Genomic DNA, 72,089 nt, shown 5'->3' with positions numbered 1-72,089 from the left:
TGTACCGCCACTGTCCATAAATCGCTGAGTTTCATAGCTTTTTTCTGTTAAAAGTATCCCCATGTTTATATATTTAGATGGCTTCTCTATATAGCCGTGGATAATAGTTCATGATAGTACACAGAACTTCAGTTTCCGATCATTTCACTACTTGGCCACCCGACATAAGACCATGTTCCGCCACGGCTGACTTGTCTGTTTTTCCTAGTCAGCAAAGTCTGCTATCAATTGAAATCCAGACCACGGCCACGTTTCATAGTATTTAAGCCATTCTTCGACGTCCGACTCGTCATTCGGCAATACTCAGCACAACCAGGAGCACCTCCGAAGATGTCCAACGTAGCTTAGGACGACACATCAGGGATGTAAGTGTTCCATGGACCACGGCCATACAACGTGGAAGAATTCTCGGCAGTAACATTTCATTCATGCCGCTGTGTTCCGCCAATATATTACTTGAGAAGCATTCTGTGTCCTTATATTTTCATCCGCTTTCGTGTTCCTGAAGCCTCAGTACCCATCTTGTTAGTCGACCCAACAGATGCTTTGTCGTCAAATATTTTCCTCAGTTTGTCCTGAAATTTATTACAGCCATTGAGCTTCCCTCAGTTGCTCTCGAACCACTGCTGTGCTGTGACATCTGAGTAAAAGCACGTATTTGTGAAACATCATGGCATCCCACCTGTTGTTTCTGGCGACTCGGTCGAATTCTTTCAGCCATTTCATCAGGTCCTGACCAACATCTCTGGAAAACGCTAATGGATACCTAATGTGCAGCTGACTTACTGCTGTTTTAGAATGCATCAGTGTCCTGATTGTACGGATCTTACGGAACGACGTACTGCTTGTTTTCGTCCCTGTCCATGTACAGAATGGTTCTGAGTCTTAGGAGTTAGAGGCAGAGTACTGTTTTGAAGTATCCATCATATGAGAGAGGCGAGCTTATACCAGTCTTCCACAACTGCCACAGGGACAACAATCGGCAGTCGGTCATACTTCTTTCACCCAACTCTTTTTCTGTAGCATTCATTCGATTTTCCGGGACCATTTGATGAACTCCTTGATCCTCGTGACCTCCGTTATCAAAAGAGCTTGTACATCTCTCCTGTGACTCCATAAAGTATGTGGTTTTATCACCAAATATTTTCTCCAGTTTGGCTGGAATCCGTTCCAGCTCCTGAGCGTCCCTCCGTGGTTCTGAAATCACTACTGGACTGTGCACTCCAAGTAAAAATACCAAACACAACATACCATTTAACCTGTTGTAACCGATGACTTGGTTGAATTCTTTCAAGCATTTATTGAGTCCTGATCAACCCCGCCAGAAGACACTGTCTGATGTTCAGCTGGTTTACTGCTGTTTTAGAATCCATCTGTCTTCTGAATATACGGACCTTGGGAACGGTGAACTGCTAGTATTCGAGTCACTGTCTATGTAGGTGACGGCTCTTATTTTGCAGAGCTGGAACGAGAGTGGTATTTTGAAGTTACAAGCGTCTCCAGCAACGAACACTATGTCGAAACGACAATCAAATTTAAATCTGAAGTTAGGGTTGTCAATGAGATACAATACTTAACGTGAAAACACGTTTATTACTCAAACCACCGTGCAGACGGAACACAACTATCCCTCTGGTTTTCCAGATATAGGAGTCGTCATAGTTCTCGCACTGGCGGACTTCGTAAAACTGAATGTTTCCTCTTCCATTCACTGACCTTCCGTATGGAGAGACCTGACAATATAACCATTGAATATTCCACAACGCTGTTACTCTTATATACGTTACGTATTCCAAAATATACAAAATTCCAGAAGGAATAGTTTTCTAACTAATAAATAACTGCTGTTGGTGGTGGCTGAGTTTGAATTGGCGATCTACAACACGCTATCTAGCGAATCCAGCCACTATGACACAAGGCATGCGCAACAGCTCGCATGAATATTGTTCCTGATGTACATCAGTGACGTTCTCTGTTGGTTGCGAGGAAAAACTCTCTTTGCCAATGACAGCAGTGATATAATGAGAAAACAAGAGACAAACTTGCAAAGAACGCCAATTAAACCTTCTAAAAAGTTTACGTTTCGCGGATATGCATTCAGCATGAAGAAAACAAGAAGAAAATGCTATTAATTTCATCTTAATAACGGAATGCGAGAAAAATTAAAATTAGATAGTATCTCTGTATGCTGAATAACGAACACAAATTTCTAGGAATGAACAATGATTCTCAGTTGAGGTTGTGTAAAAAATGATACTTGTAACAGAGTCTCATCAGCGTATTTTACCATCAGAGCCGTGTCATCAATGTGAAACAGCCGGTGTCTAGTACATATGACCCATACATACACACAATTCTTAACTATCTAATTCTTTCCTGGGGAACAACTGTACAAAACAGAAACACAGTTCTGAAACTACTGAAGGGCCGTACGAATAATAAGTAAAAATGGTACCCGAGCTCATTTTAAAGATATTTTTGAGAAATTATGAATTTTAACTACACCATCTTAGTACTTCACCTATCAGTTGTTGATATAAAAAATAACTTTCAAAATTACTGCACAAATAGCTGTGTCCATTACCATGCAAGAAAATCTAGACTGCTCTTACATTTACCATGAAAGACTAAACATTAAACATTAAACTCAAAACAGGTCTTCTCATCAAGGAATAAATTGTACAATAAAATGGCTAAAAAGGTTACTATAAGTAACTATTTTAAAAAGGCAGTTAAGTAGTGCATTTTACACAGCGAAGGACAACTTACATAGAAGAGAGTAATGGTTTGGCAATAATGTGGCACAAGTAAATGATAAGAATTATAATAACAATAAAACTTATGTAATTTCAAATAACACTTTGGCAGTACGATTTTCTTCTTGTTTCATTTTCTGGAACTTCTTACTCCCAAAGCTATGCAATATATTACACTAACGCCTGAGTTTTCTCCTGAGCTTCACATCTCACTGATTATAGTAGGATGCTGACTCAATTCTTCAGACCAGAAAATACGTTGTTGCTATACACAAAAGGGAAGCCCATGACCTCGCTGTGACGGCGATGCCAGAAGAAATGACGTATATTTATAGTATGTGCACTGACTGGCCATAAGAAATCAATAAGCACATTAGCGCTAGGTTGAGTACATAATATATGTAAAACAGTGTTGTACACTAGGGATAAACGGAATGAGGTTGCGCGGTTTCAGACACGCTGGACTTGTATCCGGAAGGATAGGGGCTCCAGTCCCATGCGCCCATCTGATTTAGGTTTCCCGTGTTTTCCGTAAGTTCTTTTAGCAAACGATGGGATGGTTCTAGCTACAGTGACAAGGCCCACTACCTTTACAGGGCTTGTCATACTCAAATTATGTAAACACTTGTATACAGTGTGCATCATAATTAATGGAGTAAACATACACAGTTGAAAGAAGACGATAATGGAAGCAGTAAATGTCTCAGCAAATATGGGGTTTAAAACGCATACCTTAAGAGCTATGACAACTTATTTATCTTCGAAGCTGGCTCTTCTACTGCAAGGTCGCTGCATTCCTTATTTTGAGGGGTGATAGAAAGGAACAAAACAAGGAAAAAATATCAAGTAAACTCCCTTCAAATGGTTCAAATGGCTCTGAGCACTAAGGGACTTAACATCTATGGTCATCAGTCCCCTAGAACTTAGAACTACTTAAACCTAACTAACCTAAGGACATCACTCAACAACCAGTCATCACGAGGCAAGTAAACCCGGGCTTTAAACAGCAAACGTTAAGATCTATGCGCACTTACTCATCTTCGCTACTACGAAATACAACTCTATGCACTTCAGACCACATACACTACTGGCCATTAAAATTGCTACACCACGAAGATGTGTTACAGACGCGATTTTTAACCGACTGGAAGAAGGTGCTGGGATATGCAAATGATTAGCTTTTCAGAGCATTCAAACAAGGTTGTCGCCGGTGGCGGCACCTACAACGTGCTGACATGAGGAAAAATTCCAACCGATTTCTCAAACACAAACAGCAGTTGACCGGCGTTGCCTGGTGAAACGTTGTTGTTATGCCACGTGTAAGGAGGAGAAATGCGTACCATCACGTTTCCGACTTTGATAAAGGTCGGATTGTAGCCTATCGCGATTGCGGTTTATCGTATCGCGACATTGATACTCGCGTTGGTCGAGATCCAATGACTGTTAGCAGAATATGGAATCGGTGGGTTCAGGAGGTTAATACGGAACACCGTGCTGGGTCCAAACGGCCTCGTATCACTGACAGTCGAGATGACAGTCATCTTATCCGCATGGCTGTAACGGATCGTGCAGCCACGTCTCGATCCCTGAGTCAACAGATGGGGACCTTTTCAAGACAACAACCATCTGCACGAACAGTTCGACGACGTTTGCAGCAGCATGGACTATCAGCTCGGAGACCATGGTTGCGGTTACCCTTGACGCTGCACCACAGACAGGAGAGCCTGCGATGGTGTACTAACGACGAATCTGGGTGCACGAATGACAAAACGTCGTTTTTTCGGATGAATCCAGGTTTAGTTTACAGCATCATGATGGTCGCATCCGTGTTTCGCGACATCGTGGTGAACGCACATTAAAAGCGTGTGTTCGTCATCGCCATACTGGCGTATCACCCGGCGTGATGGTATGGGGTGCCATTAGTTACACGTCTCGGTCACCTCTTCTTCGCATTGACGGCGCTTTGAACAGTGGACTTTACATTTTAGATGTGTTATGACCTTCATTCGATCCCTGCGAAACCCTACATTTCAACAAGATAATGCACGATCGCATGTTGCAGGTCCTGTACGGGCCTCTCTGGATACAGAAAATGTTCGACTGTTTCCCTGGCCAGCACATTGTCCAGATCTCTTACCAATTTGGTGAGCAACTGGGTCGTTACAATAAGCCAGTTACTACCGTTGTTGAACTGTGGTATCCTGTTGAAGCTGTATGGGCAGCCGTACCTCTACACGCCATCCAAGCTCTGTTTGACTCAATGCCCAGGCGTATCAAGGCAGTTATTACGGCGAGAGGTGGGTGTTATGGGTACTGATTTCTCAGGATCTATGCACCCAAATTGCGTGAAAATGTAATCAAATGTCAGTTCTAGTATATTATATTTTCCAATGAATACCCCATTATCATCTGCATTTCTTCTTGGTGTAGCAATTTTAGTGGCCAGTAGTGTTTTTACTGGACATTTATTTCTTATTTCGTTGTATACTACCCCCTCCCAAATTATGGAAAGCAACCAGTTTGTAGCAGAAGAAATTTGTTTCACGCTATCGAAAAGGAAGAAGTGCACATAATTCTTAATATATGCGTTTTAGAGCCGATATCTCTTTGCTGTCGTGTACTTCCAACTGTCTATGTTTACGTCATTAATTATGACAACCCTGTGTATGAATAATGTTTTCTTAATCGTCCCTCACATCTCCAATATCCGTGTGAGTCGAGTTATTTAAACTAATTTATTCCTACCAATATATTTCCCCTGGGTATGAAAGAGTAAGCCCTTCATCACATCGTTGTATAAGAGAAATTTCTGTGCTTAGGTCGTACATTATCATTCAGTTTGAGCAGGTCTATTAGAACTATCGTGGAACTTAACGTGGAAACTTCAGCACAACGCCTGATCGAGGTATAATCTGAGACTCCCACCAGAAGCGGAAGACGCCCTCCACGTCGACGAAGAAGCTGAAAGTTCATCGAATGACTCGCACACTCAAATGAGAATCGCTTAGCGATTAGCGACAGCACCGAACCGCTGGCACGGGGAGTCTGCAGAAGCGGGAGGAGCGACTTCCGATCCGGGTCGCCCTTTCTGGGAAATTAACATAATTTAAAGTTTCCCGTGCTGCTGGATACGGGCGGCCGGGCGGAGCAAAATAAAGACGGCGGCAGCATATTAATAGCTCTGGCAGGAGACGCAGGCGGGCCCACGCTATCTGATGGGCAGGGGGACCGCCCCAGCAGACGGCGACGCGATACCCACCCAGCCCACAGCAGGTGCGGCCCGTCTGGAACACTTCCAGCGACGCCGTCCCACATTTAATTAGCCAGCTCGTGGCGCGCCACTCGCCCGAAACGGCGTTCCGGTAGACACCTGTAGTACGGTCGTCTACAATTAGTGCTAAATTACTCACCACCCAGTGGGATGGCTCAGTGGCTCAACACTGACAAGGGGAGGCCGCCAATTGTGAAATTCAGATTCGATTCATACTGCGCATAATAAAAGCTCATGGCCAGAGGTGTAATGTGGTAAAGCACCAAGATGCACTTCTCAGCCGTTGTCGAGAAAATCGACAGTTAAAAGAAACCGTTGAGGTGAAATACTCTCTACGATTTGTAACTTCCTACTGAGTCGTGGCGCAGCGGTAAGCGCTCGTGTTCGTAATCTCGCGCTGTGCAACTTTTTTTTTTAGTATTTGTTATTAACATATATATATATATATATATATATATATATATATATATATATATATATATATAATTCCCGGCAATCAGTTGCAACAATTATGCATATAATGAGTTGTTGAAAGTCGTTTGTCGTGGAAAAACTGGCGACTTCGAACATGATTATGTTTTCTGCAAACAAAGTTGTATTTCACAAATGTTACTAATTGTCTTCATAATGTTTACACGTGTAGTTAACGGAAGACGTAGAAACGATATTCCGAAACGAATACGTATAGTGTAAGTCAAACGTTCGAATTAGAGACCCCATGATACATTATATATATATATATATATATATATATATATATATATATATATATATATATTTGAATTACAAAAAACAAATACTAAAAAAAAATTGCATGGTGCGAGATTCGATCCGGCGACCTTTGACTTACGAACCCGAGCACTTACCGCTGCGCCACGACGCTATGAGAAGTTATACACCGTCGACAGTATTTCACCGCAACGGTTTCTATTAACTGTCGATTTTCTCGACATGGGTGAGAAGTGCATCTTGGTGCTTTGCCACATTACACCTCTGGCCATGAGCTTTTATTATGCGCAGTATGAATCGAATCTGAATTTCACAATTGGCGGCCTCCCCTTGTGAGTCTATGAAGGTTTCCACTAATGACAGCAACCAGGCGCCTTTCGTGATGATAAAATTTTTATTTACCCATTACCCGTTTCAAACGTCCAAGCGATTCCTCATCAGATGGTACAGTTCTTACAAGGGAACATCCCCGTCTTACCCCCCTCTGATTTAGTTATAAGTTGGCACAGTGGATAGGCCTTGAAAAACTGAACACAGATCAATCGAGAAAACAGGAAGAAGTTGTGTGGCACTATGAAAAAAAGTAAGCAAAATATTCAAAGTACGTAGTCCAAGCGCAAGATATGCAACATCAAGGATCGTGTCAGCTCAGGAGCGCCGTGGTCCCGTGGTTACCGTGAGTAGCTGCTGAACGAGAGGTCCTTAGTTCAAGTCTTCCATCGAGGGAAAAGTTTAATTTTTTATTTTCAGACCATTATCAAAGTTCAGGCACTCACACATAATCAACTTCGCTCTCCAAAATTCCAGGACATAGATTTGCTTGGACATATGCAGGATTTGACGGTCTTCACACGGAAAAATTAGAAAACGTCAAAAACATATGTTTTGACAGAGCACAGGAAAAAACTGTGCGACTGTGAAACTGTTGCATTCATTTGTTGCAGTTTATGCGACAAACTCTAATGTTTTCATCAGTTTTTTGGGAGTGTCTATCACATCCATAGGAAAACCTAAATCGGGCAAGGTAGAAGAATCTTTTTACCCATTCGTCAAGTGTACAAGTTAGGTGGGTCGACAACATATTCCTGTCATGTGACGCACATGCCGTCGCCAGTGTTGTATAGAATATATCAAACGTGTTTTCCTGTGGAGGAATCGGTTGACCTATGACCTTGCGATCAAATGTTTTCGGTTCCCATTGAAGAGGCACGTCCTTTCGTCTACTAATCACTCGGGTTTGCGGTGCGGTCGCAAAACACAGACACTAAACTTATTACAGTGAACAGAGACGTCAATGAAAGAACGGACAGATCATAACTTTGCTAAAATAAAGAAAGTAAACTTTTCACTCGACGGAAGACTTGAACCAAGGACTTCTTGTTCAGCAGCTGCTCACTCTAACCACAGGACCACAACGCTCCTGACCTCAGACTATCCTTGATGTTGCTTATCTTGCGCATGGACTACTCAGTTTGTATATTTTGCTTATTTTTTTCATAGTTCCACACTTCCTCCTGTTTTCTCGATTGATCTGTATTCAGTTTTTCAAGGCCTATCCACTGTGCCAACTTATGACTAAATCTGAGGGGGGTGCGATGGGGAGGTTCCCTTGTTACTTCATAGCATTGCGGCTGTCACTGAGTAGCTGTGGCAAGACAGAATTAACGTCCTCAATTATTTGGTGGATATATTCCAATCTGTTTTTCTTTATAGACTTTGCCCTCTACAGCTTCCTCTTGTACCACGTAAGTTATTCTATGATGTCTTAAACGTTATCCTGTCATTCAGTCCCTTATTCTTGTCAGCGTTCTCATATATTCCTTTCATCCTCACCTTATCAGTTCGTCTTATTTTCAAGATTCGTCTGTAGCACCACAGCTCAAATACTTCGATTCTCTTCTTTTCTCACTTTTACACAGCCCAAGTTTCACTACCATACAGTGCCATATTCCAGCTGTAAGTACAAAGAAATTTCTTTCTCAGATTAAAGCCTATGTTTCGTGCTAGTAGACTTCTCTTGGCCAGGAAATGCCATTTCTGATAGTGATAAGTCAGCTCTTTATGTCCTCGTTGCTCAATCCATCAAGGATTATTTACTACCTAATCAGCATAATTCACTGACATCGTCTACTTCGTGATCATCAACTCCGATGCTTTCTCGCTAGTAGACTGATCTTGGCCAGGAATGCCGTTTCTGCCACAGCAAGTCTACTTTTGAGGTCCTCCTTGCTCCGTGCGTCATTGGCTATTTTGCTGCGTAGGTAGCAGAATTCCATAACTTCGTCAATTTAGTGATCCCCAGTTCTGATGTTAAATTTATCCCATTTTCGTCTTTCATCAGTTTACTCTCAATTCAAATTCGGTACTCGTTAGACAGTTCGTTCCATTCAACAGATACTATACTACTTATTCACTTTCACTAACTATAGCAATGTCATCCGTAAATCTTATCATTGATATCTTTTCACCTTGAATTGTAATCCTACTCTTATACCTTTCTCTTATTACCGCCATTGCTTCTGCGAAGTGCAGACTCAAGAGTAGGAGCGGAAGACTACATCTCTGCCTTACTCCCTTTTCAATCCAAGCACTTCGTTCTTGGAGTCCCAGGCTTATTTTTCCCTCATGGTTCTTGTACGTATTGTATACTACCGGTACTTCCCTATAATTTAACCCCTTTTTTCAGGATTTCGGACATTTTACATTGTCAAACGCTTTTTCCATGTCGACAGACGCTCAGAGCGTATCGTGATTTTTCTTCATTCTTTCTTCCATTATCAATCGCAACGCCAGAATTGCTTCACTGGTCAAACTGATCGTCATCTAACAAATTCTCAATTTTCTTTTCCATTCTTCTGTATATCTCCTGCTTAATTTGATCTAAAGCCATCCAAAGTGTTTTAAAATACGACTCTATTACTGGATAACAAGTCTCTTTCCTTTCGACTGCTGTTTCTATCACTTCATCAGACACGTGCTGCCCCACATAGAGGCCTTTAATGCACTCTGTCCACCTATTCGTTCTCTCCTCTTCATTTAACAGTGGAATTCCAACTGCTCTCATAACGTTATGGCCCTTGTTTTAATTTCGACATGCTGAGTCACTCTTTCGAAAAAACATTTCTTTTCAATTTCTTCACATTTTTCGTGCATTCCTTTCTCCTTTGCTACCCAGCACTTCCTACATATTTCATTCCAAAGTGTCAGGTGTTTCTGTATTCTTGATTTCCCCTGAAAATTTTTCTACTTGTTTCTTTCGTTGATCATCTGAAGTATTTGTTGTTATCCACGGTTTCTTCACAGTTACCTTCCTTGCACCTATGTTTTTCTTTCCAACTTCTGTACTTTTTAGAGGTGTCCATTCTTCTTCAACTTAACTACCTGCTGAGATATTCCTTACTGCTGTATCTATATCCCCAAAGAACTTCGAGAGTATCTTGTCATTCCTTAGCAATTACGTATCCCATTTCTTTCGGCATTGTTTCTTCCTGAATAGTCTCATGAACTTCAGTCTACTCTTTATTATTAGGAAATTGTGATCTGAGTCGGCATCTACTGGGTATACCCTCCAATGCAGTATCTGATTTCGGAATATCTGTCTGATTATAGTGTAATCTAAGTGAAATCTTTCCGTATCTCCAGGTTTTCTGTAAGTACTTCCTCCTTCTCTTGTGATTTATGGACAAAGTATTTGCTATTGTTTGAGTAATAAAAGCATAAGACGAACTCAATCACGGAACTTACTGTTATCTAGTTCCATAGGAGCACTACAAGTGCACAAATCATTAAAAATACTATTTGTGAACCACAATTTGAATTACACAATGCTACACATCTTTACCACAGCTAAATTTACAGGATATAAACAAACCAGAGAGTACGACATAAGCTAAGGGTCAAAGATCTTGTTTGAAGCAGAGATTTTCTTTGATCATAACTTGTATCTCTGAAGGTTGCCCATTTCTCTTACGATATCAACTTTATTTTTAGGGTCATCTGAATTGTTTGATTTGATGCGGCCTGTCACGTCTTAATCCGCTTGACAAACTATTCTTCTGGGAGTTGCACTTACTATCAACATCCTGAAGGGGACATATTCCAATCTCTTGTTTCACCTACGGATTTTGTCCTCTACAGATGTTGCTCCCATCTTATGAACACATCTACTATCATCCATTGTTTACCATAGCCGGCCGTTGTGACAGAGCGGTTATAGGCACTTCAGTCCGGAACCGCGCTACTGCTACGGTCACAGGTTCGAATCCTGCATCGGGCATAGATGTGTGTGATGTCTTTAGCTTAGTTAACTTTCAGTAGTTCTAAGTGTAGGGGACTGATGATCTAAGATGTTAAGTCTCACAGTGCTTAGAGCCATTTGAACCATTTGTTTACCATATATGTATTGTCTCACTAATGCTGCGGAGAACGTCCTCATTTCTTACCTTATCAGATCACCTAATATCCAGTATTTTTGTGTAGCAACACATCTAAAACTTTCAACGTCTGCGCTGAGTTTAGAGTTATCGGTGCTCATCAACTAGAAAAAGGAAAAAGTATCAAAAACTCTTAGACATCATTTATAGTACCAGCAGTAGCATTAACTGAATTAATTTCGACGTTCTTTCTTTGGCAGACAAGTAACAGGATTCCAAGTTCATTCCGGAAAGTGTGTGAATACAGTAATGAACCATCCGGCATTAACATGGTACCGTTTAGATAATGTCTCAGAATACGTAAAAATGACGGTACACATGTTTCAGATTTTTTCCCACACGCTGCACGATTATGAATTTAATAAATATTTTATCCATTGTGGATGTGGAACACTGCAAGCGTGGTAGACGAAGGTTCCCTGAAATGACTGCAAACAGTCGCCTTCCATGACGGTACAATTTTTATATTAAAATTACCAGTCTAACAGATTTTGAAGGTAGTATTATTTTATGTTAATAATGTAATGCTGAATGTAATTTAATATAAGTAATACTACTCTAACCCTCGGCTGTCACCACAGTATACACTCCTATCTGATTCGGGAGACATGGTAATTATTTTAGTGCTGCTTACCCTAATTAAAACATTCTTATATTTTAGAACATACAGAAACAGCTTCTTTTAGTTATCGCAAATAGCTTTCTTAATCAGTTACGTATGACAGTACCGTACCGTAACAGTACTCACAAAATGCGAATATGACGCATATGACGATATATTAAAATGTTATATTCTATAAATTTCGCAACGACAGTATCTGTCACATTCTGATAATTGTCGTTTGTGTTCTGCTCCTACAGTGAAATGTAGAAGCCGTTTTGTTTAATTTGTCGCGTTACTTCAACGTCTTCTTGAAGAACACAGCGAAATGGCGAGATGGTTCAGTGGCCCAACACTGAATCAATGATTGTTTCCGGAAATGACTGCGACGTCACCTTTCGTGGAGATCGAAATTTTACTTACCCATGACACGTTCCAAATCGCGTGGCTATACATCATCAGATGGCACAGTTCTTGGCAACGCTTCGTAGCATTGTGGCTGCCGTTGTGGTGCAGTGGCAAGATAGAAAAATATCAAAACACTTAAGGACTGCTTCTGGAGAGATATCTATAGTTATTTATGAACTTTAGTTATAACACAGACTTGATTCCACAACTTACAGTTATCTAACCCCATATGATTGCTATTATTGCACAAATCATTTCAGAAAAACAATGTTTATGTTCATCGTTTTCAGCTAAACAACGCTACGCAGACACTTCACCACAGTTGCTTTACATGATAGAAGCAATTCAGAGAGTATGATATAAAGTAATGTACAAATATTTTTGTCTTGGAACAGAGATACTCTTAGGAATAACTTGTACCGTCGAATATTTCCATTTATGTCATTTATAAAATTTGTTTTTTTGGGTTATAAATTTTCTGCCTGTTTTGATGCGATCCGCCACGAATTCTTCTTAACAGGCGTTTGCAGTCAGAACACTTCAGTCTGTGTACACTTGATCCAGATTCTACGTGACTACTCGTAACGGTGTGTAACTGCACAGCTGGCATGTAGTACACTTATGACTTGGTTTTTGGCAAGAGTGCGTTTTCAATGTCTCATTCCTGTGTTACTTTTGAATAGTTTATAGCAGTGATGAAAGCTGTGCTATCAGCTGAAATCTAGATCTGCAAAAAAATACAGACGGTATTATGATCGATGCTGACCTTTCTGTTCTGGATTACATTACGGTCTTGGGGCACAATTATTCCCATGGAACCAAACCTAACAACTGCTTTTAAAAAAATGCAGAAAGATTCTCACCTAAAGAAACGTCGGTGCTGGTGGCACATGGTCCGTATTGATACAGACAGATGAAGAACTCAAGTTCAAACATCATTTGAGAAAATTAATGGAAAAACTCCACGACTCTAACTGAGAAACACTTCTGAGCATTTAATCAAATTAATGAAGCGATTCACTGACAAGAGATGCATCCGCACTCACTAACCGAAACAGAACGTGTATCAAAGCACATTCCAAGAAATACATTCTTACCAGCTCGGCGACGGGACTATCTATCAACTACTCTACAGAACTTTCCAATAATATACGTTGTGTGATCAAAAGTACCCGGACACCCCCAAAACATACAGTTCTCATATTAGGTGCATTGTGCTGCCTCCTACTGTCAGGTACTCCAAGTCATCCACCCCAGTAGTCATTAGACATGGTGAGAGAGCAGAATGGGGTGCTCCGCGTAACTCACGAACTTGCAACGTGGTCAGGTGATCCGGTGTAACTTGTGTCATACGTCTGTACGCAAGATTACCACACTCCTAAACCTCCGTAGCTCCACTGTTTCCGATGTGTCAGTGAAGTGGAAACGTGAAGGGACACGTACAGCACAAACGCGTACAGGGCCGATCTCGTCTGTTGAGTGAGAGAGACCGTCAACAGTTGAAGAGGGTCGTAATGTGTAATAGGAAGACATCTATCCAGACCATCACACAGGAATTCCAAACTGCATCAGGATCCACTGCAAGTACTATGGCAGTTAGGCGGGAGGTGATAAAACTTGGATTTCATGGTTGAGCGGTCGCTCATAAGCCACACATCACGCAGGCAACGCCAAACGACGCCACGCTAGGTGTAAGGAGCGTAAACATTGGACGACTGAACAGTGCAAAAACGTTGTGTGGTGTGACGAATCACGGTACAGAATGTGGCGACCCGATGGCAGAGTGTGGATATGGCGAATGCCCAGTGAACGTCATCTGCCAGCGAGTGTAGTACCAACAGTAAAATTCGGAGGCGGTGGTGTTGTGGTATGGTCGTTTTTGTGATGGAGGGGGCTCGCACCCGTTGTTTTTTTGCGTTGCACTATCGCAGCACAGGTCTACATTGATGTTTTAAGCATCTGCTTGCTTCCCACTATTCGGGGATGGCGATTGCATCTTTCAACATGATCGAGCATCTGTTCATAATTCACTGTGTGTGGCAGAGTGGTTGCACGACAATAACATCCCTCTAATGGACTAGTGTGCACAGAGTCCTCACATGAATCCTGTAGAAAACCTTTGGGTTGGTCTGGAACGCCGACTTCGGGCCAGTGCTCACCGACCGACATCGATACCTCTCCTCAGTGCAGCACTCCGTGAACAATGGGTTACCACTCTCCAAGAAACCTTCCAGCATCTGCTTGAACGTATGCCTGCGAGAGTGGAAGCTGTCATCAAGGCTAACGTTGTGGCAACACCATATTAAATTCCAGCATAACCGATGAAGGGCGCCACGAACTTGTAAGCCATTTTCAGCCAGGTGTCCGAATACTTTTGTTGACGTAGTGTATTACATTATTCAAACAATCTGGCCTCCTATTTGTGTAATTGTAATTTCTTTTATAGCTCCTAAAGTAACTAAATATTCTATCCGTTACTAATAGCAGTACGTGTCTGTTGCATTTCATATCGCTTTTGGTGTCATCTTTAGATACACTCCTGGAAATTGAAATAAGAACACCGTGAATTCATTGTCCCAGGAAGGGGAAACTTTATTGACACATTCCTGGGGTCAGATACATCACATGATCACACTGACAGAACCACAGGCACATAGACACAGGCAACAGAGCATGCACAATGTCGGCACTAGTACAGTGTATATCCACCTTTCGCAGCAATGCAGGCTGCTATTCTCCCATGGGGACGATCGTAGAGATGCTGGATGTAGTCCTGTGGAACGGCTTGCCATGCCATTTCCACCTGGCGCCTCAGTTGGACCAGCGTTCGTGCTGGACGTGCAGACCGCGTGAGACGACGCTTCATCCAGTCCCAAACATGCTCAATGGGGGACAGATCCGGAGATCTCGCTGGCCAGGGTAGTTGACTTACACCTTCTAGAGCACGTTGGGTGGCACGGGATACATGCGGACGTGCATTGTCCTGTTGGAACAGCAAGTTCCCTTGCCGGTCTAGGAATGGTGGAACGATGGGTTCGATGACGGTTTGGATGTACCGTGCACTATTCAGTGTCCCCTCGACGATCACCAGTCGTGTACGGCCAGTGTAGGAGATCGCTCCCCAGACCATGATGCCGGGTGTTGGCCCTGTGTGCCTCGGTCGTATGCAGTCCTGATTGTGGCGCTCACCTGCACGGCGCCAAACACGCATACGACCATCATTCGCACCAAGGCAGAAGCGACTCTCATCGCTGAAGACGACACGTCTCCATTCGTCCCTCCATTCACGCCTGTCGCGACACCACTGGAGGCGGGCTGCACGATGTTGGGGCGTGAGCGGAAGACGGCCTAACGGTGTGCGGGACCGTATCCCAGCTTCATGGAGACGGTTGCGAATGGTCCTCGCCGATACCCCAGGAGCAACAGTGTCCCTAATTTGCTGGGAAGTGGCGGTGCGGTCCCCTACGGCACTGCGTAGGATCCTACGGTCTTGGCGTGCATCCGTGCGTCGCTGCTGTCCGGTCCCAGGTCGACGGGCACGTGCACCTTCCGCCGACCACTGGCGACAACATCGATGTACTGTGGAGACCTCACGCCCCACGTGTTGAGCAATTCGGCGGTACGTCCACCCGGCCTCCCGCATGCCCACTATACGCCCTCGCTCAAAGTCCGTCAACTGCACATACGGTTCACGTCCACGCTGTCGCGGCATGCTACCAGTGTTAAAGACTGCGATGGAGCTCCGTATGCCACGGCAAACTGGCTGACACTGACGGCGGCGGTGCACAAATGCTGCGCAGCTAGCGCCATTCGACGGCCAACACCGCGGTTCCTGGTGTGTCCGCTGTGCCGTGCGTGTGATCATTGCTTGTACAGTCCTCTCGCAGTGTCCGGAGCAAGTATGGTGGGTCTGACACACCGGTGTCAATGTGTTCTTTTTTCCATTTCCAGGAGTGTATTTAAAATAAGTGTTATTCTCTAGTCAGATCACCGAAGTTAAGCGCTGTCGGATTGGGCTAGCACCAGGATGCAGAATGAGTGAGCAGCCGGTCTGCCTAGCGCTGTTTGCAAGCGGGGTGCACTCAGCTCTTGCGAGGCAAACTGAGGAGCTACTTGATTGAGAAGTAGCGGCTCCGGTCTCGGAAACTGACATGCGGCCGGGAGAGCGGTGTGCTGACCACATGCCCCTCCATATCCATATCCAGTAACGCCTGTGGGTTGAGAATGACGCGGCGGCCGGTCAGTACCGTTGGGCTTTCATGGCATGTACGGGAGGAGTTTAGTTTCAGTTTTAGCTATCCTCTAGCCCTTCTGCACTGTTATGTAATCCGATAATGTCGGGTTCATTCTCTAGTTTAGTACACTGTTTTGCACTGGAACGTTTTAAAGGCAATTGTCGTTCAGTAGGGTGTAGAGTTTAATCATAATTCTAATTTTAAAACAACGTTCAGACGATAAGACTACACAGTAGCTTTACGCCTTCTTGTTCCGCTTGTGTTTCTGTGCAGCATGATATTAATATTTTGTGAGAAGAGAGAGAAGATATCTGTGTTGTGTAGGCCGTAATAAAATAGAACAAACGCCACGTGCTGGAAGCTCGACGTGGTGGCAGATAATAGAGCATTAAGCGGCACATACCGACCATGGCTACGGCATTCCGGCCCTCTTCAGGTGGGCGTGGCTGGACCCGTCTTGACGCACCACTCGCACTGCAGGAATTTTCTAATCCCAGAGGCCTGCCTCGGGAATGTCGGGCCACATACGTCGTCGTCTGTTCACGACTATTTTGCTGCAAGTTTATTTATTACCACAGCATCAAATCGCGTGTTTGTTTCCTGCTAAGACTATCCTTTCGAAATGACATGGAGATGGTGTAGTATTAACGAAATTTCCTACTGCCATATTGAGTCTTCTTGAACGGTATCATAAACCAGCTTTCAGTTTAAGTAACAGCTTAATTTCGTTTAAACTGTTCTTTGAAAACACGTTCTCTTGCGTATGATTCCTTTAAATGGAATTACTGGAATACTGTAAGGTAAAGAGTAATGTTCCGCGTTCTGCCCCTGAAGGAAAATGGGAACGGACCGACAACCGTGCCATCCTCTGCCAGTTACGTCATTGGATGTGGTATGGGAGAGGGGGCTTACTGCTCTCCCTTAGCTGTCGGGTTTCTTGAGCTTGGGACTAATAGACTGACTAGCTTCTCAGTTGCATGAAGAGACTGAGTGTACGGTAGGATACTGTGCTGCCAAGAAATTAATTCTCCTGGATTGTTTATGACCAATGGAGACTCACTGAAAGTGGGTGTAGATGTTTCATCTTGAACAAAGACAACTTGAAGGCTATAATCAAACGTAACCGTACTTCCCTTAGAAATTGTGTAACTGGAAGACACCAGAAAAGAGGAAGAACAGCAGAAGATGTTGAGAAAGAGCACAAAGTGGTGCTGAACGATTTGGCTACAGTCCCTATATTTACTGCTCTTTGAGTATGACTGGTAAATTAACATCCCATTTGTTGAAGCAACTTACGGAAGTGCAGCCGGGTAGCGTCTTCAACGACCCTATTTATTTCCACACTAGCTGAAAAATCCGGAGCCGGCCTGTGTGGTCGATCGGTTCTAGGCGCTTCAGTCGGGAACCGCGCGATCGCTACGGTTGCATGTTCGAATCCTGCCTTGGGCATGGATGTGTGGTGTCCTTAGGTTAGTTAGGTTTAAGTTCTAGGTGACTGATGACCTCAGATGTTGTGCCATAGTGCTCAGAGCGATCTGAACCATTTTTTTGAAAAATCCGGCATGGCCAATTTTCTGACAGAAACGGAACCAAAAGTGCACTGTGTTTGTGGTGTAATATCGGCAAAATTTCATTTCCACGTACTCGCGAAAACACCTTTGAAATTACGCAACAGTCGTACAAAGAAATAGGCATATTGTACAAATGTGTAAGTACAGCAGCTTCGCGTGTCCACAACGCGATTTTGTAAACGTCTCCATGGCAACGCCTCTTCATTGCTCTACCGAGAGAGCTGTTGTTTGAGCCTACTACAGCCGTTTGCGCTTCGCAGTTGACAGCTGTCAAAGGCGCTGCCAGATGGCAGGGATTACCTTAACTTGATTCGAATGCAGGAGTGTGTTAGCAGTAAAAAGTAAATGTGTTGAAACTTCATGCATGATGCGACATATTTTCACGTGTGTCAATGTTTACAATGTCACACGTCTTGAACTGTGTTTCGCACAATTATGTATTTGAGTAGATATATTCAGAGACATGAGTGAAATTTGTTGCGAATAGAGTTAGTAGCAAAGAAGTAATGATGCGGCAGTTTTCCACACATCTCAGTTCTCTCCTGACCCAAGTGTCATACAACGATGTAATTTTGAAGGTATATTAAACGGCATATGTGGGTACTGTCTGCAAAATGCATTACGAATAAAGTTAGTGAGAAAGAACTAATAAATTTAAACGCCACGACTGATGCGGCAGTTTTTGATGCATTCAGTGTTTATGATGTCATATCTCCTGAAGTTTGTGTGGTACCGCGATATAATTGCGTAGGTGCATTTAGCGGCGTATGTGGAAACTATTAGCAAATAGAATTTGCAGCACAGAAGTAATGAATTTAAACGTCGTGCACTATTAACGAATAGAATTAGCAGCACAGAAGTAATGGATTGAAACTTCGTGCACGATGCGGCAATTTCTCACGCATCATAGTGTTTATGACGTCACAACTCCTGATCTAAAGAAGGTGGTTTTTAGCCCGACAGCGATTGTTGTTTGACAGTAATGGATAAGTGTACCAGGTCTGTTTGAAATTGGTCCAATGGTTCACACATACACACACACACACATAACACACACACACACACACATAAATATATGAAATTTTGCAATGTTTATGGTTGTTTATACGACATCATTCTCAAGGCAAAAATACAAAGCGTTGTGCAAGGAAATGTAAAACCTCGTTACAGAGGCATTTGCAGAAAGACAACGCACACACCGTAAATACTAGCACCACCTCTCAGCCATAAACAACCAAGGTCAGATGTTACCGATAGTGAATATTAGCCACTAACAGCAGAACAATGAACATTAATTGTGTTCCCCTGTTGCAGTTTGACCAGGGAGAGAAAAGATCCGAAGCAGAATTTGAGCAAAAACCTCGTTTCTATTTATAAAGTCACTTCCTACATTAGTCCCAACCAGCGCGATCGCCGGGTCTCACACCTATGGACTTTTCCCTCTGAGGTCACGACAAGACGTGGGTGTATGAAACCCCCAAAGAAGCCGATGAATACCTGCTTGCTAGGGTCCATGTTGGCTGTCGCCTGGTACGCAGATACCAAGGATCTTTGACAGAATGCGGCAATACTTCATGAGCCATTGCAGTGCATCTATTGAGGCTGGCGGTGCTCTCTTTGAACAATTACTGTGAGCTTTTTGTGCGCTGTGTACATCCACAACACACATTTCCTATCACTGCGTGCCTATCTCAATATAATCGGTTGTGGACCCATTGTCACCTACTACAAATTGAATTATAAGGCTTGAGACACCCTGTGTAGAAGTCAACAAACGTAGAAACGATTTCGTTAACTCTGCATCAAAGCAAACGTCCACCAACTGTAATGAATCAGACACATAAACTCTTACTAAAATATCAGAGGCATTCAAACGCTATTCCTCTAATCCGCGGAAGACATCCGTCGATTTCTTAAAGTGATGTATAGACAGTCCCGCTATTGGCCTGGACAGAGTAGCAAGGTGTTTTCCTACAAGGTAATTCGGTGCATCAACAGTAAGCCTAAGAGGAACCCACCCCTCATGAAAGCGCACCTCGGTAGAAAAAAAAAAAAAAAAAAAAATTAAAAAAAGAAAAGGCTTCCGCAGCAAGTGTCAGTTGACGCCAAATATTTCTTAACATCTTACTGTACCATAATGTAAAAAAAAAGCATGCTGGAGAAATCAACGTCTAGGCCACGGTTACAGTGACCTTCATCTCGGCTGCTAGTGTGCTTTCGCTGTGTGACGTCACTTATATTTTATCATTACTGCTCACAATTTTAAAATGTCGTTTTTATGATTGCTCCTTGTCTCAACTTGTGACGGTTTGCCGTTTCCTGACCCAGTACCATTTTTTTTAACTGCTTACGTTCTAGTGCATGTTTTCTGTCTGAGTTAACGGCCGTTTTAGGGAACGACGGGTGGGCTACCGACAGTGTTTTACTTTTTATCCGTCGCAGCAGTACGGCGAAGGACACAGTCCGCTGTCTCTACGGCGTATTTTGTGGAGCTTTCTCCAAGAGGAAGTGCATGCTGTTAGCTCTGTTTCCTTCCGTCGATTGGGCTTAATGTGTAGTCGCTTTTAACTACCTTCCCGTATTAGTTTTCTTAGGTTTCTAAGGTTATGACATAGGCGCTTATGACCTCAATCGTTTTTCCACCCTGAAGAAAAGTGCAAGACGCAATGCACAACAGCAGATCATATTCCCTCCGTCGTAGCCACCTGTTATAATAAAGTTCCTGAGCCTTCCGCCTCAAGAGAGCCACCACAACAACGATCTTTTAAAAATGTGACGCAACGACATGCTCAACGAGCAGTAATGACAAAATATAACTGACTCCACGCAGCGAAAACATACCACAACCACAGAAATGCTAGTCACATCAGTTTAGTATTTTACACTATGATGCGGTACGTACGCAAAATTTCATATCAACACCACATTCGTCCACAAACTAAGGTTGATAAAGGATGAATTATCCTATGGTGCCAATATTAAATCAACAATTTTCCTGCGAAGCCCGGTCAACAACAGAGACTTTGGTATGTTGTTCATTAGCTGCTCCAACGTTAGGTGGAAATGGGGCGCCACAGGAAAGTAATGGGTAGGTCGGAACAGAAGCACAATATGCACTCGATATCTTTGTCCGAACGAAGATTGATAAAGGAAGAATTATCCGATGTTGCCAACATGAAATGAAAAATCTTCCTGCCAACCCCGGTCCAGACCAGAGAATTGGGAATTTTGTTCATTAGGAGCTCCAACGTTAGGTGGATAATGGAGCGCCATAGCAAAATAACGGGTAGGTCGGAACAGGACAATATGAACTAGATATCTTTGTCCGAAGGTCTCGCCCGAGATGTGAAGTGTCTTTGCCGGCGGCTATTGAACGCATTTCGTGTAACCGGCTGCAAGCAGTGACTCAAGTCGGCACGTGAGGCGCATACCACCAGGATTTTGAGATCATCCTCGGTTCTTTCACCCTCTTGGCCGAGCTGGTGGAGACCGGTAGCTACGCTCGCCGGTTGGAAGTACGGCTCACTATTTGCAACGTCGTACCAAGAATCAGTAGCGATATCCTAGTGTTTAGAATCGAATGGAATGTGTAAAGCAGAAGCTCAGTCTATTTGGCGACGATATTGAATGCTTACTTCGCGACTTCCGCTAACTGTAGGGCGCTTCCTAGAAGGTGAGGCGAGCACTATACGAATGATGCAGCTGCCCGGGTAATAGAGTACGTATGGCGTGCGCATGGTTTTTCTCTGATGTTGGAGAAATCACATCCTGGAGTCAGTGATAAATTACCTGCTGCAATCGATGAAAGATAAGCCATGTGAGTCTCTGGAGGGAACTTCTGCGCATTTAGATCAGTAAATTTTAATTAGTAAGAAGCAGAAGCACCCATGGTAAAGGCCCAAGCAGAGTCTCACTTATTAAAAATAGTAATGCCAACGTAGTATAAGGAACACGAAACTGGCGAAAACTCTTGCAGTTTCCTAACCGCATATTCTTTTCGCTTTCCCACCTGCAAGGGCAAGAGCTCTTCTATGATAGCAAAGTGTTTGACCTATCTCTGATATGGACAGGTAATTAATTCGTCACTAACCGTGAGGAGATATGTCTAACAGAAAAAATCTCCACGCGCACGCGTCACTTACACTGGCTACTACCGAGTCACTGCTTATCTTTTAAGCGAAGGGGGCTACAATTCTCCACCCGACAGCGCAAGTCAGGCACAAACAAGTCAGAAATCGCAGGATCATCTGAGATCTGGTTTGACTTAAAAGCAGAGGACCGAGATAGATTCTGGTGATGAGGCTCCAAATAGTGAGCCATGCTCTCACCTTGCACATGGGGCTAGACGCCTTCATCAAACAGCCAACCACGCGACGGAACGGATGATGCTTCAGAACCCAGGAGGCAATCGTCCATCTTGGGAAAATTAGCTACGATCACTGAATCCAGCAGGACATTTTCCACAGCTCGAATTTAACGTCTCGCCCGACCGGTTGCAGAATGACGTTCCGGCGCGACCTAACAATGGAAAAATATACTCACTATAAATCGTTTATCCATTATGGATGTGGAACACTGCGACTGTGGTTAATAAATATTGTCAGTAATAACTGCAGCCAGTCACATATTGTGGTGACTCAGTTTTACAATCATGTTTCGGATCACCTAGCGACTTTTCCTCAGATGTTATACGCTTTTAGTGATAGTTTGTAGTACTGTGAGGGTCTTCTAGCTGTGGCAAGATTAAAAAATGGGCAAGTGAGAAACAACAATGGGGACGATTTTTGTCTATTACCGACATTTATATTGCGAAGATGTCGATCCAGGCGATTCCAAGACATTCGAAAACATTTTAATTTTGAATCTGAAGTTGGATAACAAATGACAAAAGAAATACTTTTTTCTTCGTGAGATATAACTACAAATTAGCAGTTTTCTGGTATTTTCCTTTACTTGGACTATGAATCATTGCTTCTTCCGAAGTTTCATGATTTTAGGTCAATGGGAAGTACCATATAGCTTTTGAAGAGTCATTTTGCGAGTGCCAAAATGTGTGACACAAATGGCTATATCTTTATACTACATTACCGTTGAAACTTCGGTTATTCACAGCCCCAAGGGGCCGTAGCAGTTGCTGTGAACATAAATTTCAGCATCATACGTGTATCCGTTCCTCAGAAAAAAGGAATTTTTAACAGTCGGGATGACAGACCGGCAGACAGACAACAAAGTAATCCTGTAAGGGTTTCGTTTTTACCACCTGAGCTACGGAATCCTACAAAACGAGTCAAGTAAACACTGAGTATGGCAAGGTATTGAGCCATGGTAAAAATTGCGATTTTGAAGAGCCGGCCGCAGCGCGTAGTGTGAAGCAGTTGCCCTCCATTTCTCACGGTGACGCCGCTGTGGCAATCGCAGCTTTGGTGTCCTCCTCTGTTGGGAAAGGGGAAAGTGTTGTGTCTATTTCATACAGCATAGACACAATGAGGTAGCTAGGTGCACGCTAAACTAACGCAGACGGGCTTGAAGTTCTGGAACATGAGACTTATTAATGAATAAGAGGAAAAGTACGTAGATGCGTTTAATACTTATCTTTATTCTCTTGTTGGAATACATCTCTCTTGAATATTAGTACGCTATTAGCACTGATACAAATGGCGCCTTGCTAGGTAGTAGCTATGGACTAAGCTGAAGGCTATTCTATCTGTCTCTCGGCAAATGAGAGGAAAGCTTCGTACGTCTGGTCGCAAGCTATGTCGTCCGTACAACTGGGACGAGGTCTAGTCCGTGTCTTGTGACCTGCCATGTGGTGGCGCTAGGTTGCGATTACACAGTGGCGACACGCGGGTCCGACATGTACTACAGGACCGCGGCCGATTTAAGTTACCACCTAGCAAGTGTGGTGTCTAGCGGTGACACCACATTCCTCCCCCGCAAATCGGCGAACGGTCGTGAGATAAGGCTCCCGCCCGCCGTGGGGAGGACCCCATGTTGACGTATGCGATGAGGTGGGGAGCCTAACAACAGGCGAGGCTGTGCCACCCGCACCCGGCCATTCGGTCCGAGGGGAGCTAGGAAACGCCTGCAAACCTAGTCCAGGGTGCGCGTCAACATGAGGTGTATGCGCACGTAATGAGACAAGAGGGGCCAAAGGGTCGACCTCCATGTGGTCGGAGCACCCGACGTGCGAAGATGACATCTGGTCCGGAGCGGGCAAGAGGTCCATGGCGGAGGACGGCTGGTCCCAGGAAGCGAGCGGCGGCGCGTGACCCAGGGAGGCGCCAGGCGGTTGCAGCGACGCGTCCACTGCGGGCGGCGCCGGCGGCGGCTGCGGCGGCTGCTGCGGCGGCGGCGCGACGCCATGGGGCAAAATGGAAGGCAGCGTCGGTAACACCTGGGGATGAGGCGAGCCAGTAGATGGGTCCCCAGGGCGCTGATCGGACGGCACCGTCGCTGAAAGCAGTCGGGGAGCGGCAGAACCCAGGCGACGGCAGAGGCGCAGCTGATTGAGATGCCGACGCACCTCACCAGAGGCCCCCAAAACCAAATACATCGCGCGGCCGAGGCAGCGAAGAATGCGCCCTGCGAGCCAACGCTGTGAACCGCGATAGTTGCGATAATAGACAACGTCGCCAGGAGCAAAAGCCGGAGTCTGCCGCTGCACAGGAACCTGATGCGGCGGATGCAGCAAAGACATCAGGGTGCGATGAGAACGACCATGGAGCAACTCAGCCGGCGAGCGACCATCGCGGGGCTGAGAGCGATACGAAGACAAAAAGAGCAATAATGCGTCCTCCCGAGAATGCGACTCTTTCAATTTCAACATCTGGGACTTGAAAGTCCGGACCAATCGTTCCGCGGCACCGTTGGACTGAGGCAAAAACGGCGCGGATGTCAGATGTTGAATACCATTGGCCATGCAGAACGATTGAAATTCTGAGGACATGAATTGTGGGCCATTGTCGGAAACAATAGTCTGCGGAAGACCCTCAATGCAAAAGATAGCAGACAAGGCTTGGATTGTGGCAGAAGACGTCGTGGAAGACATCCGGACAACAAAAGGAAAATTACTGAAAGCATCGACCACAACCAACCATCGAGCATTCCAGAATGGACCAGCAAAATCGATGTGCAAGCGTTGCCGAGGGGAAGTGGCTTTCGGCCATGCAAAGAATTTCCGCGGCGGTGCGGATTGTTGTTCGGCACACGCCACGCAAGAGGAGCACATATTCGTAATCGCAGCATCGATTCCGAACCAAGTACAGTGCTGTCGAGCAAGTTGTTTCGTACGCACTATACCCCAATGTCCTTGGTGGAGAAGCTTTAAGACAGAGGACTGTAACGAACGTGGGACCACGACTCTGGACTGATCATTATCGGAACGCAACAACAAAACACCACGTCGTACAAAAAGTCTCTCCTTGTGAGCAAAAAAACGGCGAACCAAAGGATCTGCGATCCGTGACTTTGACAAGGGCCATTGCGTAGCAACAAAACGCAAAACAGTAGCAAGGACAGGGTCAGCAGCTGTGGCTGTAGCTACACGACGAAAATCAATCGGAAACGATTCGACCACGTCATCGGTTTCCGAATCAATGAACATGCAAGCAAGTTCGGAAGAATCGAATGCTTTATCCTCAGCAACAGGCAAACGGGACAACGCATCAGCGTTTCCGTGCTGAGCAGTGGACCGATACAAGATATCGTAGCGGTACTGCGAGAGAAAAAGTGACCAGCGAATGAATGTCTGCGCTGTACGTGGAGGTACAGGCTAGGTCGGATGAAAAAGCGATGTCAAAGGTTTGTGGTCCGTGATGATGGTAAAGTGACGACCATACAAGAAGTCATGGAACTTGGTAACACCAAACACGAGAGCTAAAGCTTCTTTCTCTATCTGTGAATAATTTCTTTGCGCAGATGAGAGCAATTGCGACGCAAAGGCAATAGGGCGATCATGCGAGCCATCTGTGTGCGCAAGCACAGCACCGATCCCGAAATCCGATGCATCTACCATCAACAAAAGGGGTTTTCGGGGATCGAAAGGCGTAAGGCAAGTATTTGAAAGTAACGCCGATTTCAACTGGCGAAAGGCGCGTTCGCATTCCGTCGTCCAGACGAACGGAACACCTTTACGGCGTAAGCGATGAAGCGGAGCTGAAATGGAAGAAGCATTGCGCACAAACCTGTTTGTAATTAATGCTAAAAGAAAGCAGGTGTGGATGCACACCCGAATGGCAGTCTTTTGAAGCGATACAAGCCAAGATGCGTGTTGACCACCAAGACGCGCTGGGATTCTTCGTCCACAGGTATCTGCAAGTACGCATCTGCTAGGTCCAATTTGGAAAAATATATTCCCGGGCACAGTTTGTCAAAAAGATCTTCCGGGCGGGGCAAAGGAAAAACAGCAGTCACAAGTTGTGGATTCACTGTTGCCTTGAAGTCCACACAAAGTCGCAATTTTCCGGAAGGTTTTGGCAAAATTACTAAGGGTGAGGCCCATAGAGAAGCCTGCACACGTTCAATTACACCTTGAGATTCTAAATCGTGCAATGTTCTTGCGACCTCATCACGCAATGCGTGGGGAACATTGCGCGCTCTGAAAAATTTCGGTTGCGCGTTGTCTTTCAGTTCCAAATGCGCTTCATAGTTCTTAGCGCAACCAAGGCCCGGTGCAAAAATGTCGGCAAATTCTGCACAAAGACTAGAAACACTGGCGGAAGGCACAGTCTGATTCACTGATAGGACCTGATTTACTATAGACAAATTAAACAATTGAAACAAATCTAAACCAAACAAGTTCACTGCACTAGAAGTAGAACGAAGAACGTAAAATGACACAAGTTTCGTTTGTCCCTTGTATGTGGCAAGAAGGCTGCACTATCCTAACACAGGGATCGGCTGTCCTGAGTAACTAGTTAACTTAACATTTGCGGCACGCAATGGCGGTTTGCCCAGTTGTTTGTACGTGTCGTGATTGAGCAATGAAACTGCAGCTCCGGTATCGAGCTGGAATGGTATCACTTTGCCTGCAAAGTCTAAGTCCACAAAAAGTTTATTGTCCTGCTGACGACAAGAGCGACTGTCACGTGCAATTTGAACTGATACAGGTACAGAAGCACTTGCGACTTTACGGGAATTCCGGCGACGTCGACGCACACTTTTGGTGGGACGAACACAGTCACTGTTAGCTAAAGTGTCACTGGACGGGTGGGAATGAACTACATGAATGTCCATGGGCGAAGGTCCACCAGCCTGATTGTCCTGGGGTCGATTCCGGCGCGAAGAAAGAGGCCTGGAATTTGTGTGATTGTCTGATCTAAGCTTTTTCTGGCAAACACTTTGAACATGTCCTTTCTTTCGACAGTAAAAGCAAATAGCTTGGCGTGACGGGCAATTTTCACGCGAATGTCGAGTTGCACACCGCGGGCATGATTTCACTGCAGTTGCTTGCTTACGCGGCGCGCGTGTTTGCAAGGTAGGCTGCCGCTGCTGCGATGGGCGCGAGGGCCGCTTAGCGTCCCGTGCAGCGGGCCCGGCGGGCCGGTTAATGTGACACACTGCTGGCGAAGTTTCAAATGAGTCCTGGGCAAAGTCAAGTGTGTCTTGCCTATCCAATATGTCTATCACTTGTTGAAGGGAGGGATTAACGAGTTTCAAAATCTGTTCCCTTATGCGAACATCAGAAACGTTCTGTGCTATTGCATCACGCACCATAGTGTCTGAATAAGGAAGGCCACAGTCACATTCAAAGGCACACTCCCTAGTAAGTCCTTGCAAAGTTGCTACCCACTCCCTATTAGTCTGACCGGCCGTACGTTTTGTACGGAAGAACGTATACCGTTTTGCAACTACATTTACTGTTTCTTTGAAATAGGCATCTAAGGCAGACAAAATTTCTTTGTAGGACAGAGTTGCTACGTCGCGTCGGGGAAACAATTTCACAATCACACGGTAGGTAGACACATCGACACAAGAAAGCAAAAACGGCTGCCGCTCTTTACCTTGTATTCTGTAGGCGGCGAGGTGAAAGTTGAACTGGCGAGACCACTCGTGCCAGGTCTCTTCGGCCGCCACGTATGGCCGAAAGGGAGGTGCAACAGCGTTTTGTGGCAGCGGTAGCGAAGAAGCGGCGGCCGCCGCATCGGTTTGCAGCGCACGTTGACCCTGGACGAGCTGTCCAAGGGCTTCCAATAACGCCTGCGTCTGCTGATTCTGTAAGCGAAAAAATTCGGACAGTACATCTGGAGATTGTGGCGAAGCCATGACACAAACGAATCAATACAAACTCTTTTACTCGTCGCCAAATAATGTTGTGTCTATTTCATACAGCATAGACACAATGAGGTAGCTAGGTGCACGCTAAACTAACGCAGACGGGCTTGAAGTTCTGGAACATGAGACTTATTAATGAATAAGAGGAAAAGTACGTAGATGCGTTTAATACTTATCTTTATTCTCTTGTTGGAATACATCTCTCTTGAATATTAGTACGCTATTAGCACTGATACAAATGGCGCCTTGCTAGGTAGTAGCTATGGACTAAGCTGAAGGCTATTCTATCTGTCTCTCGGCAAATGAGAGGAAAGCTTCGTACGTCTGGTCGCAAGCTATGTCGTCCGTACAACTGGGACGAGGTCTAGTCCGTGTCTTGTGACCTGCCATGTGGTGAAGCTAGGTTGCGATTACACAGTGGCGACACGCGGGTCCGACATGTACTACAGGACCGCGGCCGATTTAAGTTACCACCTAGCAAGTGTGGTGTCTAGCGGTGACACCACAGAAAGGTAGCCTGTTCACGTGCATTTAAGGGGCGCTATGAGCTCGCCAGTCGGACCTCCCCCCGCTCGCCCCTAGCTTCCAGTACTTGGATCGGTTACCCCCTTCAGACATCAACACTCCCATCACCGCACAAGACATCACATTCGTCCTCCGCTCCAAACGCAACACCGCCCCTGGTCATGATGGCGTCACCTACCGTCACCTCAAAGAATCCCCTCCATCCTTCCTGTCTGTCCTTGCTACCATGTCATCCTCTCCACTGGATTTTACCCCGACCTGTGGAAGACTTCCCGTGTCCTGCAGTTCCCCAAACCTAACAAACCCCCCTCTGAAACCTCTTCCTATCGTCCAATCTACCTCACCTCCGTCTTCAGTAAGGTCTTCGAGGCCATCCTCTCTCGCCGTATTCACCGCCACCTTAACTAGCACCGGCTCCTTCCTGTTACCCAATGTGGCTTCCGGCCTTCCTTCTTCGCCGACGAACAGCTCCTTAACCTTACCAATCTTCTTTCCATCCAACTTAACTCCCGTCGCTCCGCTATCTTTGTTTCCCTTGATCTCCAGAAGGCCTATGACCATATCTGGCATCCCAGGCTCCTCTTCAAACTCCAGACCTATGCTCTCCCCATCAACTTCGTCCTTCTTGTTGCTTCCTTCCTCTCCCATCGTCCCTCCTATGTGACTATCCACAATTCCAACTCCGGTACTTTCTATCCCTCTGCCGGCGTGCCCCAAGGATCTGTCCTTTCCCTCTATCTGCTGATATGCCTAAACCTCCCCCTCCTGTTCATCTTCTCCAGTTCGCAGATGACACCGCCTTCCTAACCCTTTATCCTACCCTTCAACGGTCCCAACGTAGCCTCCAAACCCACCTTGACCACTTGGTGCAACCAGTGGTTCCTCCATGTTAATCCCTCCAAGACCCAGGCGATCATCATAGTCCGCACCACCCGCTCCTTCCGCCTCCATGATTTCCACCATATATGGCCTTCCTATCCACCTCACTCCTACCCTCAAATACCTTGGCCTCACACTCGACCGCCACCTCACCTGGACTCCCCATCTCCTTACCATCCAAAACAAAGCTCACAACCACCTCCGCCTCCTGAAACTCCTGTCCAGCCGGACATGGGGTCTGCATCCTTCCACCATCCTTCACACCTACAAATCCTTGATCCGCCCCATCCTCTGTTATGCCAGCGTAGCTTGGATTTCGCCTCTCCCCGGTTCTATAAGGCCCTCCAAATCCTCTAACGCCATGTGCTCCACCTCGCCTTCCGCATCCGCCTTCTGTTCCCCAAGCGCATCGACCTCATCCCCTTCCCCCACCTTCTCCTTTTCCTTGAACACATCCGCACTCTATATCTTGTCCGCCGCCTTGATCCCCCTCACCGTGTCTCCATTCCTCTCCACCCCCAACCAGTTGCTGTGCCTTTACCATTGTGTCCCACCCTCTCTCCATCTCCACACCCTCCATCTCCTTTCCCAACGCAACTTCCACCGTCTACCCTGGATGATGAGCTTCGCCCTGACATCTACCATTCCTACCAACACTAACCCCATCTTCCTGCCTCCTCCTCAGGGATCCCTCTCCTCCCGCTCCCTCCTTCTGAGCGGCTTCCCCCTCCTACTCCCCCTCCATCTCTTATGCCTCCTTTCAGAATCTCTGCACTCCCTCCTGCCCTGTCTTCCCTCTTCATCTCCCACCCCACGTGTCTCCCGCCTCTAAGTGTACCCACTCATGCCCCTCCTCTCTTCATCCCGTCGCTTCCCCTGCTGCCCCTTTTCCATCCTCTCTGCCCTTTCCCTCGGCAGGTCCCGCCTGGCAGTTTTATTCTTTGTCGTGTGTGCTCCAAGTTGCTTTTAAGTGTGTTGTTCTGGAGTGTTTTTACTACTGTGGCCGACTTTTAACGTGTGCATGTCAATTCAGTGTCTTCTCTGAGTTTTGAAGAATCGCCAACTGTGTTTTTTAACTTTCTGGTGACTTTTTTTAACTGTCCTCCATGAACGTCTCCATGTTAGTCTATATTTTTTTTCCTCCATTTTCTCTGACTATTCTGTTTTAAGTTCCCCTTTATCGCCTTATGTATGTACCGTTTTATTCTTATTTTAAGCTCATGTCACTCGGCTGAAGAGCGGCGGATTGTGCCGCTGACAGCCCTCCCCTGCCCATATGGGACCGGGGAATGAAATCACAACAAACGAAAAAAAAAAAAAACGCCAGTCGGTCAGTCTGGGGCCAGTCGGAGTCAGTCTGGGTCAGTCTTTCGTCCCCAGAGTGCTAGTCTGTCTGTCGTCCGCAATTGTGAAGCAGTTAGTGTCTGTCTGTTGTCCGGAGTGCTAGTATGTCTTTCGTTGGGATCAACCTTTAAAGCTGGCAAGATGAGAGTCCTTCCATTCCGCCAGTAAGGGAACTCAGCGAGTGGTCGCCCGGTTGGGGCTTAGTTCCTGCATCTGAGTCTGCGCGTTAGGCCTCCACTCTGCTCGAGTTGCTCAGGCAACGGTCATTGGCGGTTGGATCGACCGGTTGGTCGGTCGCGCATTGAGACACAATATCACTTGTCCGCCTTGAGCGTCGGCGCATGTGAGTTCGCCACGTGAGTCCAGTGGGCTGCGCCTTATAGCGTGGGGTCGTGGCTTCACGGCCGAGAGAAAGAGGAGTCAACCCACGACATCGGTATGGGCAGTGCGAGCTGCGACGCTGTGACACGGGAGATCGGCGCGCCTTCCTGCGTCCGTTGAAGCGGGTGGCAGCGGACGGCTCGGGAGAGCGAATTGGGGGTACTGAACCAGGTCTTCGCCAGAAATTAGTTTGTTAGAAGTTAAGTGATTGGTGATATGTTGTTTCACTTACTTGTTAAATTCTACTTGTTTTCTTGCTGAGGTCACCTGCCGCTTTGTTTTGGGGTTGTCCCACCATTATCCTCCGTTTGCCCACCCGCGGGAAGGTCGTTATTTATGAATTGGGTTGTCCGTTTTTCCCTTGTGGAGTAGGGGCGGGTTAGAGCAACTTGCGGTTCGGGTTGTTCGGTAATCTCCTATCAATCTGCCGTACGTTAATAGCTGCCTCTGTCATGTTTGTCGGATTCGGTGTGTTAACGAATTTATTGCTTGAAGTGTAACGGCCTAATTCCTGAAATATGTTTTTAATCTTGCCTATTATCTTGAGAGACGGTATATGTGTACTGTAGAGCATGTTTGGCCAACCTTGTATAATTTTATGCAAGATTTCATTTCATGGGCTTTTATTTAAAAGGTCATTTTAGTATATAAAGTTGCCACCCTTCCACCGTAAGACTTTTCTTAGAAGTTTAAATCAAGTCGCACCTTCGGTGGCAAGTTAATCTTTTGATTTTCGTGTTTTGTACCATTTCCATCCCTCCTACGGGGTGCATAGTTTGTGTGCTGGTGTGAATTGTTAAGACTTTTACTTTAAGGTAGTCGTGTGTGTTGCAGATTTGCACCTGTGTAGTCTTTCAGACGTTGTTGTGAGAGGTCATGACTACGGCCGTGTCTAAAGGGAGCGACAATGTTCTCAGCCCGAAAGCTCATACACTCAAAAATTTATTTCTTTATGCCTCTGAATAAATTGTAACTTGATATTTAGAGGGTGTTTCCTGCTTACAATTTTAAAGCTGTTTCTTAAGGAAAAAGGGCATTTAGGAATAAAATTCCCATTTGTTAAAAGCAATTTCATTTTGATTTCATCAGTTACTCCCTGGCAACTACTTCCAGGCTCACATAGTGTGATTAAATGTGTTAATGCTCTTGATGAATCATTAGTAAGTAAAGTAAAATCTTAAGAAAAAGATTTGAAAGTAAATTCACGGTTCAGGTATCAATAATTATATAGATCGTAAAACAGAATTTGAAGCCATTGCTTACTGTTATTAGCAGTCCTAGGCTTAGTCCTAGTGCACATATTAATCACGAAAACATAATTTATGTTTTCCGATTACGTCACAGCACTACAAAAACATTGCCACAAGAAATATTGGAGTTGTACGAAAAGAGTTCTCAGTAAACTTGCATCTTCATATTCGGAAAAAACACCAAACGTTCAGTAACTATCTCCAACATCATCGTCAGGAGCTATGTCTGTGGTGAAAATGGCGAGGCTCTCACTTTTGTGCCCACAGAACGATATCTGATTGTCTGTATTACGTCGTGTTGACGTCACATTGGGAGTACTGAAGGGGCGCCTTCTATGGCCATTGAGCATAATACCCAGCGTCGCTTGTAGCACCATCACTCGCATCGACCAGTAAGCTACAGCGTAATTTTCGTGGTCTTTCCTCATCAAGAACACGCCTCCATGTATTGTTCAGGGTATAACTAGCGTCTCTATTCAAGATTTTACCACAGAGTCTAATTTCCACTGCTTCTCAAATCAGAGAATCCCAGCAGATCGAAGAGTGGGCCAGAATTTTCGTATATGTTCAAACATAATCTACTGTTTATTTAACAGGCTGTATTTAGCAGCTTGTTACGGCTACTAATGAAGCGTCAGTGTTGAATTGACCACTCGATGGTACCTAATATACTTAGTAGTTATGTTAACTATTGCCTACAACTTGAAATCCACCGTCGGATGTTGGTATGGGACTTTATGTCCCACCGCCACAACTTCAACGTGCACTCCAGTGATGTCTTTGGAATTACATGTTTGTAGAATGGATCACGTTTACCATCCACCAAGACAGTACGATAGTGATCCACCGGTGACGCTGTATTGAAAACCCCACATAAATAAATAAATAAAAGCAACTACTGAACACACTCTACAACAAATTTCCTTGGCTGCTCGCTCTCTCTGCCACATTACCAGGCAAACCAGGCACTCCCGCAACCAGATCCACTTTCTTTTCATCCTTCAAGACACGCTAGTTAGCCGGTCGAAGTGGCCGCGCGGTTCTGGCGCTGCAGTCTGGAACCGCGAGACCGCTACGGTCGCAGGTTCGAATCCTACCTCGGGCATGGATGTATGTGATGTCCTTAGGTTAGTTAGGTTTAACTAGTTCTCAGTTCTAGGGGACTAATGACCTCAGCAGTTGAGTCCCATAGTGCTCAGAGCCATTTGAGCCATTTGACACGAAAAGACCTCAGGGGGTGGCATAAAGGCCGTCAATGAAACTACCCTTTCCACTGGGTCGTGGTTCCCACACATTTTATCATCTGGAACGACAATTTGTAGTTTAATGAGCCACAGAATGACGTTCTTGACAACTTTTGACGCGGCTGCCATCTCCAGGGTGTTTCAACGCTACTCGAAGGACACCGCATGTTTGCAACCACACTGAATGTGCCACCGCAGGTTTTTGCTCTGATATACGGAGTAGAACTGATAAGGAGCGTTAAAAACCATTCAATGATATCTGAGCGTGATCCGAAGGAGCAAAGGGTTTTCTTCTTTTTCAGCGTTTCTGTTTCTGCTTTGGAAACCTAGCAACCAATTTTGTCTCGCGGCTGCTCTGTTTATTGCGTGAGGGTTAGGAAATCCCGTCGACAAGTATATCGCAGAGGTGGCAAAAGGTGTGAAATGTGTGTAAGAAGCTGTGTGGCGACCTTCCCATTATGTGACACAATTATGACAGAATTATGGCGATTTTTGTTAACAATTTAACGTCATTAACCCACCGTAAGGTTCACATAAAGTCCTGACCTGAGCTCTTTTTCGCATTTGTCGACGCACTTGGTGTCTGAAGCTGGGGGTGAAGTCGCATGACGCTACGCTTTTGCACCATTAGAGAGAAAAGTTTTAGGCACCTTTGAACCAAATTTCAAACTTTTGCGTCGGGATCAGAGACATTTACAGGTTTCGGAAAAGTCATCCTTTAATATTGTTGAGCAGTGTATATCAGACTACATCATCCCATTCCATACGATTTCCTTACCCACATAGACTACACCGTCTCGAAATCATCCACGGCATTGAGTACGATTATTACCGTCGATACAGAGGGCAGACACAGCGCTGCATCTCCCAGGTCTGTGTGAAGGACATCGGGAGCGTTCACTCTGCCAGACATACAGTACCAGTACGCAATGGCAGATCATAGCACGAACGAATGACACCTAGTCGTACTTTAACGGTCAAAAGAGCTCTGTCGCGCCCACGCGTTGAATTCTTAGAAAATGGAGATGCAAATAAGAGTGAATCGCAATCTTGTAAAACCGCAGTTTGCAAAATGTAACACAGCGTGGAGTTAGAGGAAATCGGCAAAAAATTCTCGTCCGAAAGCAGCCCAGGCAGCCGCCTGAACGGACATACAGTTTAAGGAAGATGCATGGACACTCTACCACCACGGCTGCCCGAGTCATCCACTCGCGGAGGCATGCGACTGGCCCAGGTGACACACTTTCGACAGAGGTAGCTGTGATGCAAGAGGTATGAAATGTCACATTCCATAGAAGCCAGATAGTTTACACGAAAAGGACGAGTTGATAACACTTTGAAACGGTGTTCCGAGACAACGCTGCCACTCGGTCTTCAACCAGATGTGGTTTCTACACTACTTGCCATTAATATTGCTACACCAAGAAGAAATGCAGATGATAAACGGGTATTCAGTGGACAAGTATATTATACTAGAACTGACATGTGATCACATTACCAATCAATTTGGGTGCATAGATCCTGAGAAATCAGTACCCATAACAACCACCTCTGGCCGTAATAACGGCGTTGATACGGCTGGCCATTGAGTCACACAGAGCTTGGATGCCGTGTACAGGTACAGCTGCCCATGCAGCTTCAACACGATACCACAGTTCATGAAGAGTAGTGACTGGCGTATTGTGACGAGCCAGTTGCTCGGCCACAATGGACCAAACATTTTCTATTGGTGAGATATCTGGAAATGTGCTGGCCAGGGCAGCAGTCGAACATTTTATGTATCCAGAAAGGTTCGTACAGGACCTGCAACATGTGTCGTGCATTATCCTGCTGAAATGCGGGGTTTCGCAGATTTCGAATGAAGGGTAGAGCCACGGATCGTAATACATCTGTAATGTAACGTCCACTGTTCGAAGTGCCGTCAATGCGAACAAGAGGTGACCGAGACGTGTAACCAACGGCACCCCATACTACCACGCCGGGTGATAAGACGATATGGCGATGACGAATACACGCTTCCAATGTGCGTTCACCGCGACGTCGCCAAACACGGATGCGACCATCATGATGCTGTAAACAGAACCTGGATTCATCCGAAAAAAATACGTTTTGCCATTCGTGCGCCCAGGTTCGTCGTTGAGTAGACCATCGCAGACGCTCCTGTCTGTGATGCAGCGTCAAGGGTAACCGCAGCCACGGTCTCCGAGCTGATAGTCCATGTTGCGTCAAAGGTCATCGAACTCTTCGTGTAGATGGTTGTTGTCTTGCAAACGTCCCCATCTGTTGGCTCAGGGATCGAGACGTGGCTGCACGATCCGTACAGCCATGCGGATAAGATGCCTGTCATCTCTACTGCTAGTCATACGAGGCCGTTGGGATCCAGCACGGCGTTCCGTATTAGCCTCCTGAACCTACCGATTCCATTTTCTGCTAACAGTCATTGGATCTCGACCAACGCGAGCAGCAATGTTGCGATACGATTGACACTGACCGACGTTGAAGTGGTTAACTTCAATTAATTACACGATTTCATCAGTAGCCAACATCTATGAACTGGTTTCCGTAGACTGTAACGACGATGTTGTGTCTCCAGCCATGAGTGCATGAGAACACGTCTTCAGAAAAATGTCCAAAATATTTTCCCCTCTCTGCGTGAAGTTTTTGATCCAAGAAACTGCTAAATCCTGCCTAGTCGTCGATAATACGTGGAGACTAGGAAACCTGCTTTCTCAGATCGCTAGACAACATTCAAACAAATCGCATTAATGTGTTTCATTACAAAATGAGCAATTACAATACTTAACTTTGATAATTACCCAGAAGTGTCGCAAACAAAGGATGACATACGAAATATACAAGCGTCTTCAGTATAGCAATTCTAATAAAAGCGAAGTAATGAGCTTTGACGCTCTTATGCACGTCGCTAGTCTTGAGACTTTTGTTGGACTGACGTGCCGTCGCTTGACTTCACGCCGTAATAGAAACAATTTATAACGCAGTCTCACCATATAACAAAAATTCAAGAGTAGGTATGCTTAATTTTCACAACGAGTAGAAATGGAGGGGTAATTGAAATCCAAAAGAATTTTACGGTGGCATTACTCTTAGTAGTATCATAATCTAAGTCTATCAACGTGTAAATGACCCAACGTATAGGTAAATCATGTGCTCAAAACTTGAAATATTGTAAATAGATATATAAGAACAACATCGAACATAATCTGATAAGCAACAAGCGGCATCGGAGTCTCCACACTGTTCCGTCATCTTCCAAGCTGTAAATGAATATCAGAACCTGACTGTACTTCCGAAAAGGCTTATGCTGATAGTCGTTTTGCATTGCATTGACTTGTGTTCCTGCTGAAGACAGATGACTGACTAGATTTCGTACCTTATACTAAATGGAGATTTCAAAACATATACAGAGCCATGTAAGCAGATATAACTTTACATGCGAATTCATCAGTGGCACGGGAATGAAAGTAGATGGTAGAAGCTTCGGTGTATAATCATTGGCAGTCAAATGAAAACGAGACAGTTGTAGAAAACATAAGTAAATTGATTATTATTTCAAAAGCAATCGCCACAACTGTTAATACATTTATCACACTGTGAGAGAAGACAATCAGTGCCTACATGGAAAAATGTTTCCGGTCGCCTACGGGACGTTGACTGTACCGCCACGTGCACCTCTTCGTGTGGAGCAAATGGATGGCCACGTTTTTTTTTTTTCTTCAGATCACCAAAGATGTGGATATCGCATGTAACGGCTCCTCAGCAATTCGGCCCACCCACGTGTGGCCTGAAGTTATGCTGGGAAGCCGTCGGTTTTCCTCGGACGAAAAGGTGTAAGCGTGGATACAATCAAGGTCCCGTAGGAGACAGTTAACATTTTTCCGTGGAGGCACTGACCGTCTTGCCTCACAACGGGGCAAATTTGTTAACAGTTTCCGGTTAATTGTCCCTTACTCACCTAAAACCTTAGTCTTTGACACAGGATAACACTTACTGAAAGTCTGTGGCATACAGGCATGTGGCATAAAGTGCCAAAACATAAGAAAGAACTCAACAAAGAAGTATTCCAGATACATTATAAAATACAGGAAACATTTAAATAAATGAAAGTATGGTGAAGTCAGCACGCTTATTGGGCGGATGAATTAATGGGAATCCTTTAGTGAAACACATGTCTCGAAAGGTAACTACTACCTCATTCAACAATGGATGTTAGATTTCAACACTAGTAAAGGCATTTTAATGATCTGAAGATGCTGCAGACAAATATGATGTGAAGCTACAAAACAAAAGCCGCAACATCGTCGTACTTTCTATAACTCGTTGCGTGAGAATGACCATCGGAAGGCAGTTTCAGTGCAAGCTGCTATACCAGTCGTCCATAGTTAAAAACTTGGCAGCTCGACTACTGCTTGCGGGGAACGGGTCGGGAACAGGGTAGTATGCTTTACTTCTTTGAATGGAACTCACACAGACACTACACGGCTACACAGACATGATTTGCTCTGCCTGTGGCCTCCAAAGTATCCACTAGCAGACTTGTTAAAGACTGTGATGCGTTCAGAATATCTTTGCAATTCGCTTACTGTTCAGAATTCATGGAAGAAACAGTAATACACAGACGGAAAAAACTGCAACATCAAGAAGGAATTGTGCAACTTTAACGAATGTTGGTATGCGTGTTTCTACATCTGAAAGATGATGTCCAGATTTCTCACTAGTAGCAGAAGAGTGGCGCTAGTTGCACCGCTATGAGAATGGAAATCAGATTTGCTTTAAATACACGGTGCAACGTTCGTGAGCGTTAGTTACCTTTGAGACTTGACGTGGTAAGCTGACGTTAGTGAAGAATGTCTGTAAGGGGATAAAGACGTCATTATCAGCGCCACACTTAGTTCAGCTAGATCGTTTAGTATGGCTACGTCAAGCTGGTTGTTCTTCTGCGGTAATGCAGAAAGACTTGGCAGGAACGTAGCCACTGTACATGACTTGTGGCGGCGGTGGTCACCAGAATATGCAGTCGCAAGAAGACTTGGCTCCGGACGGCCACGTAGTACTACCGAGAGGGAAGACCATCGTGTTCGGCGTATGACTCTGGCGCATCGTATTGCATCTGCAACAGCAATTCCAGCAGCAGTACGCACCGCAGTGACACAACCAACTGTTACAAAGCGCTTACTGCAAGTACTTCGGGACAGACCGTTTTTTTTTTCTGTTTTTTTCCGAAACCAGTTTTTGCCTCTGTGTCAGTGATGGCCGTATGTTGACTAGGAGGAGGCCAGTTGATGAACTGCACCCAACCTTTTCTCCTGCTCGACACACACTAGACTTACACGTGCAGTTATGGTGTGGGTGCAATTTCGTATGACGGCAGGAGTATTCTCTCGGTTATCTCACGCACCTGACAGCATAACTGTACGTCAATGTGGTAATTCGACCTGTTGTGTTGCCATTCCTTAACAGCATAACAGAAGGTGTTTTCCAACAGGATAACGCTCGCCAACATTTCGCTGTTGTACCCCGTACATGCTTTCAGAGTGTCGGCATGTTGTCTTGGCCTGCTCGATCACCAGATATGTCAGCAATCGAGCACATATGGGACGTCATCGGACGACAACTCTAGCGCCATCCACCATCATTAACGTCCCTGTATTGACCGGACAAGTGTAACGGTCGTTGAACTCCATCCAACAAACTGACATCCGGCACCCGTACAACACAATGAATGCGTGTTTGCATGCTTGCATCCAAGATTATGGCCGTTATACTGGTTATTCATGTATCAGCAAAACACATTTTGAGTGGCTTATTGCACTTGCCTTAATCTGTGGTATTGCAGTGTTAATCACACAGAACTAGCCCATATTTCTCGCACGGTACGTGCGCTATCTACAGTATTAATCAAAAGGTACGTTACAAGGCTTGATGGTTGGTATATGGGTGTTATTTGAGCATATTTGTGTTAATGAACTTATCTTCGTTTGCGTTCTAACACGGAGGTGGTTGTAGGCTGTTTGGACGACACAAAATAGGCAACAAGTAAAAGGAGAAAATGCTCGTAAACTACTGACAGTAAAGACTAGTTTAAATCATTTACGGAAGGTGCTGAATATGACCGCCACAAGCTTCGATACATTCGGTATTACCTGATAATAACCTGCCGCCAGGCGTGGTGGACGAGCGGTTCTAGGCGCTTCAGTCCGGAACCGCGTGAATGCTACGGTCGCAGGTTCGAATCCTGCCTCGGGCATGGATGTGTGTGATGTTCTTAGGTTCGTTAGGTTTAAGTAGTTCTAAGTTCTAGGGGACTGATGACCTCAGATGTTAAGTCCCATAGTTCTCAGAGCAAATACTCTGCCGAACCCTTGGAAAGTTTCCCGGTATATCACGAATTACTTCTGTCTGGTACATCAGGTTTTTCATGTACCACCAGAAATAAAAAGCAGTTTGTGTCAGGGCGGGTGACCGTGGAGGCCTCCGCAATTCAGTGCCGTTTGCACGCAAACGGACCATTTTCGCACAGTACTTTATTGGCAAAGTATGCTTTTTTTTCTTTGTCATCAGTCTACTGACTGGTTTGGTGCGGCCCTCCACGAATTCCTTTCCTGTGCTAACCTCTTCATCTCAGAGTAGCACTTGCAACCTACGTCCTCAATTATTTGCTTGACGTATTCCAATCTCTGTCTTCCTCTACAGTTTTTACCCTCTACAGCTCCCTCTAGTACCATGGAAGTCATTCCCTATTGTCTTAGCAGATGTCCTATCATCCTGTCCCTTCTCCTTATCAGTGTTTTCCACATATTCCGTTCCTCTCCGATTCTGCGTAGAACCTCCTCATTCCTTACCTTATCAGTCCACCTAATTTTCAACATTCGTCTATAGCACCAAATCTCAAATGCTTCGATTCTATTCTGTTCCGGTTTTCCCACAGTCCATGTTTCCCTACCATACAATGCTGTACTCCAGACGTACATCCTCAGAAATTTCTTCCTCAAATTAAGGCCGATATGTGATATTAGTAGACTTCTCTTGGCCAGAAATGCCTTTTTAGCCATAGCGAGTCTGCTTTTGATGTCCTCCTTGCTCCGTCCGTAATTGGTTATTTTACTGCCTAGGTAGCAGAATTCCTTAACTTCATTGACTTCGTGACCATCAATCCTGATAGTTTCTCGCTGTTCTCATTTCTACTACTTCTCATTACCTTCGTCTTTCTCCGATTTACTCTCAAACCATTCTGTGTAGTCATTAGACTGTTCATTCCGTTCAGCAGATCATTTAATTCTTCTTCACTTTCCCTCAGGATAGCAATGTCATCAGCGAATCGTATCATTGATATCCTTTCACCTTGTATTTTAATTCCACTCCTGAACCTTTCTTTTATTTCCATCATTGCTTCCTCGATGTACAGATTGAAGAGTAGGGGCGAAAGGCTACAGCCTTGTCTTACACCCTTCTTAATACGATCACTTCGTTCTTGATCGTCCACTCTTATTATTTCCTCATGGTTGTTGTACATATTGTATATGACCCGTCTCTCCCAATAGGTTACCCTTACTTTTTTCAGAATCTCGAACAGCTTGCACCATTTTATATTGTCGAACGCTTTTTCCAGGGCGACAAATCCTACGAACGTGTCTTGATTTTTCTTTAGCCTTGCTTCCATTATTAGCCGTAACGTCAGAATTGCCTCTCTCGTCCCTTTACTTTTCCTAAAGCCAAACTGATCGTCACCTAGCGCATTCTCAATTTTCTTTTCCACTCTTCTGTATATTATTCTTGTAAGCAGCTTCGATGCTTACACGATACCTATCGACCAACCAAAACGCCTTGTAGCATACCCTGTATGGCGCAACGTGGGAACCTTAGGCCCCGGTCACAGCATGACGCTCCAACCCGTTGCTCGAACTCTCCCGCAGGTGGCTGTCTTGAGCGGGCGTATGTTACACTGGTTACGAGAAGTCTAGGAAAGAAGTCGAAAAGATCGTTCCACTATTTACACCTCCAAAATGATGTGCCGGATAGCTCCGCTGCAAGATCCATGCACAATCTGAAACTGAAAATTTACAAATTATCAGATGGTCTTGCTCGACATCATTTGACATGCAGTTGACTATCGCACTTTTCACGAAGGGAAGACTGTCCCCTAAATCTCGTTATTATTACTAAAGTCAAGTTGCGTTTATAGGAGTGTATGAAATGCTAGAAAATCCTCATCAGTTTACAGATGAGCCTCTGCACGATGTGATGACAGGAGTGAGATGTCCAGCCAACGCTACATACTTTACTGGACCGGAACCATTGTTTTAGATACATACGGTGTATAGTTGGGCGAATGGTCAGTATTCAGGGACAAATCAGGAACTATGATTCGAAGCAAAAGTATGTAATAAACATGCGCTCGTAAAACGCATACCTTAAAATCTATGAGCACCTATTCACCTTCGATACTGGGAGAGAAATCTCTTGTACTGAAAGTTCATCGGTTCTATTGAACAGCTGTTAAGGTATGCATTTTAGAGCCCATCTAGACAATTTTTGTTGTTTTGGTCTGTTCCAGGAGAAGAGATTACTTTCACAGTATCGAAGATGAAGAAATGCTCTTCGCTGTTAACGCCAGTACATTAAATACCTTGTTTATTGGACTTTTTTTGTTTCGAATAACCTTCCTGTCAAATCTCTGAGTATAGACTATCCCTCCTGGGACATCCTTTGTGTGAACAATCAGTAATGAAAAGACCTACGGGCGATGCACGAGTACACACTGCCAGCCCGTCTACGAAGGTATTAGGAGATGAATGTTAGCTAATTCAGAATTCGGTTGTTCTGTGGGGATAAGTCCTCCGATGAATGTAACCACATTTCATCAGAGAAATGAGAATTTCAGTGACGACCTCTCCATAACGCGCACTGCGATAGGCAGTAGTAGTAATATGAGATCTGAGTTTCTCCTGGCGTATACAACTTTCAAATAACTTCCAGGAATTCAGCCAGGTAACGCTTTCAGCGACCGCCGATATTTCGGCGGGCGAACACCCCGCCATTTTCAAGGCAAACTGCAACGGACAGGCGGCGTACATGAGAATTTAAAACCTCTGTTCTCGGACTGAGGCAGGAAAGATAACACACACACTGAACACTAGTGCCACCAAAGATGACCAAAGTCAGAGCTATCGATAGTGAGACTACGAACTCGCAGGTGAGGCAGCATTGACTCTGTCCCTCTGTTTTTTGACAAGGGAGAGAGCCGGATTCCAGACAGAGTCCAAACAAAAACCTCCATCCCTGTTAGCGAGGTTGCTCGCTAATTAAATCTCAACTGCCTCCATAATAACACTGTCCCAATAGCTGGACGTGCATGTCAATATCTCGGTGTTATTATATAACTTGGGGTCACCAGTATCCAAGCCATGTTCGGCAATAGCAGATCCACTTGGCTGTTGTAATGGTGTGTGCCGTTTATGCTCAGTACATCGGTTCTCCACGGTCCTGATAGTTTGACCAATATATGCCACGCCACAGCTACAAGGAATGCGATATACACCCTCCTTACGCAGACCAAGATCATCATTAAAAGAACTCAATACCGGTTAATTTTAGCTGGCGGTAGGAAAATACATTTTACGTTGTATTTCCGTAAAATACGACAGATCTTGTTGGAAGTGTTTCCTACGTAAGTAAAAATGGCAGTAGACTTAGGTCTCGATTCGGCATTATCATCAGTCACCCGATGTACCGTTGCTCGATAGCGCAACGCACGTTCAGTCTGTCTATCACTATAACGAAAAGAAACGAAATGTAACTTCAAGATGGGACAGGTCAGCTGGCAAAGTCTCGCCTGTCCGTTGCAAATGGTTCAAATGGCTCTGAGCACTATGGGACTTAACATCTGATGTCATCAGTCGCCTATAACGTAGAACTAATTAAACCTAACTAAGCCGGCCGGAGTGGCCGAGCGGTTAAAGGCGCTGCAGTCTGGAACCGCACGACCGCTACGGTCGCAGGTTCGAATCCTGCCTCGGGAATGGATGTGTGTGATGTCCTTAGGTTAGTTAGGTTTAAGTAGTTCTAAGTTCTAGGGGACTTATGACCACAGCAGTTGAGTCCCATAGTGCTCAGAGCCATTTGAACCATTTGAAAACCTAACTAACCTAAGGACATCACACACATCCATGCCCGAGGCAGGATTCGAACCTGCGACCGGAGCGGTCGCTCGGCTCCAGACTGTAGCGCCTAGAACCGCACTGCCACTCCGGCCGGCAATGCTGCATCGCTCAGTTGCTACACTATGATAGTTTCCAAATTTGTGCTCGGATGCTACTAACATACTAGTCTTCCGACCTGAATGACACACTGATTTTCACAGCCTTCTTTCCAAGGCCTAATAGGCCACCTGGAACAACGTCCGAATAACAGCCTGTAGCGTCAAGCAGTGACTGCCCCCTGCTCACTAAGACGTTGGCTTCCCGCGCAACGCAGGAGATTTGCACCGTACGTGATATTAAATTTAGAAGCAGTTGCGTACATTCCTCTGAAGTAGGAATAAACACTGCAGAAATTTTTGGCATCGGTTAGCAGAGTAAAAGTGCAGAGAAATTTAACCTTTGAAAGTAGGGTACCGTACGAGTATTTGGCGTGCGTCGTCTTTTGCCGCCCTCGCGTGCCCTTCGGCTCACAAAGACGACGGCCCTCGGGAAGAATGAGACACCGAAAGCCTTCAGGCTTACTTCGTTTCTGGGAGCTTTGGCGGCCCTCAGGATAGCCGCCGTCTTATCCGCGAATCGATAGGCAAATGGCGGCCGCGGTGCACAGAAATGGCTGATGATTACTGTGGCCACAAAGGGGGTTGCGCCGGGAGTAGGGGCGGGGGAAGGGGGGCGGGAATGAAATAGAAAGGCTGGCGCGGGGGCGGGCGCGGCGCACGGCGATTGTGTGCGCGCTAAGTACCCCTCTAATTACGGCCGGCATTGTCCCGGCAAGCCGGAACACGCCGCACCCGCTGACGACTGGGGGCTGCAGCATCGCCGCTGAGCGGCGACCCAATTTCTTCTGCCGCCAGCCGTAGCAGGTGCGCGGCCCGCTCTGCGTTATCGCTCTCCGCCTGCGAAACATCTCTCCTGAGTGAGACCAATTACAAAATAAAGCGAAATGTGCGTAAGCGAGGATAAAATATCTAACACTCACTACTGAAATGGTAATGTCATCAATGACGTTTATGCCGGCCGGTGTGGCCGTGCGGTTCTAGGCACTTCAGTCTGGAGCCGCGTGATCGCTACGGTCGCAGGTTCGAATCCTGCCTCGGGCATGGATGTGTGTGATGTCCCTAGGTTAGTTAGGTTTAAGTAGTTCTAAGTTCTAGGGGACTAATGACCACAGATGTTAAGTCCCATAGTGCTCAGAGCCATTTGAACCATTTTTTGAATGAAGTTTATTCTGTTGTTATGTTGGTACTTGTTGCGCAATGCTTTGGTCCACTGTCAACCTGCCTCGTGACATTAATACGGTCCAATCACATTAATATGACCACCTGTCGAAAGCCTGAATAACTACTCCTTGGAGTGCGGACCGGTGCGAGACATGCAGAAAGACAGTCAGTGAGGGTCTGGATTGTACCAACAGGGATACGCCGAACCAGTGCTTTGGCCAGCTGTTTTAGGGTTCTCAGTTGAGGATCCGTAGGGCGAATAGCCAGATGGAGATGCTCCTACAGATTCTCAACTGGCTCTTAATTCTGGGAGTTTGGTTGCCAGAGAAGTAAGGTTGCTAGAGTGGTACACTTCGAACCACGCAAGTACGCTGCGAGCTGTAACGCCACCATGCCGAGGAAAAATAAAATGAACTGCTTGAATAGGTAGACAAGGTCCCCAAACATAGATGCATACTTGTCTTGATCCTTTGTGCATTTCTGAATGCCGCACTGGATGGCCGCGCGGTTTGATGCGCCGTGTCACAGATTGCGCGGCCCCTCCCATGGGTGTGTGAGTTGTTCTTAGCATAAGTTACTTTAAGTAGTGTGTAAGTCTAGGGACCGATTACCTCAGCAGTTTGGTCCATTAGGAATTCACACATACGCACATTCCTAAATGACGACATCATCCAGGTAATGCCATGAGAACATTCCCCAGATTTGTAATGGTCCCTTCTCCGACCTGGGCCCTTCCGACGACTATTGCAGCACCGTATACTGGCCGCGCGTAATGAGCCGAGCGGTCTAGGGCGCTGCAGTCATGGAGTGTGCGGCTGGTTCCGGCGGAGGTTCGAGTCCTCCCTCGGGCATTTGTGTGTGTGTGTGTGTGTGTGTTTGTGTGTGTGTGTATGTGTGTGTGTGTGTGTTAGGATAATTTAGGTTAAGTAGTGTGTAAGCTTAGGGAGTGATGACCTTAGCAGTTAATTCCCATAAGATTTCACACACATTTGAACATTTTTGACCGTACACGCCAACGGTCATCTATCCGATGGAGCATAAATCGGACTCGTCTTAAAAGACCACCTGTCGTCGCTAAATTGGAACTCCAGCTGCCGTATGGCTTGTAAACTCCACCTTCGTCCTGATGAACAGCAGTCGTCATGGGTGAATGAATCAACTTTCGCTAAACAGTCACTGACGAAACGCCGTTACTAGCCTCTTGGTTCATCTTGGCTGTCAGTTGCTGAAAAGTTGTATCTGGTGCATCTCAGTTGCCTCGGCGCCACTTTCGGGTAGCACCATTTTGCCACGGACTGTACACTTTAACCACGGAGGCATGCAAACACTTCACAAACTTAGCCGTTTCAGAAATGATTCCACCCTCGCCCTTTTTGACGTCAGACAAATCGCTCCGTTTCCGCATTATGACAACAGCAGCGTTTTTTCCATATCCCAAAATGATTCAAATGGCTCTGAACCCTATGGGACTTAACATCAGAGGTCATCAGTCCCCTGGACTTACAACTACTTAAATCTATCTAACCTAAGGACCGAGGCAGGATTGGAACCTGCGACCGTAGCAGCAGCGTGGCTTCGGACTGAAGCGCCTAGTACCGCTCGGCCACTGTGGCCGGCTTCCACGTTCCCACGACACGATTTATATACACTCCACTGCCACTACTGCCAAATGCCGGCTGTGTGTGGTTACTGGCCATTGACTTCGAACATACGTGGTGGTCACATTAATGTGATATGACCGTGTATTAACGTAGATTTTTTAAAGTGACATGGTATGTGTCGCTCAGTCCGAAGGATCAATTACGATAGAACGCCACAATAAAGATCTAAGCTTTCTTCGTTTAATTGATAACAATTCTACAGATATTGATAGAATATTATATGGAAGCTAATCTACAATTAAGGAATCAGAGGAATAGCCGGCCGGTGTGGCCGTGCGGTTAAAGGCGCTTCAGTCTGGAACCGCGTGACCGCTACGGTCGCAGGTTCGAATCTTGCCTCGGGCATGGATGTGTGTGATGTCCTTAGGTTAGTTAGGTTTAATTAGTTCTAAGTGAGACCGTGACCTCAGAAGTTAAGTCGCATAGTGCTCAGAGCCATTTGAACCATTTTGAATCAGAGGAATTATTTATTCGTGAACTACTTGCACTGACACAGAAGTGTACATCGTCAACAAAAGGGGAAATAGGTTTCGCTTCTGTAAGTATAACAAATTTTCATATTTCATTTTTAAATGATGGCATTCAACTTTTAACTGTTGCAGCCTTTTTCTGTATTTACAAATGTACTACGGAATAGTAAGGTTTTTCCAAATGTGAAACCATGTTCCAGGATACAACATGGTCGTGGTCATACACCTATGAACAATCGACACAGTGGACAAAATCTTGTCAGTAATATATTTAACCGTCTATGTATTACGTTATTGCTGTACAACAGACCAACGATCAGTAAGTTAAATCAAATCAAGCAGGAGTATTATAAAAAACCAGTTACAAGTCAAATACATTTCGAAACAGACATTAGATATTAAAATCAAATTCAATTTTGAAGACAAAATTGTTAAGACATTAAAGAAGCTCATTTCATTTGCAAATATCACTTGTTCCATGGAAAAAGCCTGTTTCCAATTAAATGTTGGTGTACTACCAAACAAGTATGACGTACTGTTCATGTGTTACGCAAATGCTTTCCAAAATACGAGTATACAGAATTTTACTCGCCATAAAACTCTATGCCTCAAGAGTAAAAAAAATTTCGACATAATTTAGATACACTGAAGCACCAAAGAAACTGCCACAGGCATGTTTATTCAGATAAGAGATGTGTAAACAGGCAGAATACGGCGCTGCGGTCGCCGACGCTTATACAGGGTGTTACAAAAAGGTACGGCCAAACTTTCAGGAAACATTCCTCACACACAAATAAAGAAAAGATGTTCTGTGGACATGTGTCCGGAAACGCTTAATTTCCACGTTAGACCTCATTTTAGTTTCGTCAGTATGTACTGTACTTGTAGCACGTTATCATGATTTCATACGGGATACTCTACCTGTGCTGCTAGAACATGTGCCTTTACAAGTACGACACAGCAAGTGGTTCATGCACGATGGAGCTCCTGCACATTTCAGTCGAAGTGTTCGTACGCTTCCCAACAACAGATTTGGTGACCGATGGATTGGTAGAGACGGACCAATTCCATGGCCTCCGCGCTCTCCTGACCTCAACCCTCTTGACTTTCATTTATGGGGGCATTTGAAAGCTCTTGTCTACGCAACTCTGGTACCAAATGTAGAGACTCTTCGTGCTCGTATTGTGGACGGCTGTGATACAATACGCCATTCTCCAGGACTGCATCAGCGCGATTCCATGCGACGGAGGGTGGATGCATGTATCCTCGCTAACTGAGGACATTTTCAACATTTCCTGTAACAAAGTGTTTGAAGTCACGCTGGTACGTTCTGTTTCTGTGTGTTTCCATTCCATGATTAATGTGATTTGAAGAGAAGTAATAAAATGAGCTCTAACATGGAAGGTAAGCATTTTCGGACACATGTGAACATAACATATTTTCTTTCTTTGTGTGCGAGGAATGTTTCCTGAAAGTTTGGCCGTACATTTTTGTAACACCCTGTATAAGACAACAAGTTCAAAATGGTTCAAATAGCTCTGAGCACTATGGGACTTCGCATGTGAGGTCATCAGTCCCCCAGAACTTAGAACTACTTAAACGTAATTAACCTACGGACATCACACACATCCATGCCCGAGGCAGGATTCGAACCTGCGACCGTAGCAGTCGCGCGGTTCCAGACTGAAGCGCCTAGAACCGCTTGGCCACACCGGCTGGCAGACAACAAGTGTCTGCAACATTTCTCAGATCGGTTACTGCTGCTACAATGGCAGCTTATCAAGACTGAAATGAGTCAGAACGTGGTGTTATAGTCGGCGCACGAGGGACGGGACACAGAGATGAAGTGGGGATTTTCCCGTACGATCATTTCACACGTGTACCGTGAATTCAGGAATCCCGTAAAACGTCAAATCTCCGACATCGCTGCACCCGGTAAAAGATGCAGCAAGAACGGGACCATCGACAACTGAAGAGAATCGTGCAACGTTACAGAACTGCATCCCTTACACAAATTGCTGCAGATTTCACTGCTGGGCTATCAACAAGCGTCAGTGTGCGAATCATTCAACGAAACATCATCGACATGGGCTTTCGGAGCCGAAAGCCCACTCGTGTACCCTTGATGACTGCAGGACATAAAGCATTACGCCTCGCCTGGACCCGTCAACACTTACATTGGGCTGTTGATGACTGCAAAAAAGTTGCTTGGTTGGACGAGTCACGTTTCAAATTTTATCGAGTGGATGGACGTCTACGGGTATGGAGACAACCTCATGAATCCGTGGATCCCGCGTTTCAGCAGGGAACTGTTCAAACTGGTGGAGGCTCTGTAATGGTGTGGGGCGTGTGCAATTGGAGTGATATGGGACCCCTGATGCGTCTAGACACGACTCTGACAGGTGACACGTACCTAAGCATCCTGTCTGATCACCTGCATCCATTCATGTGAATTGTAGATTCCGACGAACTTTGTCAATTCCGGCAGGCCAATGCGACGCCCCACACGTCCAGAATTGTCACAGAGTGGCTGCAAGAACACTCTTTTGAGTTTAAACACTTCCGCTGGCGACCAAACAGACATAAACCAAGCGGGAATAGCCGAGCGGTCTAGGGGCTGCAGTCATGGACTGTGCGGCTGCTCCGGGCGAAGGTTCGAGTCCTCCCTCAGGCATGGGTGTGTGTGTGTGTTTGTCCTTAGGATAATTTAGGTTAAGTAGTGTGTAAGCTTAGGGAATGATGACCTTAGCAGTGAAGTCCCATAAGATTTCACACACATTTGAACATTTTAAACAGACATAAACATTATTGAGCATATCGCGGACGCCTTGCAAAGTGCTGTTCAGAAGAAATATCTGTCGCCCCGTAGTCCTGCGGATTTATGGACAGCCCTGCAAGATTCATGGTGCCAGGTACCTCCAGCACTAATTCAGACATTAGTCAAGTACATGGCACGTCGTGTTGCGGCAATTCTGCGTGCTTGCGGGGCCCTATGCGAAATTAGGCAAGTGTACAAATTTCTTTGGCTCTTCAGTGTATATTGACACCAACTTTCACCACAGTTCTGAACAATGCTAACGAGGACGTCTCACACGATCGGGAGGTCTTCTACATCCTCGCTTACGTATCAACCTTTCTTTTGACGCCTCTGCGATGGAAGCGAGGACCTGGAACTCCATCGTTCTAATTCGCGTGGTTTCCTTATGCGTGGCCGATAAATATATTTCAGACACAACGCTGGTCAGAATCGGTTCGGAAAGGCCGCACAGCATGGAAAAAATAGCGTCAACGAAATCATTCCGTTTCCTGGAACGTTGTTTCCCACATATTTGGCGGTCGAAAATGAGAATTCACAGTGTTATGAGCAGCCGAAAGACGTTCTTTATAACCTCTAACGCTCTTTATACCCTCGGCCGTTTCAGGCCTTCCCTTATTGTGGGGCTGCATCCCCAATGAATGTGACGCATGGATCGCAGGGCGACCGTAGTCCATGGTCTCACGTACAGGTTGCAAACACTACGGCCCGGGACTGGTCAAAGCCTTTCGACGAAATTTGAAGGTGCTCTGAAGCAGCAGAAGGTGCTTTCGATTTTTCACAGCTCCTGTTTTGCGCTCACCTGTGGCATGATCACGGGGGAAAGTGACACTGACTCCTGCGTGAATAAAATGGCAAAGGATCCCTCTAGGATCCACCAGTTCGTGAAAACGACAGCATCTACTGATATTTTTAAAAATGTAGTTGAACAGGGAGACCCATGACGAGAGCCTAGGCGCTTTCAGACGAGCAACTCCTTCTACATATACCGATTCCGGATGGCATACTATCAGGCTCAATAACAGCAATGCAGCGACGAAAGAGCAGCAGCGTAGCCTGCCTGCAGCCGTCTGAGACACTCGTGACAGGTTCTGTCTGTACAGGTGCATTTTTTAAATTCTTAAGAAACGTGGACGGGTACCTCCGAGGATTTTTCCAAACTGGGGTAGTCTTAGAGGGACCCTTTACCGTTTTATTCACGCATGTGTCACGTATGATCACCCTTTTAGAGGACACGACGTCGAAGCAATGAAAAAGTATAAGCACCGTTTGCTGCTTCAGATCACGTTCAAATTTTGTGGAACTGTTTTTAATGGTCCCTAGTGATTCCCGCCTGTACAGAAGAGCAAAAAAATGCTGTCTCGCTGTGCTCCAAATGAGTGGGATCACGTCTGTTGGGGATGCAGCCACACAGTGTCCTCAGAGTAGGTTGAAACGCCTGAGGGTGTAGTGATGCCAAAGATTGTGAAGAACATCTTCCTATTGCTCATAGAACCGTGAGCTGTCGTATTCGACCGCCTCAGGGAAAGGGGTGGTTTCATTGTCGCCCTCTCCGCTACCCCCTGCGGCCATTGGGTCCCGCTTCTGAGCGTGTGAAATGTTTACCTCGGTCACTCATAATAAAATATTTTTTGACAATCGCAGAGGCATCAAAAGAAGGAATGACATACAGTAAGATGCAGCGTGCCGGCCTCCGATCTAACACGTCCACTGTGGCATTTGGCAGAATTGTGAAATATTGTGGGAATGTGACATCATTAACCCACATTAGGCGTCAGATGAACTCCTGCCTTTGCATCATCACACGGCAAATCTATGTGCACCTTTGACTGAAATTTCAAACTTAAGCATCACAGTGAGTGGGTTTCGAAAAAGTGATCCTTTAGTCGTGCTGCACAGTGTATTTAATTTAATTCTGAGATGATTTGTCCCAGACAAATGAACGTGGTGTAATGCTCAACGTCTTGATGAAGGAACTGGGCCCTATTGAAACCAATAAGGAAGGGAAGCCCAGTACTTTTAGAAGCAATAAAGATGTAGAGACCAATGTAGACATTATCCTCGCAAAATGGGCAGCGGCTAATAAGGTTATATTCTGGGAGATTAAGCAACATACGACAACGGCCACTTGCTACTTCAAAAATGGTTCAAATGGCTCTGAGCACTATGGGACGCAACTGCTGAGGTCATTAGTCCCCTAGAACTTAGAACTTAGAACTTAGAACCTGCGACCGTAGCGGTCTTGCGGTTCCAGACTGCAGCGCCTTTAACCGCACGGCCACTTCGGCCGGCCCACTTGCTACTGTAGCGTCGTAACCTTTGATATCAGAAACTCCACAAATACTGAAGTTGATACGAAACTGGAAGTCTGGGATTTTAAGAGACCAAAATACAATATACTTATTGTGAAGTAAATTCGCTCAGCCTAGACCATTGCCTTGGAAACGTAGATCTCTGGACGCATATTTTTACCGATCTCATGCAGTGGGCATAGACAAGTCACAGTCCGAAGAAGCGATGCACAGGTATTTCTAAGACACCTTGCAGTAGGGAACCGAGAATTTCACAGAAATGTCCATAACGGAAGGAGGGATTATCAGCGATCAATAGGAAGAACAAAAGAGGTAAAAGGCTAAGTAAATACCGGCATCTGAAACATTTACGGACGACGTCTGAGACACCAAAAACGAGCACAGGGAGTGATTTCGAATCGTACAACTGAAACAAGGTAATTGCGGTCAGCCGTAAAAATTTGTAACTGAAAAAATTTAGTCTAACTACCCTTTACAACCTTCGCAAGCTGGACTGCACAACTATCAACAGCTGAAGGTACTCCGCCGAATATTTCCTAATCACTCCCTTGCCTTATGATTCTGTGAATACAGACCACGACCTACAATCAGCGGTCCGTAATCAGATCAGTTCTGAATGTACTAACAGCGCTGTCTATACCCGATTGCTCAGGAAGAAGTAGCAACTAGGGCGCAGTTTAAACGTGGCAAGACGCCGAGTCAAGGTGGTCGCTATTCAGAGATGATACGGAAACTATCTGAAATCACAGTGCCATTCTCAACACGCGTCATGAACGAGGCACTGAAAGAGGGTAGTGTATCGGAAACTTCTAAATCTGCATGTCCGGTTATCATAACGGAAGACCTTCACAAGGACCCTACAGAGCCGAGCATCTATAGATCTACATGTTTAATAAAAACGTTAACAAAGGTTGAGAGCCGGATAGGCAGCAATCTTCTTCGAAAGAGTATAGAAAGTATTTTGACTAAAGTTCAGTCTTGATCACGTCATGCATGTTTTAATGATACAGGTAACCGGTTTCGGTTCTTTCTACAAAACCATCATCAGACCTATGGCTCCTTAGGATGGTAGGCGGAGCTCTCCTCGCTGCTACGCAGTCAACTGATCTATCAGTTGACAGCCTAGCAGCGAGGAGAGCTCCGCCTACCATCCTAAGGAGCCATAGGTCTGATGATGGTTTTGTAGAAAGAACCGAAACCGGTTACCTGTATCATTAAAACATACATGACGTGATCACGACTGAACTTTAGTCAAAATATAACAATTAATTGATCACTGCTTTCCAAAAATGTTTACCAAAAAAGTATAGAAAGTGTCTCAGCACATTTCAGAAGCTTACACTTTCCTCTTGTCTGAAGTGTTTATGGTCCGGTATTGCGGTGCCTGTGTGTTTCCGAACTACGCACCAATATCTGCGGTGACTACAGCTGTTTTGAAATGCATGAAATGTATTCGCAGTTGCAAACATCGACAACCATCAGCTATATAATGGGATGACGTCAATAGAAATTTGTACCAGGTCGGGACTCGAAGCCGAATTTCCCGCGTTAGAGTCCCGGTCCGATACAAAGTTTCATCGTCGTCATTCCATTACACAGCTGACGGTTGTCCATATTGGCAACTGCGAATACATTTCATGCGTTTACGGTCCGCGTTTCACTTCCTTATATGGTAGTTATCCGACAAATACCTACCGAAAATACTTTCTAACATTTAAGTTTAGTGTCAACGAATTTCTCTTTTTCAGAAATTATTTTCTTGCTATTGTCAGTCGATATTTTTTACCATCTTTGCTTCGGCCTGAATCATTTACTTTGGTGCCAAAATATCAAAACAAATTTGCCACATTTATAGTTCCAACTCTTAATTCCTTCAGCCTAGTCTGGTGTAACTCGACTACCTCCCATTCTCGTGCTTTCACTTTGGTCGATGCTCGGGTTACAGCTCTTTTCAAGACGCTATCCGTACCGTTCAGCTGTTCCTCCAAGTCATTTACCATCTGTTTCAGAATTACGTCATCAACAAACCTCAAAGTTTTTACTGCTGCTTCATGAAGTTTAATTCACTTTCCCAACTTCCCTATGGTTTCCTTCATAACTCGCACAGTGTACAGATTGAGTAACATCGGGCCTAGGATACAAACCTTACTCCCTTCTCAACTAATGCTTCCCTTTCCTTTGTCTCGACTCTTACAACGGTAGTCTGTACAAGCTGCAGATAACCTTTCGGGTCCGCAGCTCGTGGTCGTGCGGTAGCGTTCTCGCTTCCCACGCCCGCGTTCCCGGGTTCGATTCCCGGCGCCCGGCGGGGTCAGGGATTTTCTCTGCCTCGTGATGACTGGGTGTTGTGTGATGTCCTTAGGTTAGTTAGATTTAAGTAGTTCTAAGTTCTAGGGGACTGATGACAATAGATGTTAAGTCCCATAGTGCTCAGAGCCATTTGAACCATTAACCTTTCGGTATCTGTATTTTATCCCTGCTAGCTTCAGAATTTGAAAGAGTGCTCTCCAGTCAACATAGTCAAAACCTACTCATAAGTCTAGAAAAGGTATAAAATTAAGTTTGCCTTCGTAGGTATCTGTTAAGATACGCATGTTGTCAGTACGTGCTTGCGTGATCCTAAATTTTTTAGGAACGAATTTAATTTTCCCCGATGCCGACCTCTACCAGCTTTCCCGTTCTTCTGTAAATAATTTACATCGGTTTCTTGCAACCATGTATTGGTAAACTGATAGCTCGGTAATATCCACAACTGTCGCCATTTGTACTCTACATGGAATAGCTCTCTCATGGCTCACTTTGCTAAGAGCCTCTATAATACTAAAGGATGTCGTCTACTCCAAGGCCATTGTTTCCACTTCGTTCTCTTGGTGATCTGTCAAATTCCTCTGGCAGTATCAAAGCTCCCACCCATCTCATCCCCGAAAGCGCAAGCATCAGCAGGAAACTAATGTTGACGTCTTTTGTGATTATTTGTAAGATCACCGTGCAGTAAGCAGTTCCTGCAGGTCAGACATACGAGGTGCAGGCAAGTTCTAAGGCCTCCGATTTCTTTTCTAATTAACGACTCACCCGAAATGGATGAAACTGGCGTTACTTCTCGACGAAATCGCCCTGTAGACGTACACATTTTTCACAACGCTGACGCCATGATTCCATGGCAGCGGCGAAGGCTTCTTTAGGAGTCTGCTTTGACCACTGGAAAATCGCTGAGGCAATAGCAGCACGGCTGGTGAATGTGCGGCCACAGACAGTGTCTTTCATTGTTGGAAAAAGCCAAAAGTCACTAGGAGCCAGGTCAGGTGAGTAGGGAGCATGAGGAATCACTTCAAAATTGTTATCACGAAGAAACTGTTGCGTAACGTTAGCTCGATGTGCGGGTGCGTTGTCTTGGTGAAACAGCACACGCGCAGCCCTTCCCGGACGTTTTTGTTGCAGTGCAGGAAGGAATTTGTTCTTCAAAACATTTTCGTAGGATGCACCTGTTACCGTAGTGCCCTTTGGAACGCTATGGGTAAGGATTACGCCCTCGCTGTCCCAGAACATGGACACCATCATTTTTTCAGTACTGGCGGTTACCCGAAATTTTTTTTGTGGCGGTGAATCTGTGTGCTTCCATTGAGCTGACTGGCGCTTTGTTTCTGAATTGAAAAATGGCATCCAAGTCTCATCCATTGTCACAACCGACGAAAAGAACGTCCCATTCATGCTGTAGTTGCGCGTCAACATTGCTTGGCAACATGCCACACGGGCAGCCGTGGGGTCGTCCTTCAGCATTCGTGGCACCCACCTGGATGACACTTTTCGCATTTTCAGGTCGTCATGCAGGATTGTGTGCACAGAACCCACAGAAATGCCAACTCTGGAGGCGATCTGTTCAACAGTCATTCGGCGATCCCCCAAAACAATTCTCTCCACTTTCTCGATCATGTCGTCAGACCGGCTTGTGCGAGCCCGAGGTTGTTTCGGTTTGTTCTCACACGATGTTCTGCCTTCATTAAACTGTCGCACCCACGAACGCACTTTCGACACATCCATAACTCCATCACCACATGTTTCCTTCAACTGTCGATGAATTTCAATTGGTTTCACATCACGCAAATTCAGAAAACGAATGATTGCACGCTGTTCAAGTAAGGAAAACGTCACCATTTTAAGTATTTAAAACAGTTCTCATTCTCGCCGCTGGCGGTAAAATTCCATCTGCCGTACGGTGCTGCCATCTCTGGGACATATTGACAATGAACGCGGCCTCATTTTAAAACAATGCGCATGTTTCTCTTTCCAGTCCGGAGAAAAAAAGTCGGAGGCCTTAGAACTTGAATGCACCTCGTACTAATGCGTAAAGTGGAACCAGAAATGAGAGAAAAACGTCTCTGATCTCAAAGAAAAGGCGTGATATTGCTACACGACAATGCTTGTCCTCACACAGCCCGTCTGAGCGACAAATCGGTGAAAAAATAGTTCGGGATATACTACCTCATCCTCCCTACAATCCAGATTTGATTCCCTTGGATTTTCTCTTGTTTGGTGCACTCTTAGAAACACTGCATGGAAACAATTTTCACAGCAACATGGGATGTGTGAGAAGTGGCTCAGACGACAAGACAAAGATGTAACATTGTAGGCTTCGACGGCCATTTTCATGATGATTAAAATTCTTCGGGGTGTTGTACCACATCATTGTCTAAAATACTTTAATTATAAAATTGAAAGCAACATTTCGACCGTATTACAGTTGCAATTCTAAGGTCAAGACTGGTTTTCGTGGAAGAAAGGTGACCCTATTTATTGCAGACAATCGGCGAGAATATGTCGTGTTTTTTGAAACTTTACTGGCAATAGAATACAATAGCCTAGTTATGACGAATGGGGGAGGGTAGGAAAGAAGCTAGTGACGGGCTAGGTGGGCGGCTTGTCACTGATTGGCGACCGTCTGCAAATCAGCGCATGGCTTCTGGCGGCCGCGTTTTCTTCCTGGCGTGCGGGGAAATCCATTGACAGTCCCTCTACAAATGTTTATTGCGCTGTCGCGTCCGTGTCCGGCGAGATTTCTGCCCCCGCGACCGCTCGCGGCCCGTCGGATTGGGATAGCTGTCAGCCTCAACGCTGGAAGTCTGTAGCCGTCCTCCCTATTAAAGTTGCCAGGCTGCTTAATAATTTCAGTCACCTCTTTACATGGTCGCCGACTCTGTCGCCAGAACAGGGGCTTCCTGGAACAAGACAGGATGCCCACAGTCACAGTGGTGTTCCGCAGTCACCGATTTATTATCCTGTACTAATGGCAGGTACCGCCCACGTTGTGTTATCTGGTCTGCCTTTCTGCCATATGGAGGCAGCTCCGCAGTCACAACGTGATTCATATACTCCCGCAGTATTTAGTTCGTTGATTGCATCCTCGATGGAACCTATCATGCTTTGTATCCTGTGGCTGTTGGAGAAAATCGGCTTGAAATATAGTCGGCGGAGAATGTTGCTTAGCCATTCACTGACGTCCTGCACATACTTCTCTTCCTTGTCCTCTTGTCTCATTTCTTATATTGTTGTTGTCATAACCGTTTCAACGAAACGTGTGCTGCAGTTCCTTTTCATCCCGCGCCCGGGTTCCCGGGTTCGATTCCCTGCGGGGTCAGGGATTTTCTCTGCCTCGTGATGACTGGGTGTTCTGTGATGTCCTTAGGTTAGTTAGGTTTAAGTAGTTCTAAGTTCTAGGGGACTGATGACCATAGATGTTAAGTCCCATAGCGCTCAGAGCCAGTTCCTTTTCAATTCTTGTTTGACATTGTTAGTATTACTTATCTTGCCGGCACAGACAGTCAGTGTGCGTGCAGAACTGCATGTTCGTCAGCTAGGTCATGGTGGCTCTCTGCTTGAAGGTACCTATTTGTGTCGTTTGCTTTTCCATACACTTTGTGCTCAGTGTGCCAAATGCAATTCTATATACTTCCATGTCCAAAAATGGCAACACACCACTGTTTTGCCGTGCGGTTCTAGGCGCTTCAGTCTGGAACCGCGTGACCGCTACGGTCGCAGGTTCGAATCCTGCCCCGGGCATGGATGTGTGTGATGTCTTTGGGTTAGTTAGGTTTAAGTAGTTCTAAGTTCTAGGGGACTGATGACCTCAGAAATTAAGTCCCATACTGCTCAGAGCCATTTGAACCAATTTTGAACCACTGTTTTCGCTTTAGTGGATGAGCTTTGTTACGCACCCTGCGTAAAGTCTCAAGGAGGCTTCCCGACTCGACCTCCCCATGTGTCGAGATAACAAATGTGTCGTCTACATAGCGTAGCCAGCAACGGGGGCGTAATGGTACAGGAGCTAGGGCCGATCGCTTAAAAGGTTCCATGAAGACTTCTGCAGTAAATGTGAAAAGAGGGAAGTCCATTACCACTTCATCTAACTGCTCGTAACATTTTCCCCGCCAGGGGAAGTACGTTGCCGGCCGGAATGGTCGAACGGTTCTAGGCGCTGCATTCTGGAACCGGGCAACCGCTACAGTCGCAGGTTCGAATCCTGCCTCGGGCATGGATGTGTGTGCTGTCGTTAGGTTAGCTAGGTTTAAGTAGTTCTAAGTTCTAGGGGACTGATGACCTCAGAAGTTAACTCCCATACTGCTCAGAGCCATTTGAACCATTTCTGAAGTACGTTGATGATAGGCTTAAGCGCACAAAGTCACATATCACCTGTAGGATGAGAATGGTCTCCTCTGTAGGTATGTTGGTTACGAGAGGATATCGAAACCAACCATAATGTCAATTCTCTATGTCACGAATGTGGATCTAACTGCGTAGAGGAGACAGGGAGACCAGTTAGCAAACGTGAAGCAGAACACAATAAATCGGCGAAAGCAGATCACCACCGTGGACAGCCGGTCTTGTTCCAGGAAGCCCGAGTGCTGGCGACAGGGTCCTGGACGCACCGATTAAAAATTCGGTGGATGATTCAAATTGTTAAGCAGCCTGACAATATCAAAATGTTAAAATCTGTGTGAATACCTAAGGGACCAAACTGCTGAGGTCATCAGCCCCTAGACTTACTCACTACTTGTGATAAGAACACACACAACCATACCCGAGGGGGGACCTGAACATCCGGTAGAGGGGCCGCGCCGGCCGGTGTGGCCGAGTGGTTCTAGGCGCTTCAGTCTGCAACCGCACGACCACTATGATCGCAGGTTAGAATCCTGCCTCGGGCACGGATGTGTGTGATGTCTTTGGGTTAGTTAGGTTTAAGTAGTTCTAAGTTCTAGGGGACTGATGACCTCAGATGGTAAGCCCCATAGTGCTCAGAGCCATTTGAACCATTTTCGGAGGGGCCGTGACATTGCGCCTCAAACCTCGCGGCCACTGTGCGCGGCCCTGAGAATATCAGCAGAGGTCGGCTACAAACTTCCGGCGTCCTGGATGACAGCTATCCCAATTCAACGGGCGGCGAGCGGTCGCGGGCGAAACTTCGGCGGGCAAAGCAGCGACAGCCTCAACAAACAGCTACAGGGGAACTGTCAGTGCATTTCTGCGCACAGTAGGAGGAAAACGCGGCAGCCAGAAGCCATGCTCTGATTTGCAGACTGTTGCTAATCACTGACAAGGTGGCTAGCCCACCAACAGCTTCTTTCGTACCCTACCCCTTCCGTCATGAGCAGCCTGCTGTATTCTAGGGCCAAAAAAGTTTCAAAAATATATATTCTTGCCGATCGTCTCCAATAAATAGTCCCCTTTCCTCCTCCAAAACCCTGAGGAAGGCTGCTGAAGTAGGGTCGAAACGTTAGTTTTAAATTTACAATTAAAGTATTTTATACACCCAGAAGAATTTTGTATCAAGCACAAAAAATTAGTTCTTCAGTGGGTCAAGTATAGCGATTATGTTGAGAAATGAAAATGTTAGATTTTTTAAAAATCCGGATATTTCCAACCTAAGTTTGTCTTTAATTATGGAATGGTTCTCCTATATTCTTCTGTGACCAACGCTCCATTCTCCTCAGACCACTTTATCGTTGACCTACCTCACGTAGACAACATTAGTAGATAGATAGCAGACGAGTGTTTTCTCTACTGCTGATACCTAAGTGGGGAGAACGCGAAATTCCTTTGATGGTTCGCTAGAAGTGTAACATGAGCGAATAATCGTGAATATAAACTGGCCCGACGGAATGCCGTTCAGTCGCTCTCGCCTATCGTTTACATCGAAGACAATTCTCCTGTTCGCTTCCCTTCGGGCTGGTGTACACCAGGCTTCACCTGTAACCTCCTTGGTATTCTGTCCACAAGCTGGTTGAGACGCTGGTGTTCAATCCTGTCTCACCCTTCGACAGCAATCCTTCTATGGCCATCCAGTGTGCGGGTTGGCTAGATGCGACGAATCACTACACTTTTCTTCTGATCAGTAAGATGCTCAATAAGATTCATTCAGCAGATACAGCACGTCACTGAAATCGAATGGGTCCTGCATTCTGGGAAAATACGTTCACAGTGAACTATCTTATTCAAAGAAAAACCCGTCCCCAGATTGTTTGCTGCTGGACTGAAACAAATTTTAGAGGATCCTGCTATCCCGATACTTTAAATTGACTCTTAGTAACGATGAGCGTGAGCTATGCTTGGAAGAGGAAAAGGGATGGTGTAATTTTGTTTTAAAACTGTCAATAGAGATATAATTGCACGTTCTTGGAAACGATTGCGACTTCGTGCACGGCTTACTTTTTCAGTTCTCTTCGGGATAACTCCGAATCATAACTTGTTTTAGCGGTCACGAGAAATACACAGAGAAGAAGAAGGTGGCTAAGAGAGTGGTAGCAGGAGAGAAAGAGAGGAGGGACATAATGCAAAATGTCAAGATGATAAATAAAGACGAAGAAGAATTAGACAATGTACAGGAAATAAAGGGAACGTGGAATGAATATTTTGAAGAATTACTACACTATAATCGAATTATAGAAGCGGTATGTATAGTACTTCGTAATGCACCTAATCTGAACAGAAATATAGGACGCGATGAAGTCCTTGAAAGGGGAGCAGCACCTTGACTGGATGAAGTAAGTGTGGAGATTGTGAGAGTAGGTGGCGGTATTAAAGTGAAGCAGCTATGTCGGGTTATGAGGACAGTAAGCACAGAGAGTAGGCCACCTGAGGACTTCCAAAACGGAATCGTGGAGTCAATTTTTAGGAAGAGTTCGAGGAATCTATGTCAAAACTATTGGGTAATTACTTTGATGTTTCATGCTGCCTTGGTAATTGTGATTATGAGAAAGGAAATACAGCAGAGAGCACAAGAGAGAGAGACAATATGGGCCTAGACCAGACAACTCGACAGCACATCTAATTTTTAGTGTCAGGAAATTCCATGAGAGTCACTGCAATCACGGTAAGAATTTAGTAATGGTATTCCTGGACACTGTGCACAGAAGCAAGATCTGGCTAAAGCTTTGACACTTGACTGTGAAAAAATAAAATTAAATGTATCATATGAGTTTTGGTATAAACGTAGGAGGAGACAACATAGACTGATTTGAACATAAATATAAGATGAAGCAGGTAAGCGCTCTCATCTCTCAGATTTTATCACCGTTATCGATGAGACAATGACAGAGGGGGACCGCTCGAATTGGAGATGAAAATGTAAGTTAAGGCTGTCTGCAGATGATTTAGTGGTGTGAGGAAATGGAGTAGGAGAGGTGAAAGGAAGTCTACGTTTACGTGAGGAAATTATGTGACAGTACGGGCTGTAATTTATTGCAAAGAAGTGTGAACTCATGCCAAGGGCGAGGAGTAAGAGGACAGTAGCGATGGATACACTAGAGGCTAATTATTAGAGAAAGTGGAAAGATCCCAGTACCTTGAGAGCGTAAGACAGCGGGAGTGATGATACATAGACTTGTCAAAGGGAAGACAAGTCCGTGGTGTCCTGTAGAGTGTAACAAGCCTGGTCTGGAGATAGGATTTATCGCCAAAAGTAAGCAATACCCATGTGTGTATTGGAAATGTGGGTAATGAGAATAGGCCGGTGAGCAGAATACAGCTTGCGAGACGAAATCTCGAAGAAGCAGAATAGTAGCGGAGTGTGTAAAGAATGGGATGGCGAGAGAAACAATCAAACAGAAGCTAGTGCAAGAAACTGTGGAAAAGGCAAAATTAGGAAGATATGAGCATGTTAAAAGAATGTAGAGTTGGCAGAATACACGAGACAGGCTCATGAAATGACGATAGGTGCCAAGGCGCCTAGAGACTGAGAAGCAGATGGATAACTGAAGGAATGAGTGATGAAGAAGCGAGAAGACTGGGACTGAGCGGAGAGGGGAACGGGAATGCAGGGTCACATAATTTCTGACACAAGCTAGTTGGTGCTCCTGCCGGTGGTACAACCACAGGTATTGATTGTCTAATTTGGCTCCCATTTGTTTTAACCCTTAACGCCGGAGGTGCCATCTCATAGACAGCTGGCGTTTATTGCTGCTCTCTTGGTAACGAACATAGGTGGGGTAACAGATTACGGCGGTGTCAAGTTGTTCTGTCTCGAAGCTGGAGTAGTTTCCTTTGTCAGAAGTCACTTGAGTGTGATGTCGACTGATACTATTACTGCTTCTTTTGTGCTAGCTGTCTCTGAGACCGCACCTGGGACTTTTTGTTACCGATTCAGTAGCCAGGTCTTCGTCTAGTGTTCGTGTTACAGACCCTGACTTCGAGGATACTCCATTAAAGTGATTGAAAGACAGTTTCAGATGGTGAAAGCTAAACTGAAAATCAACTTAATCCAGAATCGGACCAGTGTGTACTTGAAGATGAATTTGTTTTACCACCTGTGAATTCCTTGAATGATCCAAGTGTCAAAGTGATGAAGACAAAAAAAGGGTTCAAATGACTCTGAGCACTATTGGACTTAACATCTGTGGTCATCAGTACCCTAGAACTTAGTACTACTTAAACCTAACTAACCTAAGGACATCACCCACATCCATGGCCGAGGCAGGATTGGAACCTGCGACAGTTGCGGTCTCGCTGTTCCAGACTGAAGCGCCTAGAATCTCTCGGTCACAAAGTGGTTAAGACAAACGTAGATACTGAACCTTTAGCTAAAAGCTCTGCTAGAAGTGTGTTTGGTCGAAACAAATTATTGTACGCACAAATTTACGTCTACATCAGCAAAAGCGTAGTCACGTGTTCTCAGACATCAGGAAAGTAACACATCAAGTTTCGCATTATTAACGTACAGTGCGTAGTTAGGTTCTACCTAACATATGTAATTGTAACAACTGGCATAAGAAACTCCTTAGATAGAAATCTTATACTTCAAATTGCTACACCCTTCCTCTTACCATTTTGCCACGAGGAGGATACAAACTTTATCTCCACTCGAGTATACTCACGTATAATAAATGCTAATATAAGGTACATAGCGTCCATAAGCATGAAAAAAACTGAGAATCTGTTAAACGAATATTAATGCAGTTTTAGAAGACGTAAAGGCAACAGAGAGGCAGTTTCGATGTTGCATCTGATAAGAAAGCAGGAATTACGACACGTCTGTAGGATGTCTCGCCCTAGAAAAAGCGTTTGACAAAGTAAAGTGGTGCATGTTCGAAATTCCCGGGAAAAGAGGAGTAAACTATAGGGAAAGACGGGTATTGGTCAATATGTATAAGAAACAAGAGGGAAGAATAAGAAGGGGATATCAACAACGATGACCTCGGATTAAAACGGCGTAAGATAGGGACGTAGTATTTTACTTCTACAGTTCAATCTATTCACCGAAGAAGCAATTATGGAAATGAAATGAAGACTGGGGAATGGGATTAAAGTTCATGTTGAAAGAATATCAACGATCACTGATGACACTGTATGCTCACCGACGGAGAGGAAGAACTGCAAGTCCATTTTAATGGAATAAACACACTAACGAGAGGGCGCTGTGGACTGAGAGTAAGCCAAAGAAATAAGGAAGTAATGAAAAGAGAAAAGAGATTTGCAATAAACTTAAAAGTTGACGAAGGGAAGGAATTCTGCTACCTTGGAAGAAAAGCCGTACATAACGGACGAAGAAAGGAGGATATAGAAGGAGATTACAGCAGGCAAAGAAGGCATTCCTTGTCAAAAGAAGTCTACTGGTATCAAAAATCGGAAATGCGGGGAATAAATTTCTCAGGATTTCCTTTTGGAGCGCACCATTTTATGGAAGTGAATCGAGAGCTATAGGATTATATTAAAAGAAGATAATCGAAGTGTCTACTTGGGGTGTTACAGATGGACAGCTAAAAGAAATGAGGTTCTCCGCAGAATAGGTGAGAAGAGGAAAATGTGGAAAAAAGATGAAGAAGGTACATATTAATAGGGCATCTACAGGGTGTTTCAAAAATGACCGGTATATTTGAAACGGCAATAAAAACTAAACGAGCAGCGATAGAAATACACCGTTTGTTGCAATATGCTTGGGACAACAGTACATTTTCAGGCAGACAAACTTTCGAAATTACAGTAGTTACAATTTTCAACAACAGATGGCGCTGCGGTCTGGGAAACTCTATAGTACGATATTTTCCACATATCCACCATGCATGGCAATAATATGGCGTAGTCTCTGTATGAAATTACCTGAAACCTTTGACAACGTGTCTGGCGGAATGGCTTCACATGCAGATGAGATGTACTGCTTCAGTTGTTCAATTGTTTCTGGATTTTGGCGGTACACCTGGTCTTTCAAGTGTCCCCACAGACAGAAGTCACAGGGGTTCATGTCTGGCGAATAGGGAGGCCAATCCACGCCGCGTCCTGTATGTTTCGGATAGCCCAAAGCAATCACACGATCATCGAAATATTCATTCAGGAAATTAAAGACGTCGGCCGTGCGTTGTGGCCGGGCACCATCTTGCATAAACCACGAGGTGTTCGCAGTGTCGTCCAAGGCAGTTTGTACCGCCACAAATTCACGAAGAATGTCCAGATAGCGTGATGCAGTAATCGTTTCGGATCTGAAAAATGGGCCAATGATTCCTTTGGAAGAAATGGCGGCCCAGACCAGTACTTTTTGAGGATGCAGGGACGATGGGGCTTTTCGGTTCCCCATATGCGCCAGTTCTGTTTATTGACGAAGCCGTCCAGGTAAAAATAAGCTTCGTCAGTAAACCAAATGCTGCCCACATGCATATGGCCGTCATCAATCCTGTGCACTATATCGTTAGCGAGTGTCTCTCGTGCAGTAATGGTAGCGGCGCTGAGGATTGCCGCGTTTGAATTTTGTATGGATAGAGGTGTAAACTCTGGCGCATGAGACGATACGTGGACGTTGGCGTCATTTGGACCGCAGCTGCAACACGGCGAACGGAAACCCGAGGTCGCTGTTGGATCACCTGCTGCACTAGCTGCGCGTTGCCCTCTGTGGTTGCCGTACGCGGTCGCCCTACCTTTCCAGCACGTTCATCCGTCACGTTCCCAGTCCGTTGAAATTTTTCAAACAGATCCTTTATTGTATCGCTTTTCGGTCCTTTGGTTACATTAAACCTCCGTTGAAAACTTCGTCTTGTTGCAACAACACTGTGTTGTAGGCAGTGTAATTCCAACACCAGAAAAATCCTCTGTTCTAAGGAATAAACCATGTTGTTTACAGCACACATGCACGTTGTGAACAGCACACGCTTACAGCAGAAAGACGACGTACAGAATTGCGCACCCACAGACTGCGTTGTTTTCTATATCTTTCACATCACTTGCAGCGCCATCTGTTGTTGAAAATTGTAACTACTGTAATTTCGAAAGTTTGTCTGCCTGAAAATGTACTGTTGTCCCAAGCATATTGCAACAAACGGTGTATTTCTATCGCTGCTCGTTTAGTTTTTATTGCCGTTTCAAATATACCGGTCATTTTTGAAACACCCTGTATTAAGACAACAAGGAATAACTTCCACAGTACTGGAGGGAGCTGTAGACAGTAAAAACTGTAAGGGGAGGCAGAGGATGGAACATATCAGACATTAACAGGAAGTTGGCTGCAAGAGCTACTCTGAGATGAAGAGAGTGGCACAAGAGGGTAACTATAGCTGAGCCGCGACATACCAGTCAGAAAACACAAAAAAGGAAATTACTTGAACAATCCGTGTATGCGTGAGCAAATTGTCTTAACGATGGGTCTCAGTGGTGTAATCTGTTTGGCTCTCTTAGTCGTACTGTATTGTACTACACGATGGCAGCACAGGGTGCTGTTCTAAGTTTTAAGGCGGCAGGTTCATAGAGAAAATGTTAAACGAGGGCTTCACAATTGCTGTAATACACTTGGATGACGAAAGTCATGGGATAGTGATACGTAGATATCCAGAGGCTGTGGCGTACGCAAAGTACAAAAGGGCAGTGCATTGGCGAGCTGTCATTTGTGCGTAGATGATTTGTGTGAAAAGTTTTCCGACGTTCTTATGGCCGCACGACAGGAATTAATAGACTCTGAACGGTAATCGGAGCTAGAAGCAAGGGAGAATCCATTACGGAAAAGCGTCAGTTGATTAAACGACAATACATTTCACTTAGATCGTTACATGCGTACCATTCACAAGTGACAACTCACCACATACCCGAGTCTAAGAACATTAACGTATTACATTTTCTCGGGGTTCAAACTGTGGCACGTCTTTAAATACATACGAGCTTTCGAAGAGGTGTACCTCGTCCATTGTCAAGCGATGGCTCTCAAGTGACTTCTGTTTTTGTCCACTCCTACGAAAGGTAATATATTCGTTGTGCGCCCACTCGATGGCCAAATGACGAACCACGTTTAGCTTCATTGAAGGTGTTAGATATTTCTAGCTCCAACCCACTTCCATTATTCTAAAAGCCAGTTGCCTCTTCAATAGACGTTGCAATTTGGTATGTGTTGCCCTGTTCTGCTATCGCTGATTCCTCGGAATAATGTAGACAGACTCGAGTTCAAGTGGCTCTGAGCACTATGGGACTTAACATCTGAGGTCATCAGGCCTCTAGACTCAGAACTACTTAAACCTAACTAACCTAAGGACACCACACACATCCATTCCCTAGGCAGGATTCGAATCTCCGACCATAGCAGCAGCGCGGTTCCGGACTGAAATACCTAGAACCGCTCGGCCACAGCGGACGGCGCCTCTCGAGTTGTATACGCTGTTGTTCAGCAGGACGTACAGTCTGTCCGATGCAGTTTTGAGAATCCGTGGCTTTTTGAGTCCTACAGCGACTTTCACAGGCCTGAGTAGTTGCTTTATCTCTTCAGACCTCGGCTATATCTTCCGTCATTGAACCACAGAATGGAAAAGACGCTAGCCTCAACACACGAATCCTCTGTGGCGTTCTGCCCATTCTGCTTACGTGCCTTCGAGAAGCAGCTCGCAAAATGTGTCGCTAGTTGAGCCCTTTCCCTTGAATAATTTCCGTAAGTGGTTCAATACTGTTGCCTGACTCCTACATCTGAAACGGGTTCCGCACGATTGTCGAAGGTCCTGCATTGGGAGGTGGTAGCTGGTAGCGTGCGGATACTGGTCCATGAGGGTGAACTTGCCGCGAACTCTATGGTTAACTCAGCTTTCCGCCGGTAAAGAACATCAGGGAACGGCATGCCACCGTCCGTGTCCGCCTCCATCTGAATGTGATCTTGAATGTTGCTGATATGATCCAAGAATTCTCCCAGTTTCTCACGTCCATAAGTCCAGACAATGAATGTGTCGTCGACGAAACGATAGACATCTCAGAAACCTCGTCCATAGCGATGTCCTCATAGTACTCTCTAACAACCTTACTACAACAAGGTCAAAATTTAATAATGATTGTGGTGTTGCTCACGCTGCTAAATACTGCATTTTCGGGCAACAACAAAGTTATTATGTGGCAGGTGTCATTAGAGCACAGTTAATAAAGTCATTTCATGTAATAATGAATAAACTAGGCGCTCATCTTTTCGTGTTTCCCACGCTGGTCTCGTAAAATCATGGCTCAATCGTTGAAAATCTAGGTGGTGATTATTCCAAGCTCGGATGCAAAGAGGCCTAGGTTTTTATTCTGCGATATTCAAAAGTTTTATAGATGTATTTCACAAACCATTCTTGAAGATTACACTTTTACAGGACAATGGTGATGTAAAAAAAGTAATCAGCACTCCGAATTTAAGTTACACTTCCTTTTTATTGCTTTTGCTGCAATATCACGAAACACACAAAACATCACAATACAAAACATACTTGAAAACATCTTCCTCACTGTTAAAGTTCACATTTTATATGCTGACTACAATATGCGTCTTTCCAACATGACGTCCAAGACTTGACTTTCTCAAGGTCCGACTATCTAACTAAAAATCGCTTACGCGCCCAAAAGTCAGTTACAAGTACGTCAAAGATCATAGTGACAAAAGAAAGAATACACATAAGAATAATATCATTGCAATATAAACATATCGATGTATCAAAGTACCTCTACATTAATGAAATCAAATCTGAATGTTGTCTCAGAAACACGTTAACTACTTTACAGAAACACAGTAGAATATTGCTGGTATCGAGAGGTTCAGGTGAGGTGCCGTAATGGTTGCGTAATTCAAGTACCATTACAACTCCGCAAAGACGTTGACTACAACGGAGGTAATGGGCGTCCCACAGCGAAGCCCACCGGCTGGTTAAAATGTTGTTGACCACATAAGAGATAATATGACGTAAGAATGTGCTTCAGTAAATTCACAATGGTGTCATCGAAGAACTATCAGAGCAGATACGTAGACTATTTGACGGGAGCGTGCGTGATTAATGGTTACGCATTAAAGCTGACCACCATACCTTATTCACCACACCGTAGACACTTAATACAGCTAATGATGTAGGTGTAGTCTTGATAGGCGAATTAAGCAAGCTGGCTACAGGTTGCGAGAGTCTGTAATACTACTGTGCTCACTATCTATCAACATAAAACTATGTGTTAGTACATAGATTTAACATAACGGATGGTTATAATTGAAACTGATGTCGTTCTGAGTGCTGCAATGCATTCTGTATACATCGCAGGGCCCTGAAATATCCAAGTACGTCCATTAATCGGTGCTCGTGGTGTATGCAGAAAAAATAATAGTTCCAATTTTGCCACCATGTGAAAATATGGCGTTGTAAATAGTCAGAAAGTATAATGTTTCAAGTTTTGACGTTACTATGATATTTCTCGCTTGTCGATTCGTGTTGATGTCTTTCGCGAAGTGACTGTTGTTGCAAAGCATTTAGAATGTTAAACTTTTCCGTACGAAACGCAATGGCTGGAGCTATAACCGACCGTACAGCACATCATTTAAATTCTGCAGCCGGTGCTTGAGAAGTTTCACTTGAATTGTCTCACCTTGGTCAATATTTCAAAAGATTTCCCGTTGAATTTTACTCTGGTATCCCTACAGATTCATAATATGCTGAGAATGAAGCTCCGAGATAGGCCTTTGTTCTTCGTTTTTGGACATGCATGGAAACGGCTTACATGTGGCCACGAACTTTTCTTTGGAGCGACGAGTCACATTTCTCTGTGCGTAGTGCCTTGACGGCACGGAGGAGTTGCACGTGCGGTTCTACTCCACCACATGTTGTGCGGGAATATTCACTGCACTGATTGTGGTGTAGTTTCACAAGCTTATTACTTTCTTTGCGGAGATGACGCCTCACGACCTGTTAGGTGTAGAGTGACATGTGCACATTAAAAGGATTTCCTTGTGCAGTACGTGATTCCAGCTTTGCAAGAGCACAGCTGTGCCCATTTCACTATTTTTATGCAAGATGATACCACGCATCATATCGCTTGTCAGGTGAATGATTTGCTTTGAAGAACCTTCGGTAACAGCCGCATCATTGCTATGCAGTTTCAAAATTTATGGCCTTCCAGATCTTCCAGACTCATACCACGTGACTTATGGTTGTGGGCATATCTGCAAGACCGTGTCTGTCAGGCATGTTTTCCGGACTCTTCCTGATTTGAAGAACAGCATAAGAACATATAGCTCTGATTACCCCGGAGATGTTGTGAGCGACTGTCGATCATGCGCCATTGCAGATGCAGCATGTTGCTTAGATGGGAGACCGTACTGGAAACATGTAGCAACTTGTGGCAGTGTCGTAATATACGTGGCAGAACCACCGTCATCATGAGTCTGATCGCTCCTTCCCCTTCCCCACACCACATCCTGACTGCTTACAGCGCCACATTTTCACCTGGTGGCAGAAAGTGGAACTATAATTTTTACCGTACTTCACAAGTGCACCATTCTATACGATGTTTCAGCCTCCTACGATGTATACAGCCCGCATTGCAGCGGCACCCGGAAGACCGTCAGTTTAGTTATATTTACCCAGTATTTCACTTCATCTGTACTGATAGTGGTTCATGAGGAGTTATCACTAGTGAGTGGCATACTTGCCGGAATCGTTGTCCTAATACAAATAGAGGCAGTAACGGCACAGGAGAACCACCATGTTGTTTGTGACATACTATTCGACAACGAGTACAAAAATAATTAGACAGTGATCTGATCTTTTTTTTTCCAGCAGTAATAACACTTTGGAGACGAAAGAGAGGGAGAAAGTGAATTTGCAGCCAAAAGCACTTTGTGATCTTAGAGGACGTTGAACGACAATGGAAAATCGATCTGCACGCAACAACGCACCAGGGTTAACGCGTCAGACGGTGACGTCACCTCGTGGCACTTCCCTGCGCTGGCAGCAGTCTCATGTCGCCGTCACGAGAGCAGGAGCGCAGATCGACGTGTTCGATAATCGACACAGAGTCGCAGCAGGTGCCGGAATATTCCGGGGACGGCGCGGCCGACATATGCGCCGGAGCTGTCGCCCCCCATATTGGCTTTTCCACCTGCCGAACGTAAAGGGACCGCAAACGCGGTTACGGCGCCGGCGTCCGATAAAACCCGTAGAAAAAGACTCGGTGTGGCGCGGCGCAGCCTCGGGAGCCGAGCGGGATTCTACGCTACACTGTACTCCCCAGCCTGCGTGTCCGGGTGCGAGGAAGGAATGCCAAGTTGCGAGAGGAAACACGCTCTAGTCGAGTGTTGCTCATTCGTAAGAGGTGCTCGCGATACTTTTCCCTCGATGTAAATATGGGAGCGCGTGAAGCGGAATGCCAGTTTTCCATTAAGCTGAGAGCTTCAATACCAGTCCTCTCGTGCAGCGCCACTGTTGTGAATTTCTGATACCTGAGGCAACAAGCTGTCAATGGTAATGGACTACCGCATGCAAGTATAATTTACTCAGCAGCGGTAATGGCACCTATCTGTATTCTACGCCCCGCAGTGAACTTTTTTATATTACTTTCGTTCGCACAACATTAGTTACATCAACTTAAAAAGTTTCCACAGATCAATAACTGTTTGTTCACTGGTTATGATTTTCTTTCTTTTTCCTCGTTTTTTCCATTACGCTACACAATGTACAGATACACGGTGTGCAAGACTTAAGAACGAATGTTATTTTAGAATGAAGTTTCACCGGCAAGTAAAATAGCACGATGAAACTTGGAC

This window comes from Schistocerca nitens, chromosome 1, assembly GCF_023898315.1.
Source record: "Schistocerca nitens isolate TAMUIC-IGC-003100 chromosome 1, iqSchNite1.1, whole genome shotgun sequence".
In the NCBI taxonomy this organism is placed as follows: domain Eukaryota; kingdom Metazoa; phylum Arthropoda; class Insecta; order Orthoptera; family Acrididae; genus Schistocerca; species Schistocerca nitens.
This window is presented reverse-complemented; position numbering follows the sequence as displayed.